At 41.8% G+C, this 60,948-nt stretch overlaps 2 long non-coding RNA genes across 2 annotated transcripts; both read left to right on the top strand.

Annotated features, from left to right (window-relative positions):
- The first annotated feature begins 14,239 nt into the window (after positions 1-14,239).
- On the top strand, positions 14,240-37,429 carry LOC140694748 (uncharacterized). Its single transcript, XR_012070365.1, has 7 exons — positions 14,240-14,387; positions 34,547-34,732; positions 35,285-35,341; positions 36,063-36,184; positions 36,621-36,681; positions 36,840-36,937; positions 37,215-37,429. It is a non-coding gene; the product is annotated as an uncharacterized lncRNA (long non-coding RNA).
- A 5,984-nt stretch (positions 37,430-43,413) lies between these two features.
- On the top strand, positions 43,414-46,040 carry LOC140694749 (uncharacterized). The gene is made up of 3 exons (XR_012070366.1): positions 43,414-43,682; positions 43,986-44,112; positions 45,891-46,040. It is a non-coding gene; the product is annotated as an uncharacterized lncRNA (long non-coding RNA).
- Positions 46,041-60,948: the final 14,908 nt, after the last annotated feature.

Genomic DNA, 60,948 nt, shown 5'->3' on the forward strand with positions numbered 1-60,948 from the left:
AGGGTATTGAGGGATGACTCTACATATAGGAGTGGAATTGCTGAGACATATAACTCTAAGCTTTTGAGGAAATACCAGGCTTCTCCAAAGAAGTTGCACAATTGTCCCTTTCCCCTGGCCGCATATGAGGTTTCTCTGTCTCCTGAACGACAATTGTTATTGTCCATGATTTGGTAATAACCATCCTAGTGGGTGTAAAATGAGATCTCATTTTGATTTTGATTTGTCTAGTGATGTTGAGCATCTTTTCATATGCTTATTGGCCATTTGTATATGTATCTAAATTCGTGGTAAATTTAAAAATTGGGTCTGTTTTATTGTATTGTTCAGTTGTAAGAATTCGTTATATATCCTGGATGCTACTCTCTTATTAGATACATGTTTTGCAAAATTGTTCTTCTATTCTGCACATTGTCTTTCACTATATTTTTTTAAACATTAAAACAATTTCTTTACAGGGGAGGTAGTTAGATGTAATGATTTATTTTATTTTTCTTGCTAAGCAAGCACTCTCTGACTTGAGATACCCATTTCCCCTGTCATTTCACTTTCTTGATGATGTCCTTTGTAAGAAAAGGGTTTTAATTTTGATGAAGTCCAGTTTATCTGCTTTTTTCTTCTATCACTTGTGCTCTTGGTATTGTATCCAGGAAACCAAAGCCTATCCTAGGACCACAAAGATTTATACTGTGTCTTCTTTTAGAAAGTTTATAGGTTTAATTTTTACATTTCTGTCTGTGATCTACTTTGATTTAATTTTTATTTGTTATATAAAATATGGGTGTTCAGATTCCAGATTGATTCTTTTGCCTGCAGACACCCAGCTGTCCCTGCACAATTTGTTGAATAGACTATTCTTTCAATGGGGTGTTTTTGGCCCCCTAGTGGAAAACTGTCTGTAAATGTAAGTTTTTCCCCGTGGGTTTTTATTGTGTCTTTTAGATTTATTTATCCAAACTTATGCCAGCAACATACTGACTTATTACTATAGCATTTTAGTACCTTTTAAAGTGAGTCCTCCAACTTTACTCTTCTTTTGCAAGGTTGTTTTGGCTATCCTGGGCCCCTTGCACGTCCATATTAATTTTGGGATCAGTTTTTCAATTTTTGCAAAGAAGTCAGCTGGAATTTTGATAGGGATTCCACTGTATATGTAGATCATTTTGAGGAGTCTTAATATTTTTAATAATACTGTCTATCATTCCATGGAAATGGGATGTCTTCCATATATGTAGATCTTTTAAAATTTATTTTGGTGATACTTCAAAAAGTTCAATGTACAAATCTTGTAAATTTTTGTTAAATGTATCTCTCATTTTATTTTTAATGCTGCTGTAATTGGAAATGCTGAGTTTCTTATGGGTGGGACTATATATCAATCTTCTTATTTCTAGAATTCCTTAACAGCAATTACCCTAGTTATATATTTGCTACTTAAATCTATCCACAACAATTCCCCACCCCGTGTTATAAGAAACCAAGACCCAAGTTAAGCTACCTGAACACCTATGTGGAAATGTGAAATGAGACCCTTGGGTGGGGCTTTGTGCAGATGATACTGGAGCTTATTCAGGATGGCTTCATCGTAATTTCTTTTAAACAACCCTTTCGGTGTATTTAGTCAGATACATTAAGAACATGCCCTTTTGATGTGCGGAGTAGCTAAGACTATGATTTTCAAATAATTTCTAATGAGAGTGTTGTTCTTGAAACCTAATTTGCATCAATCTTTGAAGATTTATGTTTCAGGGGCTTTGACTAAAGAACACCTGTCTTTAATCAATAACGACAACTAAATGCTCAAGCAACATGTAAGAGCTTGAGCAAACTGCCCCTACCCCATAGTGCTGGGTGGCTGCAGCTGCAACTGGAGTCAGCGCTTACCTATCCCAGTACGCTTGTGCTGATCTGCTCAAAGTGGTTCGTCCAACAGTTTGTCAGTAGTCTGTTGGACAAAGTCATTAAAAATTGATTGAAGGTTGCTGGAATGCAATATAATCTTATTAATATTAATTAAGCACATATTGAGTGCTTATTGTATGATGGAATTGTCCCTCAGCCTCACATGAATATTATTTCTCATAAAACCTCACATATTTCCTTGTTAATCTCACTTTACAGATAAGGAGACAGACAATTAGGTCTTCTCTCTTTTGGGGGAGCTCATTATCAATGATGGGAAGTTATAAGGAAAAAGATATTGATTCATCATGAGAAAACATTTTTCTGAGGGTCAGCAAAGAAGAAGATGAACACTGAAGAAGGTGATCATTGTTCAAGTGAGACAAGCCCTGGGTTGTGCGGAGTCAGCATCCCTGTCCTAGAGAAGGCACGTGTAGAGCTGCGTACTGGGTGAGGCGGCGCGGCCGCGCAGGGAACGCGGATGCTGGGCCGTTGGGCTGTGCTCAGGCCCGGTGGTGCTTTCTCCTAAGGGCAGTGGACCATCATTGACAGATTTTATGTTGGAGAGTGGGGTGCTCTCGTAGTTCACTTTTGTCTTGTAGAATGCTTGGAAACACTTAGAAGGCTTGGCAGGAGGTGATGTGATGAGTCAGAGTAGGGTGGCTGCGAGGTGTAGCAGTGTTCAATTTTCAAGTTGTTTTCAGGCCCAGGCTTGTGGCTCAGTAGCCGTGTCAGTTTGAATGACGCACTCAAGGAAGTGAAACAATTTATCTAATCAATTGAAGCAGTGATGTACCCAATTCCCAGGACTGTTGTGGAGATCCAGTGAGATAACGTTTGCAGTGTGCAGCATGGTCCCAGCACAGAGTCAGTGCTGAGTGAGTGACAGTGAGTATCTGGTAGGTCAGGTGTGGGTGGTGGGACTCGGTGTCTGAGGATATCTGGGCCCTGAAGGAGGGGTCCATTCACATCTGTGAGTGATGGGTCTGAGTTGGGAGAGGCACGGAGAACTTAGCCCCGGACCAGAGGCCCTGGGCAGGACGGCTATTGGAGGAGCACCGTGAAGTCAGCTCTTTGCAGGTGGAGTTGGAGGTGCCCTTGTGACATCTAAGTGCAGTGTCACGAGCTGAAAGAGGAGGTCTGGGCCCAGGCTGTGCATTTTCGAATAATGTCAACTCCTGAGGACACCGAAGTATTGATCACTGAACGGAAGTCATACTTTACAGGACAAATGAATAGTAGTATCACCTCTGTCATCAAAGCTCACGTCTATTTATTCATCACTCAGTTTGCTAATTGGGTGCTTACAGAGCTCACTTCACCGTCCTCCCGTGGGCTCAGGCTCCACAGAAAAGAGCTGGTGTGTCTTCCTCTTTTCCAGAAGAAGACACATTTAGCTTGTAGCCTTCTGTACCTCGCCAGACTTAGGATATTAGTTTGTTGGTTTAATTGTATTTTCTGTTGGCCATGTCCTGACAGGAGAGAAATTTTACCTCATGGTCATGTTTCAATTAGCTGTTACTGAGAATTGCTGATCTGATACATAGTGTATGTATTATATTAACTTTGTAGAGTAGTTATCATTTTTCTGTCTTTGCCCTTTAATTTTGATTGCCCCTTCAGTGTTCTATCCTTTTTGGGGCCTTATTTTTTTTTAATTAAAAAATGTCTGTTAACAGTTAAGAAAACAAAAACAAAGAAAAAATGCACATGGGAGCTAAATTTAGAAAATGTCTAGTGTGTTTTCTATCTCGGCAATGGAGGGTTCTAGAAACTCGTGAAAACTTTCATTACACAAGTTCCTTAAAATGCTGATTAAGAAATAAAACCTTCCTTCCTCATCTTTCAAGCTGCACAACTAATTGTCAAGAAAGTGAGGGGAAATTCTCAGAAGCCAAGACAAATGAGAAAGCAGGGTTTCTGGGAGATATGCGAGCCTTAGAATCCCTGGGGTGCTGGTTCGATCCTGAACTGATTTTCAGTTGCCTTGACAGGAGGGCAGGATGTGAGCCCCAGGCCTCTGACACTAGGAGTTGGATGGGGGATCATATTATGGGCCAAGCCCATCCTGAGGATCTTGGTTTACTAAAGGGTGAAATAGGAAAAAAAAGAATTCCTCAAGGCAAGAAAATAAGGAAAGTCAATTTTGTTGGAAGAGGGGAAAAATAACAAATCCAAAGTAAGGATATAGTTTAAAGTTGTTCGGCATTAGAGTGACCACAAACACCTGGCAGAAAAGCACAGCTACTCCTTGATTGATAAGTTGTGTTTTGAATGAATCAGTGAACAGCCATTCTGAAAAAGGCCTCCAGAGTCTTGTGGATCAAGATACTGGACAGCAAACACCTCCCTTCCAAGGTCTCATTCAAATAACCAGAAAGGTTTTAAAGGAAAGAAGCCATGATCATAGTTCTATTTATTAACATCTCTATATGCTACGAATTCAGAGGTAACTATGTAGTTGTCTCCTCTATTATGGACCTTACTTTCTCTTTGGGGAGACAAAATGACATAGTTGGTAATCTTGGTGGAGGGAGGTGTTAGTCTGTTGCACTTAGCCAGGAGAGGAGATTAAGAAAACAGTGAAGGGTGGGTGAAATTTTTAGCTGAGGACAGTCTTGTTCACTTGGCTTTTAATTGCAGGCTCAATGAGCTGTCACTGGAGGGAATAGATCTTACAGAGGATGGACTTAGCTCAGGCCTCATTGGAATGGACAAATGAACCTGGAGAAAGACAGTCAAATCTGTGCAGACATTAAAGTTCACTTGAACGTGCTGCATCCCTGAGCCAAAGATAGGACAAATATGCAGCAATTCTTGAGGACAGAAGAGTGGTTTTTAAGGTTCTCCAAGAATGAATCCCATGGAACCGAGATGGCCAGTTGTCAAACTGAGACTTTGTTCTTTGGACGGTGTACCCAGCAAGGGTATTGGCCTTTTATATGTTTCCATTTGTCTTTAATACATGTCTGTTGATGAGGACATGGGCACAAATGTTTGACACCTTGTCGAGGCGATTTTGGATACCTGCCTAGAAGCACGGGCACAGTTGTGGCTGCTTCATACATCTTGCAGCCCATCCCTTTCCCCGGCTCCGTGATCACGGCAGAGTGGTTCCTTGTTGACCTGTCCGTTTCCTCTGTGACATCATAACCCATGAAAAGACCGGAGCCTATTAACTTGGCTTTGTTAAAGTCAAAGAAACAGATCAAATATGGAGTCAGATTTGTTCTTTCCTATTTCAGTAGTACCATGGAGATGGCAGTTTGGGCAGCTTTTTGTAGTGTCCTGGAGGCTTTCTCTCTCAGCTTCTGGGCACCTCTATTGAAAACCCTTCATTGCTGTCTGGCCTGCTGGTAATGCACACTGCCTGTTTTGCCCTGAAGATGTGTTCTGTTTATAAACTCATCTCTACTCCTTGGAAAACAACTCAAGAAAAACTCAGTTGGTTTTCCACCAGCCATGGGCAGGGGTGAGGTATACCATGTTATTATTTCATAAAATAATAGTAATAATAGTAATAGTAATAGTACTAGAAATAATAATAGTATTATAATAATAATAATAATATAAAAGAAGTCTTAAAACAGGAATGAGCACATTGGAGAGAGTCAATAAATGCTTTCTGGCTTAAATCAAAAGTGATGACTTAGTGATTCCATGGCTGCTGTATTTGCTAAGCTAGTTACTCCTTTGCTCCATTACACATTATTTTAACTGAAAAAGAAATGCAAGCAAATGGTTAAAAAAAAAACTCAAACAGAGCACAAAAATACACAAGTGAAAGAAGTTTTCCCTCATCCTCTGTTCTTTCAGCCCTGTCTGGAGATGCCACTGTTTACTATCTTTTGGGTGCTTTTCCAGATATGCTTTGCACATTCCCACCTATGTATGTAAATTCCTTTAAAATTTTAGTTATTTTTAACTTAAAGAGATTTAAATCCTCAAGTGGCTTCTGCCCGGGTAATAGAACAGAACAAATCTGACTCCAAATTAGATCTGTTCCTTTGAATTTAACCCTATGCTCTGTCTCCTAGGCTTCATCTTGCTTGTAAAAAATTGTTGCCTAGAGCCTGAAATACACAGGAGAGCTTATTCTGAAGCTCTGACCTTTAAGGATATTTAACACTTTTTCATTCATTAAAAGATAGCAAATTGCAGAATAGAAAATAACGTTTGTTTTGTTGGAGATTTACAGGGATCTGACCCACGCAGATAGCTGTAAGAACAAAGGATTCTAACAAGAAGGAATTCCTACACTAAGAAGTTTGCAACAACCAAGCACGTAGGAAAGGAGCCTGAATTGTGACTTGGGGAGATGGTTTTCCAGAACATTAGTTTGCCAACTAGGTCTACAGAAACTTGCTATTCCAAGCCCCAACATCTGGTTTCCAAACTTATTGGCCTGTCCTGCACTGAGGAGAATGAATTTGGACTTGGTAACACTCCTATCTACCTAGAAAGCTGGGCACTGGAGCTGAGTGTTATGGAAACAGGCCAGCCAAGAAACAAGCACCAATCGGAGTGCTGGAGTACTCAGAATTATTATGCCGGTGGGCTCAGAGGGGCTTCTGCTCCGAAGTTCTGAGCACCTCCAAGACGTGCACATGAGGTTTTAAATACTTCAATACAAGTAAGGGGATATTAGCCAATAAGACTTAAAGAACAAAAAGCAAGGAATCAGTACACTGGAGCTTATCAATTTGTAATAGATCACGTTACTGACACTTGTTGAGCTTGGAATTACGAGTTAGGTTGTTAGGCCAATAAACTGACACTAAACTTCAGATTTACGAGATAGCCCAGCAGAACTTAGATCAGTAAACCGACACTTATCACACTTAGATTTGTGACTTAGCTTGTTAGCCCAGCTGGACTTTTCCTTCACATGAGGACAGCTCTCCCACCCCCAGGAAACCACTGTGATCCCTTGATGTTTCCACTAGGGTGGGGTATGGTTTACCCAGGAGGGGTGGGGACTATGCACCAACACTCAGGCAGTCTGCTCTGTCTGGGGCTCTGATCTTGTACCACACCACTCCCCCCAGCCCAACACCTGGGACAGTGGAGCTAAGGCAGTGATCCTTCCTGCCTGTTTCCCAGCGTGTAAAAGGGGAATATGTGCTCTTCCCAAGGAAGTTCTGAGCGACAACACCTGCGGGTGCTTGGTTCTCAGAGCAACAGAAAACCCAGCTCCGCATGGGGGCAACGGGTGTGATCCCCGTAGTGTTTCTGCAGAAGCATCTGATGGAGGGCTGGATCAGGGAGGTAAATCATGAGCTGCGGGACTTGAACGGTTACAGAAGTGTACAGAGGTAGGTCTGCCATCTCAGGGTGCCCTAGAGGTAAAGCTTTTTCTCTCCAACTCCGCTACGACACTCCCCTATCCAGACCCATCCCTTCTCTGCTCTTCCTGTCCATCTGTATCCCTCCACTTTTCCCCTCTTCTCCACCCGCTCCCATCTTCTCCCTCCCTCGCTGTCCCACCTTCTCTCGCAGAATCCAGAGAGGATCCATGTCCCTCCTGCGCATGCGCTGTCGGTGCCTGGTGGTCCGCTGGTTCGAAGCTCCATGTCCGAGCCGGGGATTGGCCCCAAATGCTTCTCAACTCTGTCGCCCGTTAGGCCTTTGGTTCCTGCCTGGGGCCGGGGCTTCTGGCTGTGGAAGTGCAAGGTGGGGGGCTCCCGTGAAAGGGTTCAGGCGGCTTCGGGAGGGTGATCCGCCTTTCACAGCCCCCAAGGGCGCCAGTCAGCCCGTGTTCAGCTGAATTTCTCTGGCCAGACCCTTCTGACAGCACCACCTGCCCCGGCGCCCCGGCCACAGCTGTCCAGGTCCAGGTGTGCGCCTGCCACCTCTCACGCAGCCGGGATCCCCTCAGTCCACGGCTGGCGTCCCCTTCCCCTCTCCCGCCCGCGAGTCCTCTCCTCCCGGGCTTCCTCTCCTCGGCCGCCTGCCCGTCCCCACCAATGGGCGGGCTGTTTCCCGGGCGGGCGTGGTCTGCGGACCTGGACGGGAGCGGGCGGCTTATGCTGGTGCTGGGGCTGGCCTCCGAGCGGGGCTGCAGCCCGCACCCCCCCTTTCCCTCCCCCCTAGGGCTGCCCTCCTTTCCCTTTCACCCTCCCTCAGGACCAGCTCAGTGGCGTGTGTGCTGCTCCCCGGGCTGAGAGCCTCTGGCTGTAGCGCCCAGCTTCACCTGGTGGAGTCGGGAAAAGGGAGCATCAGTGCTGAGCAAGCGTCTGTCTCCTCCCTCAGTGTTTCTGCCGCAGGTAAGTACCTTGAACACTTTCAGGTGTTATGATGGCGGTGCTTGTTGATGTCACGTGTTTTTATAGTGAGAGGGATTAACAGTGGTGAAAGCAGGGCTTGGTTCTGTTAAAAATGAGCTGAAGGCATAAAGCTGTGATATCCTCCTTCCTTCCCTCTCCAAGGGTGAAACGTGTGACCGTCGATTTTAAAAAGACAGTTACAGTCCCTAACTAGCCCAGCCCAGCTAGTGTGTGTTAACAGGAACAGCATCACCAGAGGCCTTGGAGACCCAGGGATATTGCAGTCCTAAAGAACTCCTGGCACAGTTTGGTTTGTATTGGTTTTTTGTTTTTCTTAAATTGTGGGACAGACTAGTGGTATAAAAAGAAAAATATTTGTCAAGAAATATTTTTTCATATAACAGCGTTATTGTGATATAGTTCACACACCATGAATTCCATCCATTTAAATGGTAAAATTCAGCAGCTTTTAGCATATTCACAGTTGTGCAACCATTATTATTCCAGAACGTTTTTATCACTTCAGAAAGAGCAGTGGAAATTAATGACCAATCCACCCCTCCCCAGTGGTGGTTCTAAAGAAATTTCTTGGCTAATCTTGACCATAAATTCACTTGTTACATTCCAAGAAAAATCTGGTAGGAATTCTAATCAGAATTGCAATGAATCTGTCTATCAAAACAGGAAGAATTAACGTCTTTATGGCACAAACTTCTTCTACCCATGAATATATTTCGGACCCTATATTTTCCTCTGTCCAGAGCCTGGCCCATGGGAAGTCCTCACTACTTGTTGGGCTTGTGAATGATGAGATTCTATACATCGTTAGTTGCAGCTGTAGCCTTTCACAGAAGAGAAAAGAAACCTCAGTGAAACAAGTGACTCTCTGATGGTCAGAAAGAGTGACAGCCATTGCTGGAGTGATCCAGTGGACTTGGTGTTTGCAACCAGAATTCTCCACCACCTACAGCTAAGGGGATTAGAGTCTTCTTTTATTTTTTCTTAATGGCGTTGCTTTTATTTTTACTTATTTTTTAAATTATTTTTTATTTAAGTGTAGTCAATTTACAATGTTAGTTTCAGGTGTACAGCAGAGATTCAGTTATAAACATATGCATATGTATATACATATGTTTTAGATTGTTTTTAGTATAACTCATTACAAGAAATTGAATATAGTTCCCTGTGTTATATAGCAGGTCCTTGTCATTTATTTTATATTTACTAATTTGTATCTGTTAATCCCTCCTTTCCTGCCTGCTAAATACAGTTTGCTTTCTATGTCCATGAGTCCATTTATAGGAGCACCATTTTTCCTAGTAATATATGCTCTTTGGCTGCTTTCAGTTTCAGTAATTCCATCTTATCTGTGGGCGCTTTTCTTCTGGTGGCCTTTATGTGGTTTGCACACGTGGTAATAGAGATCTTTATTTGGGAGAACTCCAGGCCTCTGTAGTCCCTGGTACAGAATGCCCACTGAATTGATGATTGAACTGGGAAAAAAGCACAGTAAATGCTGGAATTTCCACTATGGTTGAGAATTCCAGGTTTCAATAACCTGTTTAGAAAACCTTAATATTGGCTGCACCCATACTGGGTAATTTGGTGGAAATTCATGGTATGGTGGTGTAGAGACGGGGCCTTATATTCTTCTTCTCTTTCTATTTTCTAACACTCATTCTCCTGGGCCTTCCAGATCCTCCCCCAGAAGTGCCCAGGGCTGGCTTGGTGCTGCACTGAGGCAATATTTGTTAATAACGCCCTTTCCTCTTCTCCTCTGAGCCTCCGTTTCTTTCTGTGCACAATGAGCGCTTAGACTAGATAAATACTTTTCAGTTTCTTTTAAAGCCATGTTTCCTTTGAGAAACAGAAAATGCAAATATCTCCTCTCAACCCAACCCTTTAGATTTTGGTATGTCCTCCAAGGAGTGACATAGCTCTTTGTGAAAAATTGATGTGATTTTGATTGCAGATGACACAGAAAAGACTCTTCAGAGATTTATTGCAGGGAGAGGGCAGGAAAGAGGCAGTATGTGACACTTTCTAGTGTGAGCAACGGAGCAGGGACTTGGATTTAAATACGGTGTCTGACGTGGCCTCTCTCTAATCTTGTAGAATGTGATAAACTTCTCTACCTCAGTTTCTTGATGTGTCAAGTTGGGGTGATAATATTTTAAGGCTTCTGTGAAACATTATACAAATAAGACATTTGTGTCTCGGTAGAAACAAGATCTGCTAGGGATTCAGGGATTTGTTTAAAAAAAATTCTTGTCCATAGCACTCTGTCTGTGTGTATTTAGACGTTCCTGGAGGGTGAGGGTGAGTCTAAAGTCCATTGTGGGACAGGTGGCCCATATTTCTCCGTGTCCCAGTTTACCCCCTACTCCCCAGTCCTCTTCCTCAGTCCAGGATGAAGTTCCCTAGTAGATTTACACAGAGGTCTTGTGGAAATAGCTTTTCATTTTATTGTTACACCAAGAAGGGCTGCCATCATGATCTCTGTGGTCAGGTTTTGAAGGGCTGCCATCATGATATATGGTAAGAATTCTATGCAATTTGGAGTTCCAATTTAATGAAAAGAAAAAAATTACAAATAGAAAATTAGAACAAGGGTGGTGACAGGGGCTCTTTTAAGTGGACACCATTAGCTTTGTTAGCTTCAGGTGCTGTGGCCTGTTGCCACGAGGACCCATCCTCTTGCTCTGAAGTTGGAGGGACTAGTGGGCTCAGTGGGAATGTTAACTGAGTGTATCTCATGGGCTGGGCATTGTCCTATTTGTACTGTGTGTTCCTTATTTGAGACAGTGAGCTCACCTAACCTCGATAACCTCTTTAAAATATTAGACTTTTAATTTTGAGATGTAATGTAGATTCCCATGTGGTAGTAAGAGATTATATGGAGAGGGCCTATGGGCCCTTTGCCCAGTTTTCTTAATGGTTCCATCTTGCAGTGTTGGGGTACAATTCATTACTGACTCACTAACAATTTGAGGTTTGTGTTATTGCCCTTATTTCTATTCACGATTAAACTGGGGCTTCGAGAAGCACACAGGCCTGTCCAGGTCACCCACATTGTTAATGCAGAGTCGGGTGAACGTGGGCTTGGGATTTCCAGGCAGTACCATTATGATGGTTTGTGGCAGGGAGCAGCATTCACTTTGCTTGTTTATTCATTCATTCAACAAACATTTATTGAGTAAACTCTGTGGGTGAGATGCTTTCATAGAGTTATCTGATTCTTCAGCAGTACTGAGAATCAGGTAATGTTTATAATTTTTAATCTGAGGAAATTAGCTCTGAGAGGTTATAACCCCCCCAAAGGAAGTATAACTCATAAAGGAGGGATAGAACATGTGTACAGTCACCTTCTTTTATGCAGGTGGTACCCTATGCATTTTACATTTTCAAACATCCGTAATCCAGATATATTCTTGTAAGGCAAGGCTTTTTTTTTTAATTGAAGTATAGTCAAGTTTACAATGTTGTGTCAATTGCAAGGTGTTTTTTGACTTTTGAATTAAAAAATACTTTTTCAGCTGTGTAATTAGGTGTATTTACTTGTTTCATTTTTAAAATGAGGTACTGGGGTTTGAACCCAGGACCTCGTACATGCTAAGCATATGCTCTACCAATGAACAGTACCCTCTACCCCAAGGCAAGTTTTCTTATCCATTATTATGAAGCTTAGGAGTTCAAATAAATTGAATAGGAATCCAGATCTTTTGATCCTACTGTGGTCCTTTTCTTTATATTCTGCTGAAGGGGGTTGGGGAAGCATTTCCTTTGTTCATTTCTTTATTCAGCATTTTTGAGCAGTGACTTTGCATCAGGGCCTTGCTAGGTGCTTGGAAATAGAAAATAAGAAATGACCTTTCTCTGCAGAGGCAGGAAGCCTAGACCAAAAGCTGGGTAATGTGATCGAGCTACAGTAGCCATATGCAGACTCTGAGGACAAACTGTACCCTTGGATTTGCTTTGGCTTCCCTTGTCTTCTGGCTGGTACACACCAGGTCACCGCAACCCAGATGGGCCCGTAGCACACAGCAGAGAATGTACCTCGATCTCCTCTCCCCTCTCGGCAGGGCCTGCAACATGAGCATCCCTGACTACGTGCAGTGTGCTGAGGACCACCAGACACGTCCCGTTGTGGTCCAATCCATAGAGATCATTTCAGAGGAGAATTTCTTTTGCATCTATCAGCTACTCACCTCGGTTAGCCATATGAGCCCTTGTGGCTCCCAGTGGACACTCTGTATCCACTACAGGCACCGCTATGTGCCCGAGAATCGGTGGAGCGTCTTCCAGAAACACCCCAAGGTCGTGGGCCTTGTCACCATTACCGAATGTCTCTCTGCCAAGGCCTTCGAGAAGCTCCACATGCAGAGGAGCTGTATGGCACATCGCTTAATGACTCTCAGCTTTTTGTCTTTGTGCAGCATGGGGAGGTAGCCGAGCAGACGCGCACCGACGTTGCCTTCAATCTAAGAGTACTGCAGGGTGGTGGAGAAGAGGATCGAGGACTTCACTGAGTCACTCTTCATCTTGCTCAAGTCCAAGTGGCTGGATGGTGGCCCCAAGAATTCTGGGGACAAGATCCCCCTCCCCTGCATCCCGTTTGAGAAGGAGGACTTCATGGGACTGGACACAGACAGCAGGTAAGTTTACCTGGAAGCCAGTCCACCTTGGCTGTGTGCTGGATTGCTTCCCTACATCCAGAAAGGGATCAGCAAGGAAGAAGTCAATCTTGTAGCCAAGGGGGGAGGGAGGTGCACCCCGCCAGTTTCCAGACATTTCAAAGTGAATCCGCCTTTATTTCAGAGAGATCCTTTTAGGGTTAGTGTGGACACTTACTCCCGCTTTACAGCCAGGAACATGCTGGGACCCCTGGAGTTGCTGTCCAATAAAGTAGCCAAAGCCACTGATGCTAGGAGCACTGGGGAGGAGGCTGGACTCAGCTGAGATGTGCTGTAGGTCAAATGCACATCAGACGCTGAGGCTTGTCTAGTAAAAGTACATAAACTATCTCTTTACTTCCTATATTGATTACATGTCAAAATAATAGTATTTTACATACAGTAGATTAAGTAAGATCTGTTCTTAAAATCACATTCTAGTATTTGTTTTTTGTTTGTTGGCTTGTTTCTTTGTTTCAAATTTTAAACGTGGCAACTGGGAAACTTTCTTTACATGGCTCTCATTTCATTTCTGTTGGGCAGCCTGTCCTGGTACATGCTCATCCCTTTGCTTATAGATGAGATGCTGAGCCCCGAGAGGCAGAACGAGGCGCTGGTTGAGCTGCGGCTGAAGCCGCTGTCACCTGCCTCCCAGGCCCAGCACCTTTTCAGCTCAGGCCGTCTCTTCCTGCCCGACAGCCACCATGCCAAGTTAGGACATCAGAAACACCGCCAGGGACTTCCTAATGAACTCCTTATGCAGGGAAAGGCGTATCACGGTGTATGGGACAGAGCAGGGAAATGTTCATTCCCACTTTGTCCCTGTGATTAAGTCAATGGCCCCACTTTGCCTCGGAAGTACAGATGAGCTCTTCTGGGCTGCCTACCCCCCACCTTCTGCTCTGTTTCCCTATATATCTATCGTGTTGTCCCTCGGGCTGAAGAGGGTGAGATGCCTTTGCCGAGACGTGGTCCCCCTTTGCTGGGGTGAGTGAGGGAAGCTGTGTCCCCCCGGCCTACGGCCTCGGTCCTTGAGTCTGGAGAGGGCTCATGGTGGTCCCACAAGTGGCGGTCAGAAGACCTGGCATGTGCTACCGGGCCCGCTTTGGAGGTGGTGCTCTGTGATTCTTGAACTTACCTAAGATCAGATCCTACTTTCTGGTTGTTGGTAAGTTGGAGGAGAATATGCTAGAGAATTAATAAAAAGAATGTCTAGACCAGCCCTGTGAGTGAGAAGCACAGGGGACACTAGTCCCACCTGCGAGAGCCCACCTAACAGGCTCTGGATGAATTTTCTGTTCCTCCCCGGAAAAACCTCTATGGCTTAAGGAAGAGGAGAGGCATGTCGTGGCCATGATCTGTACTTGTCCTCACAGGGCCCTGTGATCAACATGCTCGCACTCCCCATCTGCTTCTTGGAGATGAGTTGACATGTTTAGGAGCCTGGGCACTGCTGAGGGCATAGCTCCCAGCACCGTGCTACACAGAGTCTGGCTCTGTTCACCTCACCTGTCAACTCCTGCTGAGGCCCCAGACATTAGTCAAGGTAGGTGCATCAGCGAAACCTAAGCAGGGACCACCTTCTCCCCCTGGACAGAGTGGTGAGTGAGCAGTGGAAGCCTGGAGCCCTGCCCCAGCCCCCACGCCAGTGCCACTTCTTTTGTCATAGGAGGCACTGGTGACATTTTTGCTCAACAAATGATTGTCTCTGAGTCTGCAGACCCACCAGAGAATGCCAGCTTGTTTTTGCCTTTTGAAGTCTGCCCTTGGGACTTGGCGGAGTAGCCGGATGTGTACTTAGCCCACAGTGCTTCAGCGCATTGAACCTGCCTCCTTGTGGGTCTGTCTATCGTGGTACCATAAGGGCTCAGCCAGCATCTGAACGTCATTGAGATAACGCGGCCAGTGAGCTAGGGTCAAGCACATTCTCCTCCAGTCACTTTTACTCCATTGTTTCTTTTACTATTCCACAGTCATTAATTTTTTAAACAATGCTTTGGTGCAGGAGCAGAGCCTCATTCTCTCCTGCTACTCTTGGTGGAAGTGAGTAAAACGGTCCAGACTGAAATGCGACAACAATTTGTAGCTCAAAAGCTGCCTAGACGCTTGTAGGTCGAATTTTGGTTAGGGGAGCTGAACACGTTGTGGTCCCCCGGCAGCGCCGCTCCCCTCAGGCCCCTGCTTTCCCTTGAGCAGGAGATGAGGTTGGGCCTCACCATCCCCGTGTCCCTGGCCTCACACACTCACATAAATTCTTGTACATGCAGTCAAAATCATTTTTATTCTTGTGTGATTCTAATTTTCTCTTGTTCCTCTTTTCCTTTTTCTTTACTCCTTTTTCACTTGTACTGCCCAGTGAGCATGTTGTTGCTTCTGAAAATGTGGGCTGTGCACACCCTGCATTGGAAATAGCCAGATTGCCCTCCGTACAGTCTCCATCACTTTAAAAAGCAACAACTTAACAGCTGTTTTGATCCATCTATTATCTTAGTCATTTTTTATTTTCTAATTTTTTGGAATATTTGCTTTGTTAGCTCATCACCCACTGGTGTTTTATACCTGTTGAAATCCTTGCTTTTGAGGAACATGTTTGGTCCTCCTTTTATTTGGTGACAAATGCACCCTTATTAAATTTGTTTGATTGTTTTGAAGAAGTAAGATGCGAATTGATTTTGTCGGGTGCTCAGGGATTCTTTTCATGGAGTATTTAAACTTGTAAGGTCAAACTCTGCAGCATTTTGCTCGATTCCTGCTTTTACACAAACGTGCTCGGCACGCGGTTCCTGGCTGTCGCTGTGTGACGTGCATGACGGCGCTTCCTGGCCGGCGGTCACTGGTGAGGAAGTGGCCGCCACGGAGGTGACAGCTACAGGGGACGCTGTTGGAGGAAGCGGTCACCGTTTGGTTCTTTAATTTTTTTTTTTTTGCATTCAACTTCCCCGTGCCATTTACTTTACTTTGCCTTCATAAAGGGGCAGAATTGGGTCTAAAATCCATGACACTATTTGTTCCCTTTACGAGGCTGGTTTTTCTGGGTATCAGGACAACATGACCTTCTCCTAAGTAGCTGGCTCACCTGGATCTGTTGGACACAGGGACAGCTAAAAGGGCCGTAGCTTCCTCTCTGCTCCAGCCAGTGGGCATTCAGAGCTGGGTCTGTGGTTTGCCTCAGCAGCCGTGCAGACCTCCCTGCCCCGGCCTTTACTTTTAACCCATGTTGGCAGTAAAGAGTTGAATCCGTTTCTGTTGCAGCTGACATCCACCACTGACAGCCGTGTCGTTAGTTTGTGGTAGTCAGTCTCCAACACCCCAGACAACCGTGAAGGAAGATGATTTGGCCGACCTAGGACCCTGGATTCTCACCCTCACCATGGTTCATCTCACCCGGTGGAAGGGTGTGGCCACCACCATCATGCTGACCATGAGGCCTTGTTTCTCCTTTCATGCTCTGGTCCAAATGTGGACACTTCACTTTTCACTGAATTTGTCTCACTTGAGACAGGCCAGAATATCTGAATGAGTCCATCACATTCTGGGTGGGGAACAGAACAGAAGTAAGTGTCGCAAGTAGATGGAGTCTAGGCTGTCCGGGTTGGCAAATGCAGGCTGGGATCTGTGATGGCTGGGCTGTACACTGGACACAGGCCTTTCCCGTGGCTCCTGAGAGCCCATGAGTTGAAGTGATAACAGCCTTGTGTGGATTCCCCCATCCTCATCTGCTCATTGGCAAGTGTGTCTGCTAATTAGGAGCTCCCCCAGACCTTGGGCCCTTCAAAGCTCAGACCATGGGAGAACCTTGAGTCCCTTCTCCTGGACATCCTGTGTGAGGATCCACTGCCTTCTGAGGTGAACAGCGGCAGGAGATGCCTCCCCCTCCAGGGAGCACCCTACGGAGGACTATTAGTGAACCATGCTGTGAGCTTGTGTGTTTCCGGCCATGGTCCCTACAGAACTACAGTTGAGATGGGCTTATTGATGGAAATAACAGGACTGATTCCAGGGCAGGGCCTGGGGGAGGGAAGAGTGGAAATTGAATGTGACCTCAGACACCTCGGTGGGTGCTGGGGCTGTTACTAAAATGGGGAGTCTGGGAGATACCTGCCAGGAATGGAATTCTAGAGTAAATGGTGGACATGAGGCATTTTTAAGATGCCATTTGTCATCCAAATTAGGACTTCAAAGAGGCACTCGGGTCGATGAGCCTGTGGCTCAGGTGAAGGAGCCGGACTAGAGATACACGTTGGGAGTCGTCATTCTTAGCTGGTGTTCACAGCCTTGCATGTGAATTAGATCATCTCGAGAGCTGCAGACTGAGGCTGAGGGGGGGCAGGGCTGTGTCTTGGTTGGAGGAAAGCCCAGACCATACAGCTTTGGTGTGTCAGTCAGTGGCGTTTGCCATTTTCAAAGCAATGCCAGTTATCCTTAAGGGGCCAGGGGCTGGGCAGGGCCAGCCAGGAAGAAATCTGAAGGGAGGGTCGTGGCCACGAGTGCGTCTTGGGAAGGTGCAGAGTCTGCAGGGTACGGGAGGGTAGACTCCTCAGATGCTAGAGTTGCAGTGAGGAATGGGGAGAAGTTAGTCACAATCACCTGTGAGGGAGGGAAGGAGGTCTAGGGAGCCCCACCTTACCGGACTCGCTTTCCCATGAACAGAAGGCAGTCAGACAGAGGATCTGAGGTGAGAAGGGATGGGCACTGGGAGGGGAGCCAACCTGGAGAATGGTGCTTGCAAAATTCTGGAATAGTCTCCCTGAAAAATAGAGTTAAAAATACCCAGACTCTTAAGAACATTGTTAGTGACTTGGGAGGAGGCAGTTGTTTTTCTGGTCTCCTAAGGGTAAGGCATGTATCCAGGGATACACAGAAGATACGGGCAGTCTGTTCCGGGGGCTTGATCGTTACCGGGGGAACAGTGCAAGTTTAAAGGGGGAAAAGGGCAGCCGAGGGAAACTAGCCAGGCCCCATGTCAGGTACCAGTCGGCCGCCCTACTTGCGTGTTGCATTCACATCCATGCCTCCCAGGTGGGCGCTGACAGCCCCCTTTTGGGGATTGGGAAGCCTTCTCAGAGGGGTTAAAGAATTGGTCCATTTAGTGACTAGTAAATGATGTAGCAGGATTCAAGCAGGGCCTTGTCAGAATTCAAGGGCATGTTCTCTCTACTGTTTCCAGTACTTCCCTGTTATACCTGGAATGGTGAAGTGGGTCAGTTTTGGAGCCTTTCAGAAAAAGTATGATTTAAGCGCCACTGGACTGGTTCACAAAGCTCAGCATTCTTTGATGGTTCTGAAGCACGCAGTGATTTTCGCCCCAGAGAGGTAACGTCTAACTCCTTTGATGATGACGTGGTTGCAAATGGTGTACAGGTGCAAAACCAGACTTTGCAGCTTCTGAAGGGAAACTCTCCAGTTCTCCCTTGGTCGGCTTTCTTCCTCGGGATGTATCTGTGCTGCAGCATAGGCCTGAGCTTTCCATATGGAGTGAGAGTTTAATATCCGATGTTAGCATAAAACGGTCAGATGAAGAAAATCGACGTTGACAATTTATTTTTGGGTTTCATTAGTCAAAATATACTATCAGTTAATGGCCCATATAGCAAATGAAATTGAGTACAGGACATTGCATTTCTTACTTTCTATTTAGAGTTCTCTTACAGAATAATGTTGCCTGCTTTGGAACATCAGCTCCACCACTCACGGCACCTATCAGTGTGTTGGTGTGATTGCATTTACAGAGTGAATGTAATCTGGGCTTCCTCAGCCCCAAACACTTCAGTGCAGAATCACGGGCTGTAGACGTCTGTTAGTCACGCAAATACTTCTAAAATTATATGATTCCAGAAAAGAAAGAAGAGAGAGAGAGAGATTGCCTTTATCAAATTTCCTTTCAGTTCTAACTGAAAACTGTTGTTGAGCAGCTCTGGTTTCATTTGGATAAGAATATATACATTTCTTTGCATGTAACCTGGGTTTTGGGCTAGAACACCAAGTTCTTGCTGTCCCCAAGCCACAAAAATAGTAGCCAAATTGCACACGTGTGAAATAGTTTATACTTTTTTCTGAGAAAGTATCCTTGAATTTGGGACTTGGGCTGTGATTTCTGCTTTTTGCTTCCCCCACCTGTCTTGTAATCTCTCACTCCTTCCCACGTGGTTCCCAAGTGTTCGTGGTCTCAAAGGAGCGGGCAAACACCCAGTTGGTCACCATGTACTGCTGCTATAGATAGAGCCCAGTCAAGACCTAAAGGACATTATCAGAGAGGACTTCCTGAAAGAAATGGGCTGTACATTCAGTTGTGAGGACAGAGTAAGTGTCAGCCAAGAGAAGGAGTCAAGAATGTGGCTCAGGTCGCAGGTGCAGCCCGGGCAGAGGCCTGGAGGCTTTTGGCGTGGGGACCCGGGGAGAGTGCCCTGTGCGGTCCAGGGTGGAGGGAGCCCCTGCTGGGTAGGACACTGGAGAGAGTCCGGGGTGTAGGGCTTTGGAAGAAGTTGAGTTTTACTAGAACTGACACAGTAGGCAGTGAAGGGTGTCAACAGAAGTGACCCTCAGGAAAGGTACTTCAGGTTTTGCTTCTGATATACTACAGACAAAAGGGTCGGGACGGGCGAGAGCAGGTATGTCTGTCCCTTTGAGATCCAACCCGTCATTCATTTATTCATAACACGTGCACTTCAGTGAGTCTAGGGGAGAGAGAGTGTAGCCACATAAATAAGCAAAATGTATTTGCTTCTTGAGAGCTTAGCATTGTCAGAAGTTGACTTAGCCTAGAATGTTCTAGGAAGAGAGGAACAAATTGTGGAGGTTGGAGGGAGGGAAGGCTTCCTTGGGAAACAGTCAAAATGAACCTGGAGGCAAGTGGGAAGTAGGAGCAGGTCAGGGGGCTCCTGAGGTCACTGGGGACCTATGTACTGAGATGAGGCTGGGCGAGCAGGGTCTGGGGTGGGGCTAGAACTCTACCAGGGAGCCTCTGAACTGTTTGAAGTGGGGTTGATGTAATCAAATTTGTGCTTTGGGAAGGCTGTCGTGGTTTTGTGTGTGTGTGTAGCGGGAAAGAGGTGGAGGGTGCCACCAACTGGGGGATCATTTGAAGACCATTCACAGGCTGGGATATGGGCTTCGGGGCTACTTGGGGACGGCAGGGGCAGTGTGGATGCCGGCTTTCCTTATGGGGGACTTGTTAGCGGGGCTGCCCTAGAGGCACCTTGTTGCTGGAAGAAAACTGATGGAGGCTGCCAGGTGGACATTCCTCTTCTCTCCTTCCCTGCCTAGTGTGATGATCTTAGCTCAGCCAACATTTGGAACAAAAGAGCTAATCTCCAGGGTTGCCCAGGCCTTTGTAGAGCTCCTTCGAGTGAGATCTGATAGGATTTATGTTTGTGTTCAGATCTGGATGTTCACTTAGTTAGAAACGTCCTGTCATTTCGATTTCCATAGGGGTTTTTATTCCTGATAAAGATTGCTTTCTTGGTGAGAGGAAAATTATTACAGCTGTTGTCTTTTTCAAAAAAAATCATATGTTTTAAGAGCTTTAATATTCAAAAGAATAGGAATATATAAAATATTTAAGGAAGTCTTTGGTGTAGTTTCTTTGCTTTCTGAGCTAATGTGGAGTTAGAGCCTTTGCATTACTTAATAGCACATCCTTGTCAGTATTTAAAGAGCTGTTAGTGAGCACCCCAGGCCCCACCTCTCAAAGAATCGTTAAAGTTTGCTCTGAAATAGTGAGGTCATAAAGGTCTTGTTTTCAGAAATCAAAAGGTTTTAAATACGCACCATAGCTCCATTTATAAAATAATAATAAGTTCAAAATTAAGAAAATGGAGGATAATTGATTTTTTTAAAGCCTAAACATAAACTTTCTTGTGCTAATGTTGCAACTGGAAATTTTGAAAAGAAAAATCCTACTGCAATATCATCTACGTGGTATATATATATATAAGTTTCACGTTTGAAAAGTAACTGCGCAGTGGTTTTCAAAGTCAGGAGCATTCCAACTCAGATACTGGCAGTGATGGTTGCTGGTTTTCAATGGAAGAGCCTAAATTTGCCTTCTTAGCTTTTTTTTTTTTTGTACTGAGAAGGTTGAGTAGTGCTTTGCCAGGATGATTTTCGGGCAATTTGAGGGCAGATGTCGTTTTCCAGCAGTGAGATATTTCCATGCATTTTATTTTCTGGACATCACCAGGGCACATGTGGGGTTTGTGCCTGCAGGCTGGAATGCTGCAGGACTCCCTAATCCATCACCATTATGTCCTGGTGCTGCTCCGGTCAGTGAATGATTTTCTGTGACTTGGAGGTAATGTGGTCTGATGGTGATGATCAGACGTGCAGTTAAATGCTATTAATTGAAATAAGAGTAACCTAGAAACATTGCTCTAACAATACAGGATGAGGGAGGAGGATTGGCTGAGCTGCTTGCAGTGGGGTGTCTTCTCAGGTGACTCCCTCACCGTGATTCCTGCCAATATCCGCCCCAGCCCTGCACGGTAGTCCTGCCGAAGCAAGCAAGCACTTTGCTCAGAAACGCACTGAATTTCCTTGTGCCTCTGTTTGTTGGCTTTTTTTTGAAAGCACATTTTGCCCTTTGCTTAAATGCCATCCATGCTAGTCATCCCTTACACTCATTCTTCTGGACCTCGTCCATACATACCTGCTGAATGGATGAACAGAATGTAGTATCTCCATGTAGTGGAACATTATTCACACGTAAGAGTGAATAAAAAAGAAAAAAAAAAGAGGAAAATGAAAAATGCCACCTGTTTTGGGAAGTCCACCCTGACTGTTCAACGCACACTTTTCCCTTTGAAACCCAATCACTTATGCTCCATTCTACTCTTTTTGATAGTACTTACCACCTTCTAATAATCTTTAACGTTTCCAAAAAAAATAAATAAATAAAGAGATGCTGATGCCACTTCAAAATATACAAGCCTTGCTAACAGCATGTTAATTGAAAGGAAGCAGACACAAACGGCCACATATTGTTGATTTCAGTGATCTGAAAAGCCCAGAAAAGGCACATGCAGAGGCAGAGAGCAGGTGATGGTTGGAAGGGGCTGGGTGGAGGGGGATTACGGGGTGAATGCTAGTGATAGGGGGATTCTTTTGGGCTGATGAAGTGTTCTGGAAATAGAAGGTGTTGAGGGCTGCACAACCGTGATTGTGCAGAAGACTGCTGAGCGCTGTGTCTGGGAGTGCCTGTTGTTGGGGCATCTTTATTTTGTTCACATCCTGCAATGTGAAGGGCCATCTTCTGCTGTGGTCATTCTACTCCTGTGAGTGGTGAGGGTCAGAGACTTTGTAGAGTCCTGTTTCTTTTCTCCCTCTGGCTGAGTGTAGGCAAATAAATTTAAGCCTGAGAAATTGCTCCATCTGCAGAAATGTCTTTCAGTTTTGCCTGGTGTAAAAATCTTGAAAGCTTTTAACCGTTGAGGCTAGTCTGTGGGGGTAAATAGCCTATGAAGCCTGGGTGAGCCCGGGAAGAGCCGCGCTTCCCTCCCAGACACGGGTGGGGATTTCACCCCCTTTCAGGCAGTGAAGGGCCCAGACCCGTGGGCAGACTTGACAATCGTGAATATTTACGTGTATCCGCTGCTTCATCTTGGATATTAATTTCAAGCTGAGTCAGTTTGTGGCGGCAGCCTCATCCTACAACAGGAATTTATAGTTATCTGCTCTTTGAGGTGAAGACCTGACAGACTTGATTATTTAACAGTCTGCTTTGAAATGATATGTCAGATTCCTTTGTCAAAAGCAAAACAGCAGAAATACAGACGTCCTTTAATTCCAATGTGGCCTGGAACGGGTTTAGTGTCTGTGCCTCAGTGGCCTTATCTGCGGGTGGGGAAGATGATAACAGTGCTTCCCTCAGAGGAGCTGGTGAGGGGAGTGTGAGAAGCACAAATGGAGGACTTACACGAGATGCTCATAAATGACCGAATTTAGTGCTCTCCCCCTGGTGAGGCCTTAGGGGCAGAGATGTCAGAACAGAGCAGTCCTAGCCGGAGCTCGATACGTGATGGTAGCTGTTATGATCAGTATCACCACTGTGGGTTATCAGGTAGTTTTAAGACTTGGTAATATGATTTCATGAATAATGTTAAAAGACTAGACATCTCAGAACTGTTTACATAGTCCTCAAGATTTCTTCTGAGAATTGGATGGTTTCTTCCCCATCTTAAATCTGAGATGAGTCTCTAAAAATTTCCGTATTCCTCCATCCTTTTGCTTTAATTCTCTATTTCTTAGAAAACAAAGTTTTTAGATGGAGTTACTGGGGACTGAACTGAGGGCCTCATGCATGCTAAGTACATACTCTCCCAAATGAGGTATAATCTCTTCCCTGATTTTTTTTAAAATTTACATCTTAATTTTCAGAGGTTAGAGGCCTCTAATTATTTTTCTGGAGACTTGTCCATGAACCTGTAAATCTACAATTAATGGACAAAATTTGGTTTATTAAAAAAAATCTATAGAATATTCTGCAGTCCATCCAAAAGGAAATGCTCATGGACTTAGAATGTTTCTCCTTTAAGGTGATTTCTCCTGTTTGGTCGTGCTTAATTTGTTAACAGCCATCCTCATCATCATAATGAGCAAACTCGCTGTGAGTGGACGCCTAACTGAGGCTAAAATGCTTTGCTCATGTTTTACTTCATAGCAAGTGTTTGATTGTAGGTATCAGTGTCTCCTTTTTTGTAGCTGAGGGATTGAGAGATGGGTCAGCTTGCCCCAAATCACACGCAGCTGGCGGTGGCTAGCTCGATGCTGGAATCCAGGCTGCACAGGATGAATTCTCAATTGCTCCTCTAATCAGCTTCCCGTTGAGTGTTTTCCCGAACTCCTGTGAGCCCATAAATGACCGATTTTAGCTATCTCAGCCTGATGAGGTCTTCAAAGGAGAGACACCAGTGAGAATGAGAGGCAGAGTGGCATAAATTAAAATTGTACATTTTCACAAATGTTTTATTCTCAGGTAATGACTTTAAAGGTAATATTTTTTTAATTTAGTGCTTTGTGAGAACTCAAAACAAAACATTTAAAATAATTATTGTGCAAGAGAGAAGTGGTCTTTGAAAGTCCAACTGTTGCTAATGATGTTACTTGTTTTTTCTAGTGGTGCTTATTTACTGAAAAATTTCCAAACACTGAATTTGTTTTATGTAGTCTTAGTATGAAAGAAAACTTTGTCAGTGAGTATTGTAAGTAAAATCCTTACTCTTTTCTTTCCTGATGATGAATATCTTAGTTGTTTACATGGCTTAAGTATATTTCGTCATTTGTGAAATTTGAGTAATATGGTTTACCTTGTCTGACTGTGAGAGCTGGACGCCTTGTATACAAAGCACCGTAGAGGTGCTTAATAAAAATGTGCTGTCACAGTGACTGATAGTTTAGAAGTATCAACTCTGAATACTAAAAAGGGTAGCTTATTTCTGATGCGTATTCAATATGTATATATATGATATACATTATTATGGCTTAAAGTAACTAGGATTGTTTTTTTTTAAGTGCAGTATGAAGCTTTAATGAAATCTGTGTCATTCTAGTGAGACAGGGACTACTTAAATTGCCTTAAGCAGACGACCTTGAAGATTATTTACACAGAATGTGTATTGTTACAGCTCAGAATTCATGTTGCCGTGTAACCATCCATCAGACATTTAATTTCTCGGGATTCTGACCAGAACCATTAAGTTTAGAAAAATCCACATTGATTATTATCAGGGAATAAGCTCCTCTCTTTTGTGACTAAAGAAAATTTTGATTTTTTTCTGCACTCTTTTCAGGTTTTAAAATTTCAAAATTTTGATTTGCCATGTCACTTTTTTAATAGAGAGAATAAAGCTCATGCTGTTTTAATATGTAAATAAATGTTTTTGTATTTCAATACCCTTCTATGATTTCCTGGCTCTTTGAGAAGTATTTTGCAAGATACTTAGATTACCTACTGTTGGAAAAATACAGACGTGACTTTTATGAATATAGGCGTAGTACAGTTCTGTTGGTTTTTACTACAGTGCAAGACATGAGACCTAGGAGAGCTATGCTGCTGATTGCCAGGAGGACAGATCTCAGGTCTCAGTCTCCCCTGGTGTAAAATGAAGTGGCTGGACTGGATTCTTTCCTCTTCTAAGATGAGCTTCCATGAGCCTATGTCTTTTGTTTATATTTAGGAGTATTAGCAATATCAGATTAAATACTGAATACCCCTCCATCCCCCCGAAGCAAAGTGCAGTATATGCTACATAAGCTTCTAGTTATCTGATTCTCGTTTCTCATCTTACAGTCAATTTTTGTGTTGCATGTTTCCCGGCAACCTGGAAGATCTTTTTAGCCATAGGTGGCGCTGTTGCAACTTTTTACAGTCTTAATTTTTCTGTTTGTAAAATAAGGCTTAAACAATGTGATTTTATTTTGATTCCTTTGCTTAATGCTTCAGAATAGCACAACGTCCATTATGTCTTTCTACCTGGAAAATTTTTTCTGCTTATATCATAGTTTTATTCTTTTATCTCGCTGTGAACATTTCAGACTTGCTGTGCAAACAATGGCAAAATCGGGCTTTTCTTCTAGTGTTAGAAACCAGTGAGCCGGGATATTTTAAAACAGCTAGAAGCTGCCTCTGGAGCACCATAAAGCTGAAAAGTGTGTTGAGTTCCCTGAGTATTGACCCCGCTGCTGTGTGTTAATTGGTGGGAGTTGATTTGGTACATATATGATGGGGTGTAGTTTCTTGACTTGGGTTTGCCTGCACGTGCTGACACTGAACCACGTGATCCTGAGTCAGCTCGTTCTGAGTTTTCCCCTCGTCTGTGAGAAGGGGACACTCATATCTGCTTTGTAGAATTGTGAGAATTAGTAATTATGTAACATGTTTACCACAGTGGGTATGTCAAGAGAGCTCATAAACTTTAGCTGCTGTTTTGTGTGCAGCCATCATTTTATAGTCTTTGGTAATTACAAAGAAACAAGAAAATAAGAAAAGCTGATTTTATGATGAAAGATATTTGAGGAGGTTCCATAATTCCTACACCCATAATTTAGCATCAGCAGAGTCAGAACTGTTACACAGTCGCCCTGGACCAACGTTAAGCCACAGAAATTTTTGTTACTTCATATATGTTGGGGCCTAAGGGGAACCAATACTTATACACATGTTGTCTCCAGCAGCCAACTGAGAGATGACACAAGAGTAGGCAGGTGATAAATGTCTTCTTTGTTACTGATGAAGCCACGTTCTCCATGAACTTCAGGGCTGTGGATAAATGAGTGTCATGATACTGTGTCCCAGAAGTAGAGACTCACCCTGTCCCAGGTATCTCTGGGCCACAGCAAGCCTTCCCTTGAGAGAATGTGCCCCATCATGCACAGGGCTGTTCTGCAATGCAGCTGAGCATCCAGGGTGCTTCCCTAGGGTAGTCAACACTGGAGGGAAAGGAAGGGTTTCACATGCCCTGCTTGTCTCCCTGGAATCACAACTCAATCTGTTAATGTGAGGAGGGCTAGCTGTGGGCCAGGCGTCAGGGCTGTGAAGGGAGTAGCACTCTGCATGGCCCAGAGGAGTGGGGAGGAGGTATCCCTTCCATCAGTTTAAACAGGTGGTGGGATGGAACAGAAGGGTGCATCCCATGAGTTTATAAAAGGAGAAATAAGAATATCCTTTGGGTATTAGTCTAGCCAGGAAACACAGAAGATGATTAGGAAGGAGACTTGTAAACCACTGTAATATTAATTTGACATTTGTTGAGCACCCAAAATGTGCTACATTCTTTTCTGAGCGTTTTACAGAAATGAATCCTTCAATCTTCTCAACAAGCGAGTAAGGAAGGTTTGATTGTTATCCCAGTTTTACAGTGTGGAAATTGAGGCACACAGAGGGTAAGTTGACCAAGGTCACAGAACTAGTAAGTGGCAGAGCAAGTATTTTAACCCTGGCTGTATGGTATTGTGGCTCCCAGAATGGGCTTTGGGTGTTTAGATGTATCTGCATCCCTCGATTTCTGTACGTCTGTGCATCAATTAGCCCAGAAAGGACAGGGAAAGGAGAGTTACACAGGTGCTCACAGTCGTGTCTCGGCAACTGTCCACGAAGAGTGCACCGTGATTAGAATTAATTGTTTTCCAGGCAGCAGATCTGTTGGTATAACAGAAATTTAGTCCATTGAATTCATCTAGAAATCCTTCCTGCTCTGCTTCTGTCCACACTTGCCATGTGACTGCCTGCCCATGTTTGGGCCGTGGAGGAGAACATATACTCATGGTTGAACTCTGATATTGCAGTCTGGTTCATAGTTTCACATCTTCTGTTACATTAATAAGTTAAATTTCTGGTTTTCTTGCATCAGTGTCTCATGAGTTTGGTTAATGTGAAACCAGTCCATGGGAGCCCAGGGGTAATGATGGTATAAATTTTTAGCACGTTGTGGCACTTCTAACCATGCAGACATGACTGGGGGATGTACGCCTTTCTCACTGATTTCTCCCAACAGCAGGGTCCTCTCACGGATGTGAGGCTGGGAGCTCTCTGAGTAGCTCAGTCAGAGGCCAAGTCCACCAATCCGAAAATGATGAAGTACCTGGAAGTGGGTTTAATAAAAGTAAAGGGCTTCCAGGTAGTCCGATGGGCTGTTCAAGAAATTTGGTGAAAAGCTGTCCACTGTCTGTGGTTTAGCTGCTTCTTTGCTGTTGAAAAGTCTGGAGTAGATGAAGGGATTTTAAAAAGCAGAAAGGAGTGATTTCAGGTGGTACGTCCACACCGGTGAGAAGTGATGGATGACCGCCTGTGTGAGGCACAGACAGAGTCTTACAAACTTCATAAACCAGCTTCAAATGCTCTGCCATCTGAGTGCGCTTCATATGGGGTCCAGTTCATCACTGGTCACGCTGTGAGGTCAAGTAACTGACGATGGCAGAAAGGACACGGAGGCATCAAAAAGGTCTCACTCATGTTCCCTGTTTAAAGAATGTGGCACAGTGTATTATATTTGAGCTGGTTTTTCACTGAACAGTTTTTAGTGTTTTCTGGGACTCCCCAGTGCCCCAAGGTTCCATGCAGCTGGGTGTCCCCTCATTGCAGCTCCGTCAGCGCTTGCCCTGGGCTGATGTGGTGTCACGGGAAGCAGGACGGTCAGCGTCCCCGGCTCCTCTGAGCTCCGTCTCCTCATCTGCAGAGCCTGGTTTCTCATCCGTGTCTACTTAGTAGGGTTGCTGAGAATCACACGTGATGGTTATCAGGTGTGATTTCTGGTTGTCTCTGCGATTGGCAAATAGCCAATAATTGACAGAAACTCTTGTTTTTTTTTATTGTAATTGTGTCTCCTAGATTGCAGTGGTTTTTAGTCTGCATTTTTTTATAACTTTACTCATTTTTAAATATGCCCTTATTTTATTTATTTTTTTTTGAGGTACTGGGGACTGAAGCCAGGACATTGTGCATGCTATGCAGGTGCTCTACAACTGAGTAATACCCACCCTCCTTTTCTGCACTTAAAAATAAATATTGCAATACACAAAATAGCTCTTAAACTCCATGATGGGACCTGGTCTCTGTATAGGCAAATGAACACGTATACTATTTCAATAAGAATAAATGCTGTTGAGACATACATTTCTGAATCTGTTAATGTGCTTAAAAACGATCATAGCTAGTGATAAACACGAGACTTAGATCCAGGACTTTTTAGGGTATGTTTTGCCATCATGGGAAATTACATTCTACCGAGAAGGCTAATTGGGTCTCTTTGATATTTGGATGGTTTAGCAGGTGATCAAGGCTTTCCAAAGCTGACAGTTTTGTATTTTAAACTAACTACAAAGTTATCTTCTAGAAGATGGAAATCCTAAGTTTGTGAAGTGCCCAGTAATCCAGGGGGTATGTGTCTGTGTCTGTGTCTGTGTGAACGTTTGTGTGTGTGATTTCAGGAATGTAGAAATAAGTTCCATATAGACTTCTGATATCTTTCTCTTCCAGTTCAAGGTTTAAGCATATACTTACACAAATAAATTGATTTTCTTTTGTCATTTGGCATATTGGCGGGAATAAGAGGTTCTCATACTTGTTTCAGAAGGGTTGGGAAGCATGAGCTTAGAAAACGGGAGGAGAAAGAGGCAGGGAGACACTTCACACTTTTTGCAGTATATGAGAAACAGTAGCTTTTCTTTTCTCTTTTCTTCTAAAGCAAACTGGCTCTGAATTGTAACACACTATTACTCAGAATTGCTTTTCTAATCAGATACAAGTGCCTCAGATTTTTCAAGGCAACATGAATGATGAAATGTGTTTTAGCATTTATCTTTAAAAGTAGTTTTATTTCTCAAGTAAAAGACTATAGCCTGTTTCTTCCAGCGTCTCAAGAAATTCTCATTGATCTATGTACATGTTCTATGTGCTTATTTTCTTTTTTTTTTTTTAAGTGCTTGTTTCATTGTGGTGTGAATGAATGTTTAAAATTTCTGGATTTTGATCTTTAGAAAATGCTGATTTATCATAACTGTTAAAAACCTGATTGTTCTTTGGTCCTTGTTTGGTGGGGCACCCTATTGATTACTCTTGTCTGTTAAAGAGAGAAATTCTTCCTCTAGCCTGCAGATCATTAAGTGTATGGTTTGCAGTATGCCTTTAAATTTCATTGAATGCATTGAACATGATTGTCCAGTGAATTTTGAGTTGACTCATAGTAATGACTTTGCTTTGATTCTGTGGCTTTTGCTCCTCTCCACAAGAGCTTGAATTCTCTGTTGCATTTTGTATACGTGTTCTTCACAGTGGAAGAAATTTTGCATTTTTTACAGAGGTGGTTTTTCCTAACACCTCTGAATGCCTTCTGTAATTGATACAACAAAAATCTGTTATTTCAATGCTTAATTATTTCATACACTAGTTTTTGGCTTAATCAGAAACAATGACAGAGTGATAATAAAAAATAGGAAAACTTTCCTTCCTTTGAAGAATAGAAATCAGGTGGTCAGGCTCACCCATGCTTTGGGCCTGACACACTTAATCTCATGTCATTGTGTATCATGATTCGGAGATGGAGTTGCTTCAGGTTTATTGAGTTTTGTTTTAACATTTGTGTTGAATTCTTTCTCCAGGCTTATGTATCCTGTTGGGTTTGTTGAAACTGTAGAAGGGAAACAAAAGCTTTTTTGGGTTTCCGGAGTCCTGAGTTGCTGATGATAAAGAGTTGAGGTTGGGCTGAGGAACAGAGTGACACTCCCTCTGCTCCCAGCTGAAATTGATGAACAATGAAATCAATTAAGTGTATCGGTATTTGACCAATAGAAGTTAGCGAGCCCAAACTGGCTAGTTATGCCCAAAGAAAGTACTGAATTCACCTGCAGAATTAGGTGCTTTACCAAGAAGAAGCAGCTTAGAGCAATCAGAAAAATCAGTCCTATGATGAGATATAAAGTAAATATAATATCTTTTATTTCTGAAACTTTTCTACGTTAAGTTGTGTAGAGCTAAAATTAAGTTTCAAGCACCAGGAGTTAACAGTGTGGGTGGTTCTGTATGATCATTATTCAGGAATGTGCCTAGACTCTGCTAGAGTGGCTGAAGCTGGCAGGAAAAGACCTAGAGCCAGGATTTGTCACCTTAGGGTGTCCTCCATAATGGTTCCATGTGGGAGCCCATGATTGGGTTAACAAATTGTAACAGACCCCAGCCGCCTGTCAAATTTAAGAAGAAAGCGTATGCTTAGTAACTGCTTTGCAAGCAAGTGCCTGTGCATCCTCACTCCTGTCTCCTTGCCTTAAAAAGCAGAGATAATGCTTTGCTTGCGTAGATGATGTTTTAGATAGCACTCTGCTCATCGCAAAGCAATGACCCAGGCCCACAGCTATAAAGGCTGGGCTTGTGTGCAGTTAGATACTCTATTATCCCCCAAGCAAGGACCTAGCTGGTCTGGTGGTCTGCTTTGTAATTCACATGTCTAAAGAATGTATCTTATTCCCCTCACCCCGTGACTTACCTAAAGATACACTAAGCCTTTGTACTCATGGTGGATTCTACAATCTCTGTCTCATCCTTCTTTCCCCAAGTTCCTGCTTACTATCACACAACTGTTAATGACGTTTTCCTTTGATTATACACAATAAATATGGGATCATTTGAGAGGCTCGTGGAGTTGGGTCCCTACGCCCTCTCTCTTTCATGACTTTTTCCACAGAGTCTTGAGTATTCATTCCCTGTACGTAAGACTTCTGCCAGCCAGAACCCACAGTTCCAGGTGAGAAGGATGCAGGCTTTATCTCTCCTACCCGAGGGAGAGAGAGTAGAAAATTGAGATCTGCTCTTCCGTGGTCCCTTCCTGCCCCAGGTCTGCTCCAGTTCACCTGCAGCCTTCTGGCCTCTGCTCACACTGCCTCTGTCCCAGGACTGACAGCAGCCTTTTCTTCCCTGGTAAACATTTCCTGTGCCTTTTAGAAATTGGTCTCTTCTCTGCAATACAACCCTGGCAGATGTGATGGTGGTAAACGTGCTGGTGGGCAGTCACTTGGGGACTGCCAGGAGCCATGCTGATTCTCCTGAGTCTCTCATTCGGGGTTACAGAACTGTCGAGCAGCAGAGGAAGCCCTTTAACGTGAGGCCAGCTCAGCATTGCATCACTTTCATTTTATTTTTGAATTTTCAGTGGAGAAATTATTTGTAGCAAACTGTTCCAGATTTTTGGCTGCCTGCTTTCCTCACCACCATTTCCTTGTTGGCGCTGGTGCTTGTTGTAAGAACCAGGTTTCTTCTCTGGTTATTTCTAGCAGCTGGGCTTGCCGAATCCTTGATCTGCATTTGAAGCAGAATGCTTCTTCGTGATGTCAAGCTGATTTTCCTATTTCTGCATATTTCGTGTACACTCAGCAACTCTTTCAAGTGAAATGCTCTTGTCCAATTCTGTTAACCCATATTTGCCGATCTCCTGCTTTCATGCTGAGGGCAGTTTCTTCTTCCTGTAATAAAAGTTAGCAATTTGCATTTACTATTTGAAGGTTCTGGCCCTAGGTGCTTTTGTCCTTAACAGTTTTAATACAATTCACCCATTAAAATGTGCAGCGGTTTTTACTCAAAGCCCAGAATTGTGCATCGCAGTCAATCTTAGAATATTTTCATCCCCCAACAGGAAGCCCTGTATGCACAAGCAGTCATTCCCATCTTCCTCATCCTCCCCCAGCCCCAGGCAGCCATTGTTCTCTCTCTATGGATTTGCCTGTGCTGGACATTTCATGTAAAACAAGTTATTTCATGTAAATGGAACTGTCTATTGTGACTGACTTCTTTCACACTGAGTAACTTTTTCAATGTTTTTCCAGGTTGTGGCCTGGGTCAGTACTCTATGCTTTGCTATTGCTGAATTATATTCTACTGTATATCTGGGCCCTACTGTTTACCCATTCATCAGGTGATAGTCGTTTGTGTTGTTTCTGCTTTTTGTTTGTGAAGAGTAATGGCGCCGTGAATACTCCTGTAGGAATTTTTATGTGGACATTTGTTTTCAGTTCTCTTACTTGTGTGACCAGAGAGCAGAAATGCTGGGTCATTCATAAACCAAATGTTCAACTCTCTGAGGACCTGCCAGGCTGTTTTCTAAAGTGGCCACGCTGTGTTACATCCTCACCAGCAAGGGCTGCGCGCTCCGCTTCCTCTGTGTCTTCATTAGTGCTTGTTACACCTTTTTTTAAATATAACCTATTGTAGTAAGTGTGAAGCGGTTTCTCCTAGTGGTTTTGACTTGATTTCTTTTACAGCTAATGATATTGAACATCGTTTGATTGTGCTTATTGGCCATTTGTATATTTTCTTTGAAAAATACATTTTCAGATACTTTATACACATTTTAATTGAGTTCTCTTTTTCTTGTTGAGTTGTAGGAGTTTTTTCTTTTATTTGAAGATACAAATACTTAATCAGATAAATAATTTGAAAAAATTTTCTCCTCTCTGTTGTTTTTTCACCTTCTGGATGGTGTCCTTTGAAGCAAATTTTTAACATTTGATGAACTCCAATTTATCACTGTTTTCTTTGTTCCTTGAGCTTTTGGGGTAATATTTAAAATCTGAGGTATTTTATTTAAACTTTTATATAAAAAATAACTTAATTCTTAAGACCGTTCTAGGAGATGGGTGCTGTGGTTGTCCCCAGTCTATGGATAGGAGACTGAGGTGCAGAAAATTTCACTGAAATATCAGTGTCACAGCTACCCAGTGCTGTGGGATTTCAGACCCTCATGTTTGTCCCCAGCATTTGTGATCTTCACCACCATGCTCCACTACTGCCTGGAATCATTAATGAAAAAGTTTTCCTTTTTTGATTTCTTGATTGTTTGTTTTCTCATTGGGGAACTCACCTCTTCATTTTCCTTGCAGAGATCTGTGTAGGTTTATTTTAGATCTCATGTACTTATTTATTACACAGGCTCCAGTGATGATTGTGCCTAGTTGTTCTAATCAATTCATACTCAAGTCTTTCCTGCTCATGACACTAAAAAGAGAGTCATGATTTACATAATGCTCAAAGAAGAATGTACTTGAGTGATTTTATTTTTCTAACCAATCAAACAAATCAAATAAAAACCCGGTGTTGGAACAGATTATAAGCCCTGCAGAATAGGGTCACTGTCTTCCTTGTGTTTCATTTGATTTGTCACAGTGTCTGGATAGTGCCTTGCTGTCCAGCAGTTTTGTGAGTATACGGTGCTCGTGAATCATTGTAAGGAAAGAATTTTGACAACAGACTGTGTTGTTCATTTCACAAGGGAAAAGATCATATAGAAATACTGCTCAGATTTATTTTAAAATTAAGCTTGGTGTTTTGAGAAGGGTTCAAGAAACCATACAAAAATCTTTTTCACTAATTTTAAATCTGTCTTAGACACATTATGCATACATAGCAGAGTAACTTATCAACTAGTTTTGACAAGAGGAGTGTATTATTGATTATCTATTTTAGTTGAAATATTCTACTTGGGATAAAGTAATCAGTGCCCATAAATGAACAAATATGTTTGTATTTCTATGCAACATGGGAGCAGACTTCATATGTTTCTATATAATATATATGACTGTGTGTTTTAATCTGTCTGTCAGTGTTTTTATAGTTTTTCAGCAATGTTGTAACTTTAGAATTCTTCTATGGAAATCACCCCCAATTCTAGTGCAGTTTGTACTGTGTATCCTGTCTTATGCATGGGATTCCACTGTCCCCTCTGTGAGGAATTTCCTCTCCTATTGAGTTAGTAGTAGAGTTAAAGGAACTGTGATTTCTAGGCCTTTGCTCTCCATGTGTTTGCAGTTGGCTGTCAATCAAGATTTTCTCTTTCTTGAGTTTTCATTGTTCAATTAGAATTTTGGAAATAACAATTAATATGTTGCAACACTCTCCCTAGAAACTTGATGTGTTTGTGCTTTTCAGTTTCCAGTTTACAAAAAATGTAAATTCACTCCTGTTTTTAAATAGTCCTTTTTCACTAGATATTTGTTTACTTCTTTATAGTCAAAATATTTTCTTCCCAATGAATGAATCGGTTTGCATGTTTTAAAAGATACTTTACTTTTTAAATTTCTTATTCTAACAGGTATATTCATTGTACAGAATTTAGAAAATAAGGATAAACACAATTATAACTTAAAAATGGCCTCTAATCTCACCTGGAGATACAGTTGTAAGGTTTGAAATTGAGAATTACAAGTCCTCTCAAACTCTTCTTCTATTTCAAGTACGGTTTGGTTACTGAGATCCTCGAATTCTCATATGAATTGTAGCAGCAGATAGTCAGTTTCTGCAGAGGAACCCACTGGGATTGTGATCGAGTCCACGTTGAATATATGGATCGCTCTGGGGAGCACTGCCATCCCAAGAATGCTGTCATTTGATTCAGGAATGTGCGTGGTGTGTCTGTCCAGGTATTTAGGTATTCTTTAATTTTTTTCAGCATTGCATAGAGTTTACATTGGATTATTTTACTATATATTTTGCCTTTATACTGAGGACAAGTGTGCAAGGTACCGGGATCAGAAGTGTATTGGAGCTCCGCAACTTGCTGCCACCATGGACGCTGTGCTCTTGCTTCGCCCACTGTACAATGTTGCACAAAATAGGACCTAAGTAACTCTCCCTTGAAAGAATGATTATATGATTGCTGGATGATGCTTGAGATTCCTTGTGATGATGTCTTTTTCCCAGAATTTCGCCTCTTCTTAACTATGCCCTTTCCCTTCCTTTCCTCCAGCCTGTGTTTCAGCCTGCCTGTGGCATTGATTTTCCTTGTCTGTGGACTCTTCCTTTCACTAGTTCATGATAATGTTACATGTGAGATGTGGAAACTTGCTAGATGTCAAGAAAGAGCAAATCCATTGCATGCTAGATTTTTTAGAGTGTGTTATTGTATTATCGATTGAAATTAAATCAGGCTGACCCATTGAGCCATCCCCTGAGCTCTTTTTGCCTTCCTACAGGTGATACTGCTCTCTTTGCTGCATGTGCCCTTCCCCCAGACTTGGTTTTGGAGTTGAGTAAGTCACCATCACTGGAGCCCTCTCTTTAAATGATGATGAGAACATTTGCTCTATCTCCTTGTTTGGGGACTTCGATGAGATGAGGCAACAGATAAAGAATGGAGCCCCACCTCATTCTGATCCCCGCTCTTTCCGTTCCTTTCTCCATGGGAAGAGTACAATTCAAAAATATAAAGATTGTGAGCTAATGAGATAGACAAGACAACCGATCATTTATTAAATACCCTTTCATGCCAGAAACAAATGTATTATACACACAAAAAGCACATAAAATACGGTAGTACTGTGGTTACAAACGTGGGTCCGAGTTCGAGTCCTGGTCTGGAGTGACAAGTCCTGTGAGATGGAGAATTGATAGGTCGGCTTAGCCTCTCTTGGACTTGTTTTCTGTCCTGCAGAGATGGGGCTCGCTAGGCGTCCCTCCCCCGTAGAGGTGCTGAGGGGTGTAAAAGACATGTGTAGGCAGACCGAGCACAGCTGCTCTTTCCTCGTAAGTGCAGGATAGCATCGCTTTTGTGGTGATGGCTTTATGACCGCACCGTGTAGACTCTCAGTGCTCCAAAGGGATGCCTTGCAGATTGGAGATGGGATTCTCACTTCTGTAAATACCCAAGGATTGTGTTATTGGGCCTTGCTGATTTGACTCTATTCTTTAGAAAGTACATAATGTAGATATATTTTTCAAACATGCATGAATTTTTTCTTTTATTATTTATAGTTCTACCCTCTCATCTCTTGGTGTGACTTTTCATGGAATCCAGGAAACAGTCCTAAGCAACCTGCCTCTTCACACTTCTCCGTGGTGGTTTCCTTCCCTGACTAGAAGAGGGTTTTGCATAGGTAATTTTGATTGCTCCCCTTCTCTTGGAGACTCTCTGTTTTTCTGCCCATCTCTCACCTGTCCATCTGTCCATTTCTCTACCCACTCATTCTTCTGACTTGTTTCAATAAGCATTTCAGGCAGCTTACAGAAGAACAGATACCAAATAAACAGGTGAGAAAATGGGGCCAAGTTCATACAGTGAGGCTAGGAGTTGAGCCTGTGTGAGAGTTGCAAGCGTGAGACACACGCCTCTGCCTTGTGACTTATAAGATAGACAACATCAATGTGCCTGAAGCTCCCAGCAGACACAGGGAAACAGGGTTTGTGGGAGATGCTCATTGGCTGTGAAATAAATAAGTGGCTTAGTAGAAGCCCAGCCTTTCCAAGTACTAAGGCTTAGGAGAATATTTTAGTGTCTTCCAAAATCAGATTATTGCATCTTTTCTTTTTCAGAGTTTTATGTATAGTTGGTTTACATTCTATACCTGGAAATTTCTCCAAAACTGCTGCCCACGTGAGTCCCATGACTCAGGAATGGGGTGGTTCTGCTCATTGACGGGTGTTGGCCAGAAACGGAAAATGACAGCCTCAAAGGAGCCTGGGATTTATCAGTTATGTTTTGTCAGTGCTGTAGATTTCAGAAAATGCTTTCACCTTTTCTTTCCATCTGAGGCAGCAGCGTGCTCTCTTACCAGCATCAGGAGCTCAGGGCCACGGGATGGTGGGGGCTGACTGCACTGCCGTCAAGACAGCTGAGCTAGTCACTGCAGGTGTGGTTCTTTTACATACTGCAGTTCATGCTCTTTACTAGAATGTTTCAACAGGGAGTTAATTAACTGAGTTAATTAACATTTTATAAATATGATGCTTTGTTGAAAAGACAGTCATAGGCAGAATATAAGTTGTGATCACTTTAAAAATGGTTTCATTACTGAAATTTCAGTAGGAAAGATCCAGTTTATCTTATTTCCGCCTCTCTTTAAAAGTAACAAAGAAACAAGACAGAAAAAGCAGAGGATGATTTCTGTTCTTCCTCTCGGCTTGCAGGCGCCCTCACCTCCAGTGGCATCCATCCAGACACCAGCACTGACACTGGCCGTGCTCAGAAATGCCTCAGCCCTGAAGACACAACTGACAATTGGAAGGGAGCCGCGTCCTGTTACAGCGGGTGCTCTCACTTTGTGGGTCCTTATGTAACTGCGTGGTGTTATTCAGGATTGCCCTTTCTACACTGTGTGACGGTGCTGCGGTGTCTCCTAGTTATTGTTTCTGTAACTACTCATGTATTTTTTCCAATGTGTGGTACTAGACATCTAAAAATGCATTTTTCAGATGAAAAATAGTGTGTATTTAATATAAATGTCTGAAAAAAGGGTCAAAAGGATCTATCCTGGTGCCAGTACTCAGAGATAATAATTAACACATTAACATCTATTTTCTTTTCTTTTCATCAGTGTGTATTACCTCTGTCATCAAAACCAGTGAGCAATGTGTGCCTGTATACTGTGTGGAGACCTCCATTTTCCATTCGGCTTATTACACATTTTTCTACAATATTCTATCTCCCCTGGCATGATTTTTAATGACTAGTATAGCATTCTGTCTTGTGGAGTCCTCGTCCATTTTACTTTGGACTTAAATAAACTTTTAAATTCCAAGTATACTTAACTGAAATTCTGAAAAGAGATCTGTTGTGGTACCGAAAGTCCCCTACATCCCTTCCCCTTTTTTCCTGAGAGTAAAAACTGCTGACAATGTGGAGTATATATTTCATGACCTTTATGCCTATGTCATATAAATAAACACATACATACACGTATATGAGAAATCTATGTCTATGTGTGTGTATATATGCTTTATTGAAAAATAAGGCCATACTATATGTTTTCTGCAGCTCGGTTTATTCACTCAGGTATATATCACAGACGTCCTCTCCCTCCAGACTCACCCGGTCCTTTCAGATAGAGTAGAGGGTTTTCCTGATATGCAGGTTTGGTCTCTTGTGTAAGGACACCTTTCGTGGGAGCGTACTGTGGACAAGGCCTTGGACCACGCCGAAACACCGGAACTTTAGTGCCCACAGCTCACCGTGATTTACCGCATCATTGTCTTGATGGTGGACACTTAAGTTTTCTCCATTTTCCACTGTCAGAAAGGGTGTTTGACTGGCATACTTCTTATACAAACATTCCTGTGATCTTGTATGAGTATTATTTTCGTTAAGTTTTCTGGAAATTTAGTCCTTGGATGTGACAACTACATAAATCACAGGCTCCTTTCAAGTGAATCTAGAAATTCCTTCTCCTGTGGGGCATGAAAAGATGTAGAATAACTTATGTAACCAATTCTCTATCGCTGGATATGATTTCACTTCAGCTTTTCTTCTCACCATTGTAAACAGTGCTGTGTAAATGCTCTGATAAGTACATCTTTTTGAACTGAATTTTTCTAAATGAAACGATTCCAAAATGTGGAGTTCAGCCTGTGTGTACACACGTTTTTCAGAGTTTACATATCCATTGACATGTCATCCTCCAAAAGATCGCTCACAGTTTGTTCTCTCAAAGATGGACACTAGCTAGAATATCTTTTAAAAATATGTGCCAATATGATGAGCAAAAGTACTTTTTCATTGTTTTAATTTGCACTTGATGACCAGTGAGGTATTGAGCATTTTTCACTCATTAGCCATCTGACTTTTAAAAAGTGAATGATCTCTTTTGTCCTTTGCACACATTTAAGTGAGGCAGCTTCTTGTTGCTTTGTGACAGCTCTATGTATATTATGAACATTAACCCCTTGTCTTCATCAACATATATCAGAGAGCTTTTCCTTGTCATTTTTTGCCTTTCATTTTGTTCAGTAGGTTCATTTTTGTTGTGGCCCAAAATAATCTTAAGATTGTAAATGTCTTCTTTTTGGGTTTTATTCCTGATATTATTCTTAGAAATACTTTCTTATAATGGTATAAATTTCTTCTGTAGGTTTTTTTAATCTCTAAGATGGAGATGATGATGGTACTTGTTATAGTGAAGAGAAGTTGAATTAATATGAGCAAAGAATTATATTCGCTGTTATTAGTACTTTCTAATATTCACATCACATTCTGTAATTTTTCTTGCGGTCATTATGACTGGAATAGAATTTGTTTTTTCCAGGGGATTCTCTGATTGTCCCAAGACAATTATTGAATTCCTACTTTGCTTTTTAACTTGAAATCCCACCTGTAAAGAATACTTATGTACACTAGAGTCTCTTTTTGAGCTCATGGTTTATTTTTATCAATCTTACTTTCTTACACTAGCACTATATCTTACATATTGTAAACATTTATTTAATATCTGACAGTGCGATTTTTTGATTCTCTTTTCGATCCCAAATTTTCTTGGTTAGTATTATGACTTTATTATTCCTGAAGAATTCTAATATAATTTTTCAAGTTAAAAAAAAAAAGAAGTGCTGTCGTGGGATTTTTTAGTACTTTTGAATTATCTTTAGGAGAACGTACATTTTTACAAAACTGCTTTCCTCCATACAAAATGTTGATGTCTCTACTTTCACACCTCTTACTTTACCCCACAGTACAGTCCTGTACTTCCTCCATGTACAACATGGGCATTGTTTTTGAGTTTATTCCAGATTATTGTTGATGTTTTTGTTAATTATTTAAGTCAGAATTTTTTGCTGTTGTATATTTTAACTGTTAAAACTGACACCTTGGAAGGCAGATTCGGTTTGTAAATACTCACTTTGTAACTTCTCATTTAAATTGTAAGTATTAAGTACTTGTTACAGAATCCTTTCTTTTCTGTTTTTAAAAATTTGTTTCCAAGATTCTCAAAATGGTCATAGCAAAGTAGTATAGGTGGGGACAGAGATGGAGAGAGGTAGTGTGGATCATGTACAAACTGTGAGCACTTTCATGGCTGTGTTTATGCTGGAAAAGCCGCTGAAGAGTCCAGGATAAAACAGGGGTGGCTTTGTATGCACTTGAAAGCCAGCTTTCTTGCCTGGTGAAGCCTGGTGGGCGTGACAGGTAGATGATCAAGGTCGAATGGAGGTTATTGGCTGCACAGAGCGCTGTGTCTGAGAACTGGAGAATATCGCCATGGGAAATGCTTGGTGCCAGGAACAAAGCAGAGGAGCTGGGGACCCTGTGTGTTAAGGAATTTCCAGCCCTCGGAGTGGGAAGATCAGACTCTGCATTCAGATCTGAGTTTGAATTCATCCTCTTTAGTTTACTTGTCCTCTGACTTTTGTCAAGCTATATACCCTCTTTCACTTCCTGTTTTCTTATCTCTCAAAATAGGAGAATTACAGCCTGCTGCTAGATTGTTTGATCAGGTTAAATAATTAGTGTCTATAAGATGCCACGTACAGTCACAAGCTCAGTGAGAAATGGGCTGTCACCTGTTCTTCTGCAACTCAGTGCTTGACAAGACATGTGGGAAAGCCAGTCCCTAATTTGTGTGTGATGCAAGTAGGAACAAAATTAATGTCTTGCCTTTCCCTAGCAGTATACTTACAGCTTTGCTTCATTTACTTCTTTCCTCCTTTCCTTTCCCCTTTCCCATCCTCCACCAAAAGATCCTGAGACTCTCTCAGAATAGTAGATTCAAATTACTTTAAAGGTTGGCTCATCCTCATGAAATGATAGTAACATAAAAAAAATCTGTTCACATCCCAGAATACACTGTATTTGATTTACACACACACGTGTGCACACATACACACACACAATCAGGCTACCTTCCACTTGCAGAGGGATAAGGACCACTTTTTCTGAGTTTTCACTCACTGAGCTTGAGAACAATGTCTCTTACACAGACTTTCACCCGGCTTCGTGCATGGTGTTTTTAATTGAATTTCGGCTTTGTGGCCATAGATATAGTCTCCTAATAGAAGAGAGAAAGTGGAGACATAGACATTCCGCTGAGATATTGGTGTCATCATATTTTAGTTGGAAAGGACTTAAGACAGCATAGAGTCGTAATATTATATGGGTGAGAATCCATGATGTTGTAACTTGGACAAGAACATGGACCTTCTGCCGTCTTGTCCACAAAGGTGAAGAGGCAACTGGGCAGGGGATGGTAGGGATCCTTCTTGCTTGAGTTCCATGTTCTTGCTAGTTTTCATTGCTCAGTTGCCTTTAGTTTATTTCCATGAGGCCTCTCATGGGAAGGTCACTCTGTCCTGATAGATTGAGTTTCTTATCAGCAAAAAGCTCTGGACCCACTCATATTTCCCAGAGTTTTCTGCTGACCTGCTGACACTTTATATAATTGAGACCTAAGAAACTACTGAATATAAAATCCTTATTGTTATTGTTTGCCCTCGAGTTCCATAGGAAGGGGTGCTGTCTCAGGCTGTCTAAAGCCAGATCTGAACAAAGATAGGGTGACAGGCTGTGCTGCTGGTCCTCCACAGTTGAAGGGGATTTCCAACTTAGATTTATATTCAAGGCAGATGAGTTCAAATCTTGCCTTTACCAGTTATTATCTTTGTGAATTTGGGGAGAAACTGTACTTTTTTGTGTCCAAATTTGTTTATCTGTAAGTAAGTTCAGTATTTATTTTAAGGTTTCTGTTTTAGAATTGAATGAGCTAATACTCTCATTTATACCTAAAATAGTGATCTCATGGTTCTATGCTGCTGCCTTGGTAGTTGATTACTAAGGGACTCCGCAGTGAGATTGGGGGTGGGGGACCCTGGATAATAGAGCTTATATTCCAGTTTATGCTTGTAAAAGACTGGATGTGCAGTGGATTTTTAGTAAATATCTACTCCTTTCCTAATCTGCATTGATTGTGTATATATCTTTATACTAATATATGAACAATTTTTATTGCAATTTAAATATCTTTGTACTATTTAAAATATCTAGTTATAAAAATACGTGAAATAAAAAGATTTGAATTTATTTTCTTTTCAATAAGCAAAAGAAAATAAAATAGAAAAGAAAAAAGTTTTGAAGGAGTAGAAATAATTTTATTTCTGTGGAATCAATTCCTTGTAATAGGTTTTTTGTTCATGTTGTTAAAAAGCATATAAAATTGATAGGTTGTGAAATACTGGAAATGAGGAAACAGTGGAGACATACTACCTCTAAGGCAGTCAATTTGTTACCAAGTCCAAACTCGTTCTGCTTGCTGCATGACAGGCCAATTAATCGGGAGATGAGATGTTGGAGTAAGGAAAAGAGACTTTATTTGTAAAGCTGGCAGACCCAGAAAATGGCATATTGTTATCCAGTAGAACTCTCTTCCCCAGGGCAGAATTCAGTCTCCTTTTATACTAAAAAGTGGCGGGGATGTGGCTGGTTGTTGCAAACTTCTTGCTGTATGAATTGTTTGTCCTTGAAATTCTTTGTTCCTGCAGCTGTCCATGTGGGTCAAATTATGGTGCCCCTGTAAAACCTCCAAAAAAAGAAAGGTTATTCACTATTTTACAACTTGCCATCTATACATAAGTGTAGAAGAGCAAATATCCTTAAAGATCAGAGCCCGGAGAATAGACCCTCCTGGATATTTCAGGCTAAAGGCAACTTTCTTTTACAAAAGGTGCAGAGATAGCAAGTATGAGCCTAGAAAACAAGGTACAGGATTAAAGCCAAATGAACACATCTAACATGGAGTGAAATTTGTTCTTTCTATTACAATTTCTTTTGCTCCCTCATAAATAATTTTAGTAAGAAACATGAGCAATTTTTTTATTTTTGCTTCTTAATAAAGGACTACAACTACAATTTAGTGAGCAGGGATGCTGTGCGTGCCTTGGTGTCACAGCAAACTCTTGTTGGTGGTGGTCGACCCTGCAACATGCCTGATGCCCCATGAGTGTTGGTGAGGGTCCCCCTAACCAGGGGCTCTATTCAGGAACCACCATATGCGCGTTGACCTCTGGCACCTCTTTTTCAGCTGCAGGAAATTTTTTCAGATTCTATGATAGAAAAATCACTCCAGCTAGGGATAATCAGGGAATAAAGGAAGAGGAAAAGGGCTTGAAGTAGAGTAGAAGAGAAAGACAGAAGCTCAGGGAGCCTGGGGGCTTGGCAGCGCTGCCTCGGGTGAGAGAGGAGCAGAGGTGTGGATGGGACCGGCTACGGAACCAGCTCCTGCAGCTTTCCCTGCACCCAAGACACACAGCTTTTAATAGGGCCCAGGACTCTCTCCTGGCTGGATGTCACCCTGGGCAGAACCTTGAGAATCGAAGGTAAGGGGTGGGCAGCACTCACCTAGGTGGTCACTGAGGACTTTGGTCAAGTCCACATTGACTTTTCCAGTCATGTGCCTTCACCTGTTCTTTATCTCAGGATCTGAGAAGCAGGAGCAAGGAACTCAGGGAGAGATCCAGGAAGATATCTGACTGTGTTAAGAGACGACAGTCACAGTGACACTGGGAGCGAAGACACTTGCAGCAAAGTAAAATAACTTCACAACTATTGCATCAGAGCTGCATGTGTGAGAGAGCCTAAGCCTGTCTCAGAGTGCAGGGGACAAGCGGAATGGAATGGTAAAATTAACACTGACAATTGAAATTTTGTTAAATAGCCTGCTACTTTTAATTTTATCACTTCAATGTATGCAGGTGTATTTCTATGAGCATTTATAGGTTCACACAACCCCACCAGCCCGTCTTGCCCCCATGGGGGATGGGATTTCTCAAGCACAGTGCCCCTCCTGCTTGCTTGGGCCACGCTGCGGGTCCTCACCTGGGGCCAGACTGCTACAGTACACTGAGTCCCCGAGGCACGGCCTGGGATACATGACAGGAACAACTGTGCTCTTGGCTGAGGGCCTCCATTTCCCCCTGCAGTGTAAGAATGCCGGTGACTCAGTTAGAAGCATGCATCCAAGCCGTCCTTCCGTGTCATCACCATCTAGAAGCGGTGCCTGAATATTCTGAATTTCTGCAGAATGTGGTTTACAATCACCTTGAACAAGTGAGTGTGTGTCCTCTTTCAAGTGGAGGAATTACTGCCGTTTTCCTGGAACTTACTCACCAGTAGTGCATCTGATTTTTCTGTGCTAGGATTCAGTATGGCCTGCTAATAACTCTGCAGTCAGATCTAGAAACCCTGATGAAGAGGATTATTTATTTTCTTTCTTTATATGATAGTATTTTACTTTCAAATTTCTGAGTTTTCAGTTCTTGGAGGAATTTTTTCGGGGGTTGGAGAAACAACTTTGCTCTTACCATCTTTGTGACCTGTTGCTATATGCGTCTCACCTGTCTTCTGTCACTTGTGAGGCGGTACTATTTTTGACCCTGTCCGGGTTGTTCATATTTTAAAACATAAAATCTGTAAAAGTACAGTCCCTTTTACTCCAAAGACATTCCACAAATACTCCTTTAATCTGGGTATGGTTTTAAGAAGACACAATAATTAGAATATATACTTGCAGGTTGCCAGTGCAAAATCCCCAAATTAATAGTCAAGCTCAACATCTAAAATCTTTCTAATCTACCATGGATTTGTATGGATAAGTGAAGTAGTTTGCTAAGAACTCAATCCTCCCAAGCTGATGCTCTGCCAGATGGTGGAGCCGAGGGACGAGGGTGTGTCCTGCCCTTCCTGAGCTGACAGTTTCATGGCAAAGACCTTCACCAGGTGAAGAAATTGAAGTTTCTTCTAAGAACAGTGGGTCTGAAATGAGTCCAAAAGCGTGGGAGAGACACAATCACATTTGTCTCAAGTAGGGGAGAGTGGCTGTGGGGCCACTTGGGAGACTCATGAGTCCAGGTGGGCAGTGTTGTTGGCTTCCACTTGAGCGGTGGGACGGTCAGTGGGTAAAAGCGAACAGATTGAAGGCATGTTTAGATGGTAAAGAGGAAAGGATCAATGATTTCTGTGAAGGTAGGATGGAGTAAGGCCCAGGTTTCTGGGTGGATTAATGAGTTAAATAATGGTCCTGCTGTGTTCTGAGGAGGGAAAGCAGCAGAGGGAGTTCTGGGGAAAACTGATGAGTTCAGCTGTGGGTAAAGTGAAAGGCTGTTAGATGTGTGGTCTGGGAGCTCTGGTGAGAGCCAGTAGTGAGTAGGGGGCGGGGAGAGAGACTTTCAAATCATTTTGTCTTGTGAAAATACATACAAGAATGAGTAATGACACAACCCCTGTATATTCTGGATTTAAAACCTAGTAACATTTTGCTATATTGACTGCAGGGGTTCTTAATTTTTTAATAGAAATAAAATAAATAGAAACAAAATAGTGGAGTTAATGAATATCTTAGAGTTGATGTGTGTCCTTGTATGTATTTTCATACCTCATCTGTTTATAAACATAATCTACAAAAAGTTAACTTGCTTAACATTAGAGTTAAACAGAGGGACGTGGCACACTCTGTTGGTGGTTCAAGGTGATTTCTTAGGCAAATTATGTAGCCTCTCTGTGCCTTAGTGCATCTTCTGTGACTGCCCCCATGCCCCTCATCACAGCTGATTTCCTAGACTTGAAGTTGGGAGGGAGGCTGCTGAAGGGAGTAAGAGGTGGCAACTGCTAGGGTCACTGAAGAGAGAGACAAAAACAGATTAAAGCCGAGAAACTGAGTGCTAATACCCTCAAAGGAGAAAGAATCCCTTAGTTTTTTGAGCCACTTAGCCTAAGAGAAAGAAAATCATGTGGATCCAAAGCTCTTGAGCATATGAGTATTGTGGGTGGGAGGGTTTCATCAGAAAAGGGTTGAGAAAAGGCCTTTTGGTTTCCCTTTACGTTTCCAGTAAGGATGAGGTGCAGAAGAAAAACCGCCCATTTCACAGTTGAAGGTGCTGTTTTGTGCGAAACTGACCGAAGGTTGGAAACCATTCATCAGTGGTGCTGGCAAAAGAAGAGACTGCTGGATTGGGTGGGGCACTTGCCGTGACTTCCAGGTGACCTGCTGGCTGGGGGCTGTGAGGCGGGCAGTAGGTTTGCAGTGTGACCTGGGTATAATCCCTGGCAGTGAGGCTGCTGATCTGATTAGCAGAGCTGGGCAGACACCGTCCTAACGGGGCTGCTAGGGATGAGGCCTGGGATACCTGCCATGCTGAGGGCGAGAGGAGAGCTCCCCTGAGGTTGTGTCCCTGTGAAGATTAGAAACGTCCTCCTGCAGGGGAGGAAGAGCCTCTGAGCAGCGGGCCGGATGCACAGGCAAGACCAGCCTGAGCACGGAGATTTCAGGAAGCCGGAATTCATACAGGCCCGAACAGCCTTGTTCCTGAGAAACTGGAGGGAAAAGATGCTGCAAATGCAGGCTAAGTTCAGACACTATTGTGTGTCATGAGTGATAGGAAAAGACTGTTCAGGCAGCCACGAGAGAACCCTGTGGTTGTCCCAGTTGGGCGTCACACAGGAGGGAGGAGCAGAGTTATATACTTTGCCACTTATTAGCTGTGTGACTTTGAGCAATATCACCCCACTTCTCTCTATATATATCTACATCTGTAAAGAGACACAGTGACAAGCTCGTGTCATCAGAATGCTTTGTTTAGCTCTGATCCCCTTTGTCCAGTCCTGTCAGTGCTGCCCTGCAAGGTTCTGCAGCGGCTGCTCTTGCCCTGTGATGGGAGGGCATAAAAGGGCATTGTAGCACCCGAGGGCAGAAAGGGGTTGCTTTAAAAGCAGACATGTAGCCTCCTGCAGCTGCAGACCTGCAGGCAGTTTGGTTCATGGTCGTGGAGAGGACTTTGGAGGCCTTAGCGTCGTCTTAAGACTTGTTTTCCCTTGGGGACCTGATTTGCCTTTGCAGATTAATGTTGAAGATTTGGGCTTCTGGCAAAGCTGTTTTCAGAGATGGGTATATACGTAAAATATCATATAAAATAAAATGATTTATTTAACGTGAGCGACTTTGCAGCTGTTGGGAAGAGCTGTGTTGGCCTGGTCTCCACGGAGGACACCAAGGGTCAGCAGAGCGTGCGGGAGGGAAGGCAGGCTGCAGTGCTTCTGTGGGGGGTTCTCCCCAGCATGGTGCTCTGCTGAGTTGACTCTTCTCTGAGTTTGGTTGCCAGAGGAGCAGACAGCAAAGTAATGAGTTCTGGAGGGATTGTATAATGACAGGAAGAAATAGGAACCTGGAGATTTTCTGGACTAAAACACGCTTTTGGTTCCTGATTCAGTGTGTTCCATTACAGAATTGATGAGTTGTGTCTATTCTGGGACTTCATTGAAATAAACGTTCAGCCTAAATGTTAAGGGATTTGGTTTATTTGGCTGGAGGACTCGAGCCGGGATGACAGCCTCTCAGATCACTCTGAGGGACTGCTCCAAAGAGGTAGGGGAGGAGCTAGGATAAATAGAATCTTTACAACAAAGATCAGGTAATTGGAACAATAAAATATTGCTTGTTATCTAAAGAAAACCAGATATCTCAAGTTCAAGTATTTAGTGGTTTTCTATGTATGGTGGGAAGCAAACATTTGGGTCATTGAATTCATTCCTTTGGCAAGCCCCTGGCTATCTAGGGCCAGTATCCTGTCCTTTCTTACTCTGAGTCTGCTCAGAGGGCACCACTGTGAGTGGCTGAGAGGCCGGGCTGTAGGCATGTACTCGCTGGGGGTTGGCAGCAGCCGCTGATGACTCGGATTCAGCATTCTTTGTTTACTGTCATGGTTGCAGTATTTTCATGCACATTGTAGTATTTTCATTCACAGTGTTCCCCCTTGGTCCTAAATTCGACCAATATTTTGAGAGAAATTTCATGACCAATTTTGTCCCACGTTGCTAGGATGGCTCATTCCTAGTTCAGGTGAAGAATCTTCTGAGTTGCCATTCAAGGTGTTAGTTTTGTTCATCAGGCCCTGTTGATACTAAAAGTTCTCTGGATCACCTGTCTTACTACTCTATTATGACCCAGGAAGTGTTTAACCTTCTTTGCTCATTCCCATACCTAGAATCACACTATTATATTTATTTTATTCAGGGTTATAAATTTTATCTGTTTCTTCAAGATGTTTAGCCATCATCAATCTTGTGGGCCTAGTTACACATTGGGAAATGTAATAGACAACAATTTTATAAAATAGACAGGATATAAGTAATACAGCTAGTAACGTTAATAAAGTCATGAGTAAGAATTTAATAGTCGAGAAGTTGTATTTTTGGGTTAAAATTTTGCTTGTGTTTCTGAGTTTGATCCTATGAGAAAGTTCATATTTATGGTCAGGGTCAGAGCAGGTATTAATTGGCCAGTTGAAATCTCCCACCTTGTAAGATCAACAGTGGCCTAAACAGAACTATAATTTCTTTTTAGAATAATGTTTCTGAGGGCTATCTAATTAGAGCCTTGGAGTAGGGAAACCCACCAAGGTAACACAGAAGTACTAGACATAGGTTATTTATCATAAACTTAACAATTGGAGTAGTTCATAATCAAAGGTTGGAGAAATTATCAAAGTAATTGGTATACAGTCCTGGTCCAGTGTCTTGGGTCAGCAGTCTAGCTCAGATGTCGTCTTCTTCTCATCCTGGTATGGAAGCTTTTTCTCCATTTGGGCATTGTTTTAAGGTGAGCAGCGCTCTATAGGCCAGTGCACTGCAGGGGCTGTTTCAGATAGGAAATGAATCCGAGACTCCGTTTCCTTCAGCTTTGGTGTGTATGGTCTAGTTAAGAGTATCTGAAAAAGGGTCTTTCCATTCAGGTTGGAGACAGTTCTTTAAGTCATGCCTGTTGCAGTATGCATAATCCCCTGGCTGCAGGTCATGGGGCATTGGAATTTTACCCAAGGATAGATTACTGAGCTTCAGAATCAAACCTAGAGTTTTCTTTTCATAATTCAATTAAACTGTACAGCAGTGTGACATAACAGCAAGGAATGATCTGGGAAGTGTCTTAGTAAATATGGACCTCAATTAACAAAACTAGAATTTAATATCGACTAAAATATAATTTTTTTCTCTCTAAAGTTACCCTCAGTTTTCTCAAATATAGCCAAATCAAGATTAATTTCTTTACAAATTAAATCTGATTATTTGATCATATAGGCTTTTTAAATTGACTGTGTTGGAAGTTTTAATACGGAGTCTCAGGGTAGAATGTTAATAAGGTTTTCTAAGGCCAAGAAAGCCACGTCAAGGCTTTTCATGGATTTTTGCCTTACAGATTTAGGTAAATTCTTTTCTCTTTAAAATCCTTAAAATACCTTTATACTCCTATATCTCTTAGGAGATGATCTCCCTAATTTGTCTGATAGAGCCACTGGGGACCTAAGTATTTTTAGTCTTTTGAGGGATCAGATAGAGAGAAAAGATAACTGTTCCAAGTCTGTATACATAGTTATAATTTATCAAATTGCTGTGAACCATAACTAGCTTAAGGAGAAGAGATTCTTTATGTCTGGGAAACAGGTTAAAAGGCAGTAGTATTTCAAACAATATCAAAAATTATAACCATATTCAGTTGGTTAATCAGTCCCATGTAACTAATTCTTTTAATGAGAGTTTTCATTAGAACTTTAAAATGTCTTACCCAGTTTAGTTCAGTGCTGTAGTTTGAAATTTATTAGAAATCAGTAAATCTCCTTGAAGAGAAAGCATTTTGCAAAACCATCAGAAGAAAACAATTAACTGTCTATAAATGACAAAAGATTTAAAAGCATGGTTAAACACCGTTACACTATAATCAATAAAGAAACCTGTTCACTATACCCATAATTATCACTGGTAACATTTCAGATAAACCAGAATTTTAGGGAGTCCATATAATTTCTACAATACCTATATTAATAATATTTCTCATTCAATATAACCTTAGAAGTTTTATGATTCATTTGACAATTCCATGTTATTTAAAATGCCAAATGAAACTTTATAGTTAAAAATCTCACTTTGGGATGTTTCAGGGGCCTTCTGTAGCATCCCAAACTTAACTGGAGATTAAAAGAATTTTAATTAATTAAATTAATTTTTATTTAATTAATTAGAATTTTATATTTGGGGAGCTTTTTGAAAGATTTCAGAACACTTGATCAGATAAACATATAGATCACTGTAATGTAGTACTAATTCATTAACAAGAAAATATGTCAAATGTAAAGGCAGAACAGATCAGCTAAGTGGTATAAGAAGTTTTACAATCTGTTACTGAAGGTGGATTAATATTTTAAGAAAATTTTTTCCTCTTAACAGAGAGAAAACCAAATCTAATCTTGTTCCAGCTAACTTCTAAGATTCATTTACGTTGCCCAATTTGATTCTAAACTTAGCCAATTCTGACCACGTACAAAACTTTCCTCAGGGTTCCTTTTCCACAAGCCTTCCACAGCTTTCTATACTTATATTAGTGTGTCCTTTATTTTGTCTTCCATTCAGAGGTAACCAGCTTCAGGAGAAAGTCACTATTTTTCATTAACAAAGTATTATTCCATTCTTACATCTTCCTTTACGCATTTATATTACTTTCCTAGGATACTGAGATCATTCCCTTACTAATAGAGACTATTTCTGTGTGACACCAACCATTTATTAATATTTCTAAACACCTTTAGTTTCACTGTAAGAGGAAGTTAAATGTTAAGTAATTCATATTTCAATCATTTTATCTGAAAATGGCATAGCTATTTAATAAAATCTTGTCATTTAACTTAATTTAGCACAACTCTAGAATTTAAAGATATCAAACATTTAGAGATTATTTTAAGCATACATTTTAAAAATATATTTTAAATATTTACCCAAAGCTCTCATCTCATTTGCATTTAATTTACTTAAAATTTTACCACAGCACATTACTGTTATTTTTTTTTTGACAAATCTGCAACAGATATAACAGGATCTTATTTGACTTTCATTAAACCTAGGTACAGTAAAGGTATTATAGTTAAGATGGATGATTTTAAAGATGTCTATATTTATTAGAACATACTTAAACTAAACAATATCAAATATTACCTTAATATTGAATATTTTCCAATTCACATGACACTGAAAGTCAATTTGTTAAGTTTTTATTTTAAAAATACTTAATTTTTAAGCTCTTATATTTTTACATCAATTAAGCAGAGCTCTTTGACTTCGAAATTTTTTTTTTTTAGCAGTAGAAATATCTCACTTCTATAATCTGTATGCAGGCTTATAAACAGACAAAAGCTAGAGATCTCATAGCTTCACTTTAAAACTTACTTATATTTATAATAATAGTTGGAGTAAGCTGAATTTGCTTGCTCAAATCACTAAGGCTTACTATTTATGAAACAGATAATTAAGATTTCCTCACAAAGTCTGAAGGACCCGTCAGAGTTCTGAGTTCTAAAATGCCAAAAATTTCATGGCCTCAAGTTTTATTTCGTTGAGCTAATTAGGCTCAGTCCTAGGTCACTGTTTGTTGTATTTATATTTCTGATCTGCAAGACAAAGACACTCTCTTCCAGGTCCCCAGATAACTGCTCTGTCACCCAGACCCAATTTTATCTCCTTAATTGGCATTTTTGTATCAGTGAGAAGAGCTGTAAACAAAGAATTCCATGTTTTAAAACTAAGGTTTTCTTTATTTTGTCTTCCAAAGCTTGCATAAGACATTTATTAAGGTCTCTTTTCCTTGAGTTATAAGTTAAACCCAGGGTAAACCTATATTTTTTTTTTTAGCTACTCAAATTACTTTTTAGATTTACGTTATATTGGACGTCTCAAGTAACTATATTGGTTTCCTTTAATTTGTTCAATTAATATTTTCAGAGGGATAGACATGTGTCCAGCCTTATAATACCAAGAAGGGGAAGCGTTTTTCCACTGAAACATATCTATCCCACAACATAAGCAAAAGGTTTATATAAAGACCATCTAAATATACCAATTTCACAAACTTTTATCTCAATTTTATTAAATCTTATACCTTTAATTTTTATATTTATTAAGTTTAATCAATAATTCTTATTTCTAGAAGGAGTGACAGAAACCTTTTTTTTGTGGGTGTACATTGTATATAATTTTATAGAAGTCTCTAGGATGCCCAAGTTTCAGCCAAAGAGCTTAGGCCCTTCTCGATTTTTAATTTCATTAATTGGTCTGTTGTCCCAATCCTTGATCAAGTATTTCAGTCTACATATAAATATATTTTAAACTGCGGTAAATAAAACGGACTTGTTTGAACTTTAATGTTGGGGGGGAGTAGGTGAACTCTTTGGCCCTTTTTTTTTAACTTTACGTAGTGTAGTATCAAAACCCTGTATGTAAATCCAAAAATGTCCATTTTATTTATCTCATTCAAAATAACCATATAAAAATATTTATCCTTTTGGGATAGGCCACTTATCTGTGTTTTTGACATTTTTACAATCCTTTTTCCAGTTATTCAACCTAATTAACATTAATTATACTAAGTTTTCATTAGCATCTCTAGAAACATTTATCAGAAAGGAAAAACAAAAATGTAGCTTTTCAAACCAGTTATATTTTTATATCTGAGTTCTTAGGTTAACCATTAGATATATTTTTCTGCATTTAAACTTTATTTTAATAGGTACCAATAAAACAGCCGTTTATAATGAGATCTCTTTAAACTTTCACCAATTAAAAAGTTTTTCCAAATTAAAAAATCCATCATATGGCCATCAATTTATATATATATAAATATATATATATATATATATATATATATATATATATATATATATATAGTGATTTTAAACCAATAAGATGAAGAGGCCCTTCCACATGAGAGTCGGGGTGTTGCCTAAATAAAATTCAAAGGTTTACTCTCCAAAAGCTTAAAGCCTTCGTGGTCCAGGCTGATGCAACAGAGTTTAAGATGGCAAAATATCTGAAAATTGGTACAATCAAAGAATTGCTTAGAATCCCAATTTATTTGCGTGGCCACCGTATGTACACAATACTTGAAACTTTTGTATGGCAGAGTCCAAGGTTTCCTTTAAAAACTAAACTAAACATATATATACTTACATGCACACACTTAAAACATCCAGAGAAAGATAAAACGTTTACATTTCAAGGACACAGGAAGAGAAATCCAAGTTACCCCTAAAGGGGATTCTGTTTTTATAAGTTCAGAATTCCAAAAAATGTTTTTATCAGGCCTGGTTAGTTATTTTCAGAGTGAGTTTTTTTTTTTTTCTTATTCCCAATTAATGTTGTAAATTTTGTATGTACATAAACCTGGCTGGGGTAATAGTTGGAGACTGGCAATCTGTCATTTCTTTTTCTTTTCTTTTCTGTTCTTTATTTATTTTTTTTTTTTGAAAGTTCTATTCCCCATTGTAAGGTCGGGTTCTCAGAATAAATTTGCTAGTAAGATTTCCCACAGGGACAACTCTGTGGCATGAAGTCTTTGTGTCTACCACTCCTGGAAGATTCTCTGTCACCCGAGAATGCTGTTACCAGCCAGGAGGATGGTCCAAAATTTGGAGTTGAAAGTTTCCTCATAAGAGTTTTACTTTTATCCTGAAAAATTCAATGGAGGTAACCAAATTGAGGAAAACATTAGACCAGCCTCTTACCTAACCACTCAGTCCTGAACCCAGTGTCTTTCAACTTGGACCCACTCGGGATGTCTCCACTGGGTGGGTAATTCACCTCAGTTTCTTTCAACTGGAGGGCCACGTACCTGGATACACCGCCAGATAAAACTTAGGATCATCAACCAATATGTGAGATCTGAGAACCAGGAGAGACTCAGCCAAATTCATCTGGACCCCCCGAGGAGGCGGATGAGCACAAAGGGCCACTGCTGGTACCAAGGCTCTGGTTACTTGGAGAGTTCAGGTGGAGAGAAATCTGCTGTGGTGCTTCATGGTGTCCAAAACTGTTGACTGAAATAAACGTGCAGCCTAAAAGTTAAGAGTTATGTTTTATTTGGCGGGAGGACTCGAGCCAGGATGACCGTCTCTCAGAACTCTCTGAGGGACTGCTCCCAAGAGGTTGAGGAAGAGCTAGGATATATAGGAGCTTTACAACAAAGACCAGGTTGTTGGAACAATAAAAGATTACTTGTTATCTAAAGAAAGCCAGGTATCTCAAGTTCAAGAATTTAGTGATTTTGTATGAATGGGAGGAAGCAAATATTAGGACTCACTGAATTCATTTTTTAGACAAGCACCTAGCTATCTCGGGCCAGTAGCCCGTCCTTTCTTATTCTGAGTCTGCTCAGAGGGCACCATTGTGAGTTGCTGCAGTGGCTGGGCTGCAGGCCTGTCCTCGCCGGGGAGTGGCGGAAGCCTTTAATGACTTGGTATCAGTATTCTTTGTTTACTGACATGGTTGCAGTATTCTCATTCACATTGTAGTATTTTCGTTCACAGACCGAATATGGATAATCTGCAAACTTGGAAAGCAACCGAGATGGAATTACTGCAGATACCTTCTGCTTTAATAAGCCGTGTGCAAACATAAACATGGAGGAAGCATACACTTGGATTTGGAGGTGTAGGAAAGGGATCCTGCACATTGCAGGAGAACGCAATGCAGAATTCCTTACGTCCACCTTTCTTTACTGTAGTGGTTTCTGAGAACAGTTTATGGTAATTAAACAACATTGACAAACGGTGGCACACATTGCTTTTAAGAGATGGCCGGCTGCAAACTTTTATATTGGACAGGTGGAATTCATAGGCAAGTGGTCAGGTGGATGGGAGAGAGATGGAGCCAAGGCCTGGGCCCAGATTCTGGTTTAAATTGCCATTTCTTCACCATAGGGCCTTGGAATAGAATGCATACTCTCAACCTGTTGGTGAATCTGTGAAATGGGCATGATAATATTCATTTCTTCCTGTGATTGTTGTAAGATCTAAAGAGTATTATAGCACACATGAAGCATTTAACACCCTGGCACTTAGCAGTGTTCACTGTGTGGGGCCGCCCCGCTTAGCGTGCATCAGAGCCGTAAAGGCAGCATTTGTCTGTTGAGGATGCACTTGTAGCCCCTTGGCTAGGTTGTGAATTTGTTGATTTCCTTTAATACTTGTAACTCGGTGTGACATGGGCAGTTATTTTCATGGACAGATGAGGAATCTCAGGGTAAAGAAGACTGTGTAATTTGCCCAAGGTCAGACCATAATTTTGGGTGCAGGGGCCTCAGTTCAGCATGGGCCCCTGGGCCTTCTGCTCTCTCCGTTCAGCACCAGAGCCAGATATGGAGTTGGCTGTTTCCCTGCCCAGAATATCCGGCAGGACCCAAGACACACCTGGCCCTGTGCTGCTTGAGCAAAAACTCCGGAGGAGAGGCAGTTACAAAAGGGATAAACATAAAAACATACGACAGCAAACTGTGATCAGCTCTGAGAAGGAAAGGAACATGTCTCGCCGTGCAGAGCTGGGAGCTTTCCCGTCTGGGCTGCTCTGGGGGTGTTCATCTCAGCTAAACAAGTTCTGCTTTTGCAGCAAGGCAGGAAGGCAGGGCGCGTGTGGGCAGGTAGACAGGGCTTCATTGATCGTACTCATTCCCCATTAAGCGGCAGCTTTCAAGGGCACTTACCTAGTAAACATTGGCCATAATCTTCACGCAATTTGCTTGGTAGTTTTATTGACCCCAGCTTTGAGATGAGGTCATTGAAGCTGGGGAGTTTGCTGCATGCCCGTGATTACCTTGCAAATACCCCCACTGGTCTTTCAACCTAGACTGGTGTGGCTGTCATGCCCCATCCCTGTGAATGGCATCGTGTAGCTTCTCCCAAGTGGCCCAAATGACTGACATTGATATGCTTAATTCGTAGGAAATGGTATGTGGCAATAAGAGAAAAAGGTAGTAAGAAATTGTTTGGAAAACAAGAAAAAAACCTATTCTTCCCCAGCTGGGGGAGCGTAACCTGTATCACCCACCCTAATCACTGCCTGTCACCTCCTCCCTGAGGATTCTGTGTTCAGAACCCACTCTGAGCCTTGGGAGAACATTTTTCCTCATGACACTTTTGACTAGGACCCGCGACATCTCTGTCCCTGGTTAACACTCTCTTCAAAGCCGTTTAAATTTTTTGCAGGTTCCTCCACTCTGATGTAAGAATACCCTGTATAACTTCTTGATGCAGCTCCTTAATGAAGATCTTGTGATGGAAACCTAGCCAAAACTGGGATGTATGCACATAGTGACTGCAACTTCAGCACATTGTGAGTTCATAATCAGAGGGGTGGGTGACTCAGGAAAGGCTTTTTTAAGGTAACAAGGGGAAAGTGAAAGGACGCTTGCTGTGTGAGAAAGAAACATCGCGGTCACAGCCGGCAAGACACCTGTGTTCATGATGGGGTGTGGCGAGTGCAGAGTTCTCACAAAGAAAGAAGTGATGTGATGGGAGGGAGGACAGTTGGGTAATTTATTGGGGAGGAAAAAAGTGGGCTGAACATTTCCTGGTTGAACAAGAGGATTGTGACATGACGTGCTTGTATTTTGGAGAGAAGGGTTTTGTGGGGACAGGCCTAGGAGTACGCTGTATGGCTGGGGAGTCAGCACAACAGAGAAACACAGAGAACCGGGCAGACCCCAAAGCCCAAGCTGGGGGAGAGGCTGCCCGCAAATTGGAACCCTGGAAGCTGGTTCTGTCCCTTAGCTGGGGCCTCAGACCTCACTTCACAGCCCAGTCCTGTTGATACAAGAATAAAAAATGTTGGGCATGAGAAGGGCTGTGTCCCAGGCTTTCGTTGAGCCCCTGGGATGTGCCCCACCAGATTTTGTTCTTTGACTTCATGCAGTAAAGAATTCAAGAGCAAGCCAGTGTTGAGTAAAGGTATATATATTCAGACAGATACATTGAAATGCAAGAGAAACGTCACGAGGTGTGGGGGTTTCATGCACAGATTAGAAGTAGGTACACACCCCACAGACAGAAGGTCTGTCTTCTCCAAAGAGGGACAGAGAGTGGTGACCGCGAGGTGGCGCTGTGTTGCTTGTTTTCTTGGGCTTGGTGGTTTCATATGCTAATAAGTAGAAGGACCAGCCTTAGGGCAAGGGGCTAGGATTCCCAGGGAGTTGGCCATTTCCCACCCTTTGACCTTTTGTGGCTATCATTGGGACTGCCATGGTGCCTGGGGCATGTTATTCACCAGGTTACTATTACAATGGATGTTTACTGAATCTCAAGATCTGCTAGAAGTTAAATCTCTTCATCCTGAGCCTCAAGGCCTATTGGGGGTTGAATCCTTCACCATTTTGATGTCAATTGCTGCGGCCTTCCTTGAATGGCTGTGCTCTTCCCCTTCCATCCTGTATCACTGTGATGACACAAAGACAGCAAAGGCCGGGCCCTAACCGTGCTCCTGCATTTAACGGCAGGAGGTGTGGTGTGGGCTTCTGATGACTCTGAGTGGTGAGAAGGATGTTTCAGATTTTCCCACGTGAGACATGGGGATTTAACAGCAGCCTCCCCAGATTTATCTCACGGGCATTATCGCTTGTGTTGTTATGGAAACAAAAGGCCAGCCAAGAAATAAGAATCACACAGAGGGTTGGAGTACTGAGATTTATTACGCTGGCGGGCTCAGAGGGGCTTCATTTCCAAAGCTCTGAGCACCTCCAAAACGTGCACATGAGGTTTTATAGGGTTAATTACAAGTATGGGGCTATTACCCAATAAGGCTCAAACAACAAAAAGCAAGGATTCAGTACACTGAAGCTTATCAATTTGGAACAGATCACGTTACTGACAACTGTTGACCTTGGATTTTCGGGTTAGCTTATTAGCCCAGTAAACTGACACTAAACTTCAGATTTACCAGGTAGCCCAGCAAAACTTAGATCAGGAAACCGACACTTATCACACTTTGATTTGTGACTTAGCTTGTTAGCCCAGCTGTGGTTTTCCTTCAGTGTCACTTATCTTTTGAATTTTTCTTTTTTTCTTTTTTTTAATATTTAATCCAAATTTAATATCAGGGTTCTTTGGGAAAGAAATTTCTCTTTTTCTTTTCTTTGTTGATCTTTTAGGGGGGCAGTTAATTAGATGTATGAACCTGTTAGTGGAAGCCCTGGGGCTTCAACCCAGGACCCCGTGCACGCTAAGCACACGCTCTACCACCCGCCCCATCATCTTTTCTTTTTGGTTTCGCTGCCAAGAATCCTACAGCTGAATTTCTAGTCAGCCTTAACACTTGCCCTGACTTCATGGAATCCATTTTTATGAGTTTACTTCCCCCTGGTTTCATTTAAGTATTGAATCTTCATTTTCTCTTCACTCTCCGTTTTGCATTTTTGTTGTTATGGTTGTTAAGCTGTGTTTAACAGAATTGTTTAAATTCTCTTTTAGCAAGAGGCTGAATGTAAATAAATATGTAAGCAAACAGCACAATTAAATGCTTTTATACATTCTGAGCTGTTTAGTAGTAACTTAAAAACCGAATTGAATATTAAAGTGATAGCATTTTAAAAATATTTTTTAATTTTTCATAAAAATATAGCTGATTTAAAATATGATATTAGTTTCAGGTGTACAATAGATGCTCCATTTATAGTTACTGTAAAACATTGTCTGTATTCCCTGTGTTGTAAGATACATCCCTCTAGCGTGTTTACATTACATGTTGCAGTTTGTATAAGAAAGTTGGGTAACGCAGAGTCTGGAACGTGGCTGTGTATGACTCAGGTTCACGCTCACCCTGCCTGTCAGAGCTCAGGCCTTCACTCCTTTCTGCAGGGGAGCGAGTGGAGGCAGCTCTCATCAGCGCTGTCACCATCCTCTGAGTGGCAGTGACAGCAGTGACTGTGTGCGGACGTGCAAATTGTTTTTCCAAGAGCTTTATATGCGTTTCTGCATTTAATAATTAAAGCCCTCCTGTGAGGAAGCGTTTTTAATGCATAATACATTTTATTTTGATATTGATAGATTTCAAACCTCTGGAAAATTTACAGGAGTAGTACAATAAACGCTTAGATACAGTTCACTTTAAAGGGCACTATTTGGCTTTTTGTGTCTGGCTTATTTTAGCATAAAATTTCAAAGTTCATCCATAATTGTAGCCTGAATCAGTACTTTATTCTTTTTCCTTGATAATATCCTTTTCCTTTTTTTTTCATTTTTGGTCTATTTAAAAATATTTTCATTGAAGTCTTGTTAGTTTATAATTTTGTGTTAGTTTCTTGTGTACAGCACAACACTTCAGCTAAATAGGAACCTACCTGTATTCATTTTCATCCTCTTTTTAAACATAAGTTACTATAAGATATTAAATATATTCTCCTGTGCTATACAGTATAAACTTGCTGTTTATTCTTTACATACTCAGTATCTGCAAATCTTGAACTCCCAGTTTATTCCTTCCCACACCCTCTCCCCACTGGTAACCATAGTTTGGTTTCTATGTCTCTGTGTCTGTTTCTGTTCTGTAGATAAGTTTATTTTTTTGTTTCTTTCTATTTTTTTTTTAGAGTCCACATGTGAGCAATCTCATATGGTATTTTCCTTTCTCTTTCTGGCTTACTTCACTTAGAATGACATTCTCCAGGTCCATTGATGTTGCTGCCAATGTCATTATTTTATTATTATTTTATGGCTGAATAGTAGTCTATTGGACAAATATGCTACAACCTCTTTATCCAGTCATCTCTCAGTGGACATTTCGGTTGCTTCCATGTCTTGATATTGTAAATAGTGCTGCTGTGTACATTGGGGTGTAGGTGTCTTTTTCAATTAGGGTTCCTTCTGGATATATGCCCAGGAGTGGCATTGCTGGGTCATCTGGGAGGTCAATTTTATGTCTTTAGAGGAACATCTATACACTTTTCCACAATGGCTCCACCAAACTGTATCCCCACCACAGTGTAGGTGTGTTCCCAATTCTCCGCAGACTTTCCAGTATTTATTGTCAGTGAACTTCTGAATGATGGCTATTCTGACTGGTGAGAGGTGATACTTGATTGCAGTTTTGATTTGCATTTCTCTGATAATGATATTGAATATTTTTTCATGTGGCTACTGGCCATTTGTACGTCTTCATTGGAGAAATGTTTCTTTAGGACTTCTGCCAATATTTGAATTGAATTGTTTGTTTTTCTTTCTTATTAAGTGTAAAAGCTGTTTACATATTCTGGGAATTAAGCCCCTAGCAGTTTCATTTATTGTAAATATTTTCTCCCATTCCATAGGTTGGTTGTCTTTTTGTTTTGCTTACTGTTTCCATAGCTGTGCAAAAGCTTGTAAGTTTAATTAGATCCCTCTTGTATATTTTTGGTTGTTTTTCTATTGCTTGAGTAGACTGCTCTAGGAAAACATTGCTGAGATGTATGTCAGATGTTTTGCCTATGTTTGCTTCTAAGAGGTTTATAGTGTCTTGTTTACATGTTTAAGTCTTTAACACATTTTGTATTCATTTTTGTATATTCTGTGAGGGAGTAGTCTAACTTCAATGATTTACATGCAGCTGTTAAGTTTTCCCTACACCATTTGCTGAAGAGGCTGTATTTACTCCATTGTATTTTCTCACCTCCTTTGTCAAAGTTTCAATGACCAAAAGTTTGTGGGCCTATTCTTGGTAATTTTGTTTATCCGTTCATTGATGGATGGATATTGTTAGTAAATTTTGGCTACTCTGAATGATACTGCTATGAATATTGATGTGAAATTTTTTATGAGATTATGTTTTCATTCTGTTGGCTGTACATTTGCCCCGCCATATCTGTAGTTTCCACTACATGAATCCAGATGGTTGATTGTAAAGGGACTCGAACATCCTTGGATTATGGTATCCAGGGTGTGGGGTTCATGAAACCAACCCCCCAAGGATATTGAGAGATGACTCTATATGTAGGAGTGGAATTGGTGAGACATATAACTCTAAGCTTTTGAGGAAATACCAGACTTCTCCAAAGAAGCTGCAACATTGTTCCTTTCCCCTGGCCACATATGAGGTTTCTCTGCCTCCTGAACGACA

The sequence above is a fragment of the Vicugna pacos genome, unplaced genomic scaffold (genome assembly GCF_048564905.1).
Source record: "Vicugna pacos unplaced genomic scaffold, VicPac4 scaffold_103, whole genome shotgun sequence".
Classification (NCBI taxonomy): Eukaryota; Metazoa; Chordata; class Mammalia; order Artiodactyla; family Camelidae; genus Vicugna; species Vicugna pacos.